Below are 72089 nucleotides of genomic sequence, written 5' to 3'. Positions count from 1 at the left end.
GTATGCAAGTGCCAGCTCATATGTAGGAAAAATCACATATATGTAGTTATGTGCGTTTACTTGCTCATGTAGGGTCCACGCAAATTATTAAATGATTATTAAAAATTCTACGCAAATGCTTGAAATCCGAAAATGCTGCAAGCCATAAATATTAGCATATTTTAATTACAGTGTCAATGGTATGCTCGACATGCTAAGTGGCTTTTTATGCCACTTTATGAATTTGTGCCGGTATGCGCATGTATAAATCGCGAGTATTTGAGTGTGAGTGTAATTAATTGTGCACTTATATACATATTAATGCTTGTTACGATATGCGGTCAATCTTTGATTCGAAAATTGAACCTAAATTATGCATAACAACGCGAATCATTCGAAGCTTCCGCCATGCCTAAGGGCGTCCTTACATATATTTGTGAGTGTATAGGTAAATTTATATGTAGAGTGTGATTTTTTTGCTATACTTTATTTTCAATTTTTGGTCGACCCATAAATGCAACTATGATTTTATTTAATTAACTGCACTACAAATGCGACGAACAAATTTTGAAATACATAAACGAGGAATTAAATGATTGATTTGAATTTCAAAAACGCATATTTCGATATTCAAAAAGGCAGCATTAGCTGCCAGTTTGTGTAATTATTTATTCTCATAACTATTTGCCCCCCAATACCTAAAATTAGAAATGTACGATAATTTGTGTGTATTCACTTTCAAATCAGTCCTTCTTCCTTACGCTGCCATCTCATCTAACAGCTCACTTTATCATACACGCAGTAAACTCTTTTTCGTTCTTGAGTCTCTCATCGAATATCTCGTTACGAAAACCATTCGTTAGGCCTTCACGTCGCTGTACTAAGTAAAGGGTATTTCAAAAAGCTCGCCTAGTTAATGTTTTGAAATAAAATTTATTAAAATGTGGATTCTTCTGTGCGTTGACTTATCACTATGGATGCGGCTTGGGTCTATCACCATGCTCCTAAATCAAAACGGTAGGCTCAAGAGTGGTGTAAACCTGGTTCTGGCAGAAATCGGTCAAGAAGTGTAAGTATCAGTGTTTTTTTTTAAGTAACCTCACTTTTATGTAAGTGGGTGAAAAAGTAAAATTGAAGTACGAGTGGTTTAATTTCAGAAAATGATGGCAGAGTAAAACTTAACTTTTTGACAACAAAAAAAATATTTTCATGTGGTCAATATACTACACTTTCTCGACGGATTATAATTTTTCCGCCTTTTAACTGTTATCTATACTTCAAAACTAGTTTTTATATATGGTTCCATAAAAAAGCGAAACATAAAACTTTTTCATTTTATTTTTAGTATGTCTATTCAAAATTAAGTGGAAAAATGTTCATCAGACAAAGTGTTTGCATTGGTTGCCTTCGTAGATATAGAAGGCGCCTTCAACAATATAAAGGCGGGCGCTATAGTAGATGCGGTAGAAGATTTTGGAGTTGAACCAGACTTTGTTGTCCTGACAGAAGAAAGGTAACGGCTAATATAGGCAGCACTACTGTAAGCAGACAGGTCTGCAGAGGCACACCTCAAGGTGGTGTCCTCACGCCTCTCTTCTGAATTTTGGCGGTAAACTCACTATTGCTGACCCTTGAAAGAGGGTCTTGCACGTCACTGAATACGCAGATGACCTAGCAATTGCGGTTAAAGGTAGATATCCTAACACCCTTACGGACATTCTGCGCTCTGGCATGGCCACGCTTAGAAGCTGAGTAGGGAACTCGCTATAAATCCTGCAAAACTGAAATAATTCTCTTCACAAGGAAACATAGGCTTCCTATAATCTCCCCGCTGGTTTTAAAGGTTGTGGAGATTCCTTTGAAAGAAAATATCAAGTACTTAGGACTCATATTAGATAGGAAACTCACATGGAAACCCAATACTAAGGAAAGAGTAAGAAATACCAACATTGAATTATATACTTGCAAAAGAACGGTCGGTATTAAATTGGGGTTAACACCTCGCGTTACTCATTGCCTATATACTTCGGTAGTTAGACAAATCTTAATATATGGAATACTTGTGTGGAGACCATCTGCTCAAAAGGCGGGTTACGCTAAAATCATGGATAAGGTTGAAAGAACAGCTCTTTTATACATCCCTGGTGCTTTAAGGACTACCCCAAATAAAGCGCTAGAAGTGCTAATCAATTTGACTGCCCTAAATCTCGTAGGGAAAAACGTGGCCGCCGCCTCGGCACTTAGACTCAAAAGTATGGCGCTACGAAAAGAACGAAGGTTTGGTTACGCCTGTATTTTGCGCACTTTGAGCAGTCACAAACAAGAAATAGACTATTCTATTCCTAGACCACCTTCGACAAGCCCTTCAAGACAAGTATACCGTCAAGAAGGGAGTGGCAGACACCAAGGCCATGGAGAAGGGGGGAATTAAATTTGTATACAGATGGTTCCAATCGTAACAAAAACGACTATAAATATATTCTCGGATAGCCATGCGGCCATTAAATCAATGAATGCGGCTATACTAAGATCAAAGGTTGCGCAAGAATGGCGAACAGCCCTAAATTATATTAGCGTCGTATTCAAGATCAACCTTATTTGGGTTCCGGGACACAGAGATATTGAAGGAAACTGTAGAGCTGATGAGCTAGGCAGAAAAGGTACTGCTCTCCAACTGCTCAGTGATAAAAGCACCATTGGAATACCCATGGCCACGAGTAAACTATTAATAAAAAACAATATTACCCAAGAGACCAATAGGTCATGGGAAGATGAAGATACATGCGTAACAGCTAGGCTGCTATGGCCGCAAATAAACAAGAAAAGTACAAAGGAATTGCTTAGCCTCTCAAGCGATGAAATCTCGAAGTTCGTGGCTTGTGTCACTGGTCATTGGCTATTTGGCCTCGACACTAAGAATATTGTAGAAGTTTTAGAGATGAGGAAGAGAAAGAAACAGTTGAGCACTTCCTTTGCAATTGTCCAGTCTTAGCTAAAATCAGAGCAGGTTGTCTAGGTAAACACTTTTTCAATTCTCTTACAGATCTATCTGGGGCGGGGATTAGACCAATCCGGCGCTTCATGAGAGCCTCAAAATGGTTTCATGAAAATAAATAAACAAGGTTCTTGTGTCGCACAGTGGTATCACAACGGACCTGTAAGGTTCAAGTGAGTTGGTCATACGGGCCGACTACACCATAACATAACCTAACCTACTCAAAATTAGATAAAGCTATTTCCACCGTGAACTCATTTTATTCAATGGTTTATTATTATGTATATATTTTTTCAATATTTCGAAAGTATAGTATCTTAGGATCATACAATGAAATTCTTGCGGGAATTCCCAATATTATATCTTCTGAAGCCCATTAACTAGGTAGAGAGCCGTCCGCGCGCTCCTGCATCTCAAACTTTAAACTCGTTTTTCTGGAAACTACTTTTTCCGGCACGGTCTGCATGATAATTCATCAAGTTTTTAATATTTTTTGATGCGGTTATTTTATAAATATTCGAAAGTTTTTTTTCTATAGATTTGATTTAATAATTTTATTAAAAAAATTTATAAACATAATTAAAGTGTGACATTTATGACGAAAAACGCATACTTTCTTTTAAAATGCCGTAAATTGCAAAATTTTGCGAAAGTCAAAAATCCCGTTCGACTGTCTTTAACTACAACTTTATTTTACAAGAATTTTTTTTTTTACTTTTTACAGATCCATCAACTTTTCAAGAAGAAATGATGCAGATCGTGGAGCAACTTTTTTTTCATTGTACTTTGGCTCACGTGATTTTTTATATACTAATTTTTATAAAGAAAAATTAAAATACATTTTTTTTTTTAAGTTTAAGTACCAGTAAAAAATGCATACAATTTTTTTATATTTTCTATTGTTTTCTCTTCTAAAAACAGTTTTTCTTTTAGCGCATTTTTGGCGCTGCTGGACGTATGTAACCACTTAATTCATGCAAGGGTTAAGAAATACCTCTCACTTGTTTCATAAAAAGCCTTTTTAATATCAAATGATGTATGCATCGAGAAGTTAGCTTACATTTTTTTTAATAACAGACCTGGATCTGCGTGCGATATGGTGATAAGTAGAGGGTCCAAAAGACCATGAGGTCGAAATGCAAAGCTTCAATAAATGTAAATCCAAATCTACATTTTTAAGCATTTGAAACTCACCAGTCAATAAATAAACTATTGCTTACCTAAGCTCACTGACAATAAAAAGTAATAACTCACAGCACTGCACTGAAAATAACTCCTCACCATTTCTTTCTGCACTTGGCACACACTTCCTCATGTTCTCCGAAGCGCTCATATACTATATGTACATACATATATATGGGTATATACAAGTGGATGCATATATGTATGTAAATGTAAGTATCCATTAAATTTTAAATCGATGAGCTGCCTACCTACCACAAATTCATATTACGTAAAAGTAGTGAAGGTCAAAGTTGAAATATTTTAAGAAGCTTATGAAAGCTTATATACGTACGTATGTATGAATGAATGAATTTATGTACATAACTACGTAAACCTTTGTATGGAATTATGTTTGTCGGCATGGTAAAATGGTACTCTGTGCAATCAAGTAGTTGTTGCAATGCTATTCAACCTTATAATAGTACAGTTGATTGCAAATAATTTATTAATGAAGAAAAACTACAAAGCAAAATAAAATTGAACGACCTTCATTTTATGTTTTTCATATCTTTGTTATGGGTTGCGCACTGAAGTAGAATTGTTTGCTGGTCACACTGTGCTTGAAAAGTGAAATTTGTTCTGCAACATTCTTTAGAGATAGAAAAGCATACTTATTTTTCTCACTGCCCCAGGCTGTCAAAGAAAGAACCAGTCGTCTAGCTGCCAAACCCGGACATTTACAGAGAAAATGCTCAACAGTCTCCTTCTCTGAAAGGTTCCAACCGCTCCTACAATGGGGGTTAAATGGTAAGCCTATCTTTTCCTCGCGTATACCGATCGTCCGGTGGCCGGTAAATTAAGTTACGAGTCTGGAAAATGAATGGCGTGAAGTCCTCTGGCTTTTCTGAGTCCTTCGTATATTGTACTGGGGCCAAAGGGTAGCTTCCTGAGACCAATTCAGTCTCCTGGCTGACAAGCTCATCCACAATTTCATTTCCCTCTACGATTCTATGCCTTAGAACCCAGATCAGAGAAATGTCTCCTGCTTAAAGAAGTTGCCCAGTTTGGATCCGTTTGATTATCGGAAATAATTTTGATATTTCATCGCTCATGCATTCTAAGCATTCTGCATGCCTGCAGATTCACAAAGGCTTCTGCCTGAAAAACACTAGCAGTATTCGGCAGTATAAAGAAGACAAATTGGCTGTTTTGCAGAAAACCGCTGGTCCGACTTGCGACTCTATCTTGGAGCCGTCAGTGAAGACAGAAGTACAAGCTTTTGTACATATTATCTCCTCATTCCAGTTTAGCCTACTTGGGTAGATTACCCTGACACAACCCTCGAATTCCAGTTTGTGGATAGAGAAATCTGTACGAAGTTCAGAGAAATACGGTGTTAAATGTTGATGTTGCCCGATAATGCTACCATGCCCCTTGAGAGCTTACCTCCTTTCGTTTAGCCTGATTGCACTTTGACCTGTTCAAAGCAAAGATGGAAATAATGTAAAAGTCGTAAAAAGCGACAAAGTAAGTAAAAAGCGACATTAAAGGCAGCAAGTTATACTTGCTTTGGTGATGCCAATACAAGCAGTCCTTTGCGACCTCCCCTATTTAGTGATATCATTAGCCGTTCCGAAGTGCTTGCCACCAAACCAGGCATCCATACGCTAAAATTGGCAGAACCACTACATTATATGTATATTCACAGCACGACTTATGGCTTGAGTCCCTATTTTTTGTCGAACATAGATTTGCAGGAGTAGAAGGTTATACTGGCCTTCTTTATTCGATTTCCAATGTGTAGTTTTCAATGGAGTTTGGAGTCAAGTATCATCCCAAGATACCTAACTTCCGATGAGAGTGGGAAAACGTGGTGCTTTAATTTGGGAAGTCGAAAGTGTGAAGGTTTATATTTTCTGGTAAATAGCAACAGCTCCGTTTTGACAGCCCAGCGACTTCCAAACTCTCAGTCCTTTCCAAACTCTCAGACCTTTCCATAATCTCAGCCATGACGATTCTATTTGGACCAAGTCATCGGCGTATGCTACTACCTTAACGCCACCCCTATTTAACATTTTCATAACTTCGTTAATAGCACCTAGCCGAATTAGGGGTGAAAGGGCACCATCCTGCGTTCCCCTGTGCACGAATCTAGTGACTTTAGTCACTCTTGCCACCGCATTAACTTCCCTGCAGTCAAGTAGGGAGAGGATCCAGAGGCAGATACGTATTTTCACCTCTAGTCTCTCTAACGCAGGGCCAATTGACTCCACTCTAGTGCTATTAAAAGTACCCTCTATATCTTTGATGACCGCGAAAGTGAATTGTTTTCCTTACATAGATTTTTGCACGGTCCCTACAACCTCGTGTAAGGTTGATACCGTCTCGTTCATTTTGAGCAGAATGTACATTAGGGGAACAAAACTAACCGTCTATCGAAAACCGACTTCTGAGCCCTAAAAGACGTTAAAAGGAGATACAGAAGTTGTGAAGACTGAAACTCATAACACTCCCCAGGGATAAACTGAGAGTGTGCACGGATATTCTCACAGGACATTGCAGACTGCGCAGTCATCTACACATGATCCTCATATCCGAAAGCCCATCGAACTGGAAAACATTTTGAGCCAATTGAAGTCATAAAAGAGAATTCCAAGAACACACTCGAGCTTGACTTGTTTACAGTAGCACAGAAAACAAACTATGTGACATATCACGCTGAAATTTGCCATGTAAGCTTATAACAGTCCTACCAAAAAACAAAAAAATTATTTTTGCCATATGTCATCCGCGGACCGTTTTATTGATACCGTCTCGTTCATATTTGAGTAGAAGGTATTATTTTTGTTTCGTCGTTAAACAATTTCGCTAATTTATAAACCAAGAAGTTAGTACACATATGTATAACTCTGCTCAAGACTGGAAAAATATCTAATGCCTCTGAAAATAGGATGCCAAGCGACTTGGTTATAATAAAAGAAACCATTCCAACGGTTAAAAAAACATTTTATTTTTGGTCTCAAAATCCTAAACCTTTAAATATGTACTGTGGGTCGCCTTTACAACTATCGTATGGCAACTGATTCCGTCTAGCGCTCATTATGCCCCAAATATCTACAATAGATGAGTGCGCTGTGTGACGCGTTTTCGAACAAGCACAGTGCTGTCATGCACGTGAAATTTTTTCACATACACAGAGTATACACAAGCGTACATACCTACACATGCATTCATAGAGCTTAGTATGAAGTTTGCGCTCTAAAAAAAATGACAGCGTGCCGTGAAGGTGGTGAGTTTCCACGAAAAAGAGCTTGAGCAGCGCAACTAATCAGAGAAAAATGAACACAAAGTGAGCAGCATAAATATTAAAACAGTTAAAGGGGCTATGTTCTTGACACAAAAAAAAAAAAAAACAAAAAAAGAAAGAAAGAAGAAAATAAAAACGAAAAAGAATAGTAGTAAATAAACAAAATGGTTATGCGAAAGAAACAAGAGGATATGAGGCCGATAAAAGGGTTTGTGCAACAAATTCAATTTTCATATGCAGACATTGCGAAAATGTGAAATGACAGTGCAAACAGGATAAATGGCGCATGACGAAGGTGACACACAGCAAATATCACAACACATGTACACGTACACACATACATAAGTACGGAAAACAAAGTGAGGGATGTAAGAAAGATAAATACGCGAGTACTTTGAAGCAAGGAACTGGCTCACCGGCTTGCTGGGGAATCGTGTGCGGCACACCTGCTGCGTTTTTTCACAACAAAACAATAAACGAATATGTGAAAGAGTAGTTCGAAGCAGCGCTGCTCCATTTGCTTGCTGCTTGACAACTGGCATTCTGCTTGGCAGGTTGTTTATTTGTTTATCTATACGACTGCTATTTACATGTCTTAATTTTTTTCAATTTTTATTCTGTTTTTTGTTCTTTTATAAGCTTTCCCCTTTGTTGAAGCTTATACCTTGCATTTTCTCAGACTTTATTTTGTCACGTAATGCGCTGCTCAGTTGTAGGGTAAGAAGCATTTTCTGCCTGTAAACAAATAATTGTGGCTATGCGAATGTTGAAGGATTTGAAGATTTTCTAATTTAGATATTTGCCGATTTGTAGGCTTTGTGTAGATTATAAAGCAAATGTAGAGCTAAATATCCATACATACACGCGTGTACACATACTATATAGTATATGCGTATATTGCTGCAACATACATTCAGGTGCATGCATGCGACAGGAATTGAAAAGCTACGCTGGTCAACTAACAAACCATTTCATATACTTATAATCAATGTAGGTGATGGCGGAGTTAATTATACTTAGTTGACAGTAAAGTTGTAGGTACGCTTCGGACGCTTAGGATATACGCCATCAGTATTGGTCGAATATATGGTAAATATTGATAGAGGCAATTCATCTGCGAAGTGAATATTACAATTTAAACTTCTCTTAATAACTTACTCAAACTGTGATCAAACTATTGGGTTGGGAAATAAGTTCATAGCGTTTCGCCAAACTCGTCGTGAATTGGCGGAAAAAGTGAACTACAATCATAAAACGACTCTCAATAACCTTCATTCAATGAGTTTTATCAAAAAATAGGGAGACTGGGTGCCTCACGAGTTCAACGTAAAAAAGAAAAAAAGTCGCCTTCAAATTGTTTCTCAGCATTTCGCCCGCTATCGAGCAACACGTGGTCCAAAACAACGCTTTTTGTACTGAATTGTAACGGAAGATGAGAAATGGCGCCTATACATCAATATAAAGCAAAGAAAAGAGTGAGTGGCTCCAGGAGATACGCCAAAGCGGAGAGTCAGGGACTGGATGGTGCACTGGGAAATGCTCGATAAGAATGCCACGGTCAACAAAAAGCTCTGCATTGCCCAACTACACTGCTTGGATGAGGCTATTTGACTGAAAAGACCTGATTCGTATGTTCAAACCATACACTTTTACGACATTGCCAGGCCCTTTGTTGCACAATATGTCAAAACCGCATTCCAAGAGCTCGAATGAGAGGTCCTTCAGCATCCACCGTATTCTCTTGACCTTGCACCGACCGATTATCATCTTTTCCGTTAAAGCATATGCAGGGTGTTATGTTCTATAACAGAGAGGTCCTTAAAAACTAGCTCAACAACTTCTGTGACACCAGACCATAGGATTTTTGGTGGAACGGCATCAACAAATTGGTCGAGAGGGGGGAAGAGGTTGTAAAAAACAACGCCGAATATCTATACTAATATTATAAAGAGGAAAACTTTGTTTGTTTGTTTGTTTGTTTGTTTGTTTGTAACGAATAGGCTCAAAAACTACTGGACCGATTTTAAAAATTCTTTCATCATTCGAAAACTACATTATCCAAGAGTAACATGGATTGCATTTTATTTTGGAAAAGAATAGGGTTCTGTAAGATATTTGGATTTTTCGGACACAAACTGAAAAAAATCGTATATATAAAATAAAGTCAACTTTTTGTGTGTGTTCGCTAACCGGCCGTGTCTGCACCGAATTAAACCAAACTTACACACATTTCTAAGAAGGTATTGAAGATGGTTTCTGTATAGTTTGGATACCTATTGGTGGATAGGGCTCGAGATATAGGTCAAAACGTGGACCCGGATAACCTTCGGATGTGTATGTACAATATGGGTATCAAATGGAAGCTGTTGGTGAATGCTTTAGTTCAGAGTATTTTTCATGCCGCTCCATGACTAGGGTCTCGAGATAGAGACCAACACGTGGACCCTAGAATGTGTTTGTACAATATGGGTATCAAATTGAAGCTGTTGGTGAATGCCTTAGTACAGAGTATTTTTCATGCTGCTACGTGACTGGGGTCTCGAGATATAGGTCAAAACGTGGACCCGGGTAACCTTTGGTTGTGTATGTACAATATGGGTATCAAATGAAAGCTGTTGGTGAATGCTTTAGTTCAGGGTATTTTTCATACCGCTCCGTGACTAGGGTCTCGAGATAGAGACCAAAACGTGGACCCTAGAATGTGTTTGTACAATATGGGTATCAAATTGAAGCTGTTGGTGAATGCCTTAGTACAGAGTATTTTTCATGCCGCTCCGTGACTGGGGTCTCGAGATATAGGTCAAAACGTGGTTGGTTGTGTATGTACAATATGGGTATCAAATGAAAGCTGTTGATAAGTGCTTTAATACGGGGTAATTTTCATACCTATTGATGACTAGGGTCTCGAAATATATGCCAAAACGTGGACCCGCCGTGTCTTTGCACCGAATTAAACCAAACTTATGCACATTGTTAAGTAAGTATTGAAAATGGGTTTCGTAAAGTTTGGTTGTAATTCGGAGCACTGGCAACGGGTACAGCGTTCTTTTGAACCAGCCATAATGTCGCTTACTTTTTTAACGCTTGGGGCGGAACTGAACTGTCAAATTGACAGTGTGAGTTACAATGTGTCAATATTTCTTTCTGATTTGGATGCCATAAGGAAAAAACGTAAGTGCAAAATGTAAAAATTGTTTGTGAATTTTTTTGGAGTGGATTTTGGAACAGTGAATAATTTCTTACGAAATTTGAGAATTTATTGTGAAATCCGAATGAAATTATGTGTTCGTGGAAAAAACAATTTTTTTCGTTTTTTTTTTTTTTGAAAAATATAAATGGATAATGGTTAAAAAAGCTCCAATGCTTAATAAAACATATAAATTGAAACGAAAAATTCATGGATGATCAGGAAAAAAGACGATTGTTTATTCATATGCGTTGATTTGAAATTTAAAAACAATCTTCTTTTTTCCTGATTTTCAATTTATATTTTATATTTACTCAAAAACAAATAGAAAAACAAAAAATATTGTTTATGCCAAAGCGCTTGAATGAAGAATAAAGAAATAAATATGAAAACCATATATTTTCTGTTCTAAACCATATCTATTCTATTTTAGTGTGCCCAGCGAAGGGGGCCGGGTTTGCTAGTATATAATAATTGTTTAACTTATTGTTAAAATTATTGTTTTTTGTTTAAATAAAAGTCATCGGTAAAAATGCTACGAACTTATTCCCCAACCCAATATTAATAGTTAAAGACGTAGTTACAAATATAAGAACTAATACAAAATACTTCAGGGTGCTTTGTGAACAAAATAGAGACCACAGATAACATTTTTATTCTTATTTTGTTAGGCAGAATTTTCGTACAGGAATCTACAATACATTCCTCCTCATTCCCATATTCATATGTAGGTGCGTATAAATATTTTCTGTCATATGCGGAGTAAATGTTAAAAATAACATATGATATGCCATGGAAGTAAACCAAAGGCTTTCGAGTTTAAATCAAAAAAGAAGCAGGTCTAGTTTTTTTTAATTATTTTTTATCCCAAATTAAAAAGTTTTAAATTTCAAATTAAAGGTATCGAATGTTTATAATTCTTGTACAAAGTTGTAATCTTCGGTTGCCTATTTTATTTATTTTGATATGATATTTGTTTTAAACTCGTCACTGATTTTATTACTTCAGTAACTGATTTTATTACTTTGCAACGGAGTATTTACTAAAAATAATATTTCCCTCTTGCAAAAACACAAAATGTATAATATATGTCATATAATAAATACACTTTTAAGTACATTGCAGAGGGATTATTATGTTTATAACATAAACATTTGAGCTTGTTTATAAAAGCTATAAATATTACTTGTGCATAGTACAGGTATATATTATATTATAAATGACTAAAAGGTCTTACAGTACAAACTCGCTTAGTAATAAATAAGAAATGAATTACGAGTATTGGTTAGAGTGATAAAATGGCACAGATTTACACCACAAAACATCAGCCTTTACTTCGTTTTTTGTTTTGATTTTAATCGAACCTCAAATACCATAGCTTTACAATTAGAGGCCACAAACTGCCAGGTTTTTACCAATATACTCGTGGATGGCCTCGTTCTAACCTGTCTAATCACACTGATCAATCAATAGTGTAGCACTTTCAAGGGCTGGATACTGCGGTGCTATCGTGAAAAGTTGCATCTTTTAACACTAAACGATACAAATAAACATTTGGGTTATAAAATAAAGCCACTAAAATTAATCATTCAATTTTATGTTTGAAAAACTCTTAAGGGGGAGAGCCTGCTTTAGAGGCTTTAAAAAATCGATTTTTTTTGCATAAATGTCTTCCCAAACTATCCAAAAATGTGTCCTCAAAATTTCAGAAGCAAACTCAAAATATTTTCGAAGTTACAGAAGAAATTATGAGCAAGCGTCGAGCAGGTATACGAGCGGCCGGATCGCCCGAAATGGGATTTCTCGGTTTTTTATTTTTACGCTTTTTCCTAATTGGCGGGAAAGATAGGGAAAAAGTTAAGCGTCCTATCGAAACGAGATAACATTGATTGTATTCGGAACTAAATTCTCTTCTAGTTGAACCTAAAAAACCTTAAGAAAGTTATGTTTAACCCACTTTTTAAACAATCTAAAGTGAATTTGTTTTTCCAAAAAAATGAATTTTTTTTAATTAGCGAAAAATTGTTGAATTTCTCACTTTTTGTTTAATTTCCTTGGTTTAACTAGAAGCTATACTGGGTTTTTGGTTTCAGATGAAAATTGCGACCTGCACCTTTCCCGCCGCACGTCACATGCACACTCGAGCCGCCTCGGCAAATTGCTTGCACCAGGCATAATATGACAAATATTTTAGTGAAAACATTTGAGAAGACTGTTGAAATATATAACAATAAAACCTGGAAGTTTCATTTCAATCGAATTTTTCTTTCCTTCCCACAAAAATCCTCGAAAAAATCGATTTTTTGGAGCTTGTTGAAGCCCCCTTAACTAATAACTAATCTGCAATCTTTATTTCAACTCGCACTCCCATGCTTGTCTATTCATATTTTGAAGCTGTCTAGTTCACAAGTCTCAAATATAATTCATACAGGTATATGATGCCATTTGCAAAAAGTCTAAATATTCCAATAGGATAACTAATTTTGCGCTACCTCGTACCTACAAGAATGTGATAGGTTAAAATACGGGACAAAATATAACATGAAAAGTAATCCGCCTATAAGACTGAGCGAAAATAGAGACGACAGAAGCTTTGTTCTGATAACTTTGAATTTCTTTATTCAAAATAGTCCCCACTATTTTGCGCGATCTAAAAACTTTTCAAAAGAGTGTTTCAGGTCATTGACGGGATTGTCTCTCAGGATGTCGGTGTTAGCCTTTTGGATGGCCTCTACGTACGCAAAACGTTTTACTTTTATTGCCAAATGAAATTTTCTGAATAGGTAAAAATTACAGGAAGTGATGGTTAAAATGCGATTTCTAGTCAAAAAATCAGTTACAAGAGTGGACCGATGAGATGGTGCATTATTATGCAATAAGCGTCAGCTTCCTCCTACGCAGTACTCAGCGCGAATTCGATGAATTTGCATCGCAAATGCTTCAAAAGTCAAGATAGGAAATTACATTGACGATTTGGTTCGTTAACACGAACTCCTTGCGCACGATTCTCTTAGAATCGTAAAAACAAATGAGCATCGACTTGATTTTTGACTTCTCCAAACGCGATTTTTTGGGTGGTGGTTCGTCTGGGGCCTTCTATTCGGCACTTTGACGCTTAGTTTCAGGTTCATGTTGGAACACCACGTTTCATCACCAGTTACAATGTTTTAAAGGAAGATCTCGAGGTCTTTCAAATGTTGAATTCTGAACAAATTTTGGTCCTCAGTTAACTTGTGCGGAATGAAACGTGCACAGACTTTTCGTAAGCACAAATGATCAGTTAAAAAGCAATAAATCGATAATTTGGAGATATTTAACTCCGATTCCATGAATTTCAAAGATGATTTCGGTTCATTTTTGATAAATTTACATACAATTTCGATGGAGCTTTCGGTGATTATTGATTTGGGTCGGACCGTATGTTCATTGCCATTTATGTCCTCACAAACATCTCTTAAACCGGTATAACCACTCATGAACTCTCACACGAGATAGATGATCATCGCCATAAACTTTTTTCATCAGTTCAAATGTTTCGGTAAACGTTTTACCGATTTTAAAACAAAATTTGATATTAATTCTTTCTTCGAAACTCATTTTTGTACCGATGACACAAACATACTGACACTTTAGACGCAATAACTTCGCTTCCACTAAAGCAAATGTCACGAAGTTTTTACTGGAAGTCAGCTATGGATGTAACTTCCAACGCACTAACTCATTGAAAAGATGGCGCCATCAAAACCATTTTTATGAAGCCAGTCTTGATTATTCCGGACTTCACCTTGTCAGTGAAATCTAACACAGCTCTTAATTGCAAATATGCATTCACCGTTCAGAAGCTTTAACTTGTAAGGTGGCTCCTTCAGTCAACCGATAAGCAAACTACAATAAGTGAACAGAAAGCTGAAATAAAATGCAGAGTGTAATTAAATTATAAGTGCACCTCAAATTCCAGAGATACAAAGTGATCCTTTACAGTAAGTCAAATTAAAGAATGGTATTTAGTAGGTGGCCGCCGTAGCCGAATGGGTTGGTGTATAACTACCATTCGAAATTCACAGAGAGAACGTAGGATCGAATCTCGGTGAAACACCAAATTAAGAAAACACATTTTTCTAATAGCGGTCGCCCCTCGGCAGGCAATGGCAAGCCTCCGAGTTTATTTCTGCCATGAAAAAGCTCCTCATAAAAATATGTGCCGTTGGGAGTCGTCTTGAAACTGTTGGTCCCTCCATTTGTGGAACAACTTCAAGAGGCATACCATAAATAGAAGGACGAGCTCAGCCTAACACCCAAAAAGGGTGTACCCGCCAATTATATATATATATATTTAGTAGATACTTACACTGACTTCAATTTATTTCTTAACCACAATAAATTAGCTCATTACCTGGTATTGCACTAACAATTTAATAACCTTGACACATTCAACTAACTCGTTAAAGCTGGAAATTTGGCAGAATTTTTGAACTTTTATTTCTAGGAATTACATAGCATATAAATTTTCTGAATGCGCTTTTTATCCTCATTTTGTCCATATCTCCAGATAAAAAGTTTAAATTTTCATGTGGATATGTTCACTTCCAGCACAGTAAGGCTGCTTTCATCACTTATATTTACTGCCGCTCTGACATGGCAAGCCTACAAGTTTAGAGTGTAATTGAACATGCCGAATTTTCCGTGTGAATATTTGTAGAGAAATCTGCGTTCTAAGTAGCATTTGTGATAGTAATATTGTACATTTGTGTGTTTACAATCGCCAACCGAATGATCCAAAGATCCTAAGGAAATTCGATCCCTATTTCTGATTTGGAATATTTAAATAATTGAAAAATGTGCGCCCATTATACTCAAAACTAGAATTTCTTGTTTTTTTGCACCTAACGAGCAATGCCATTATTTTTACTTTTCATGTAATACAGTTTTTATTCCACGCTTCAGCTCTTGGCAAGTTGGTTTGGCATTATTGTGTTTGCACCAACCTTACTGCTGCCTTGCTGCCGCAAAAAATACTACAAATCCTTTGCATATTTAGTCCATAAGATTTCTTTTTTACAGTTTGTCTTATTTATTTATAAATATTTTCAACCTTATTTTCTATGCTTCGCTGTTAACTAAATTCCTTCCTGCTGTGTCGCTATCATTTGTTTAAGCCACAAATATTTTTGCCTTGCCGTGCGCGCTCCTTTAGATAGCAACTAAAAACTAACAAAAATAAATGCACGAGAAAACGGAATACGCTGCCGCGTAAGCAACGGAACACGTTTCAAAAAAGTTAGCTTCATTTATCAATGCCACATCAGGATATCCAGTAGATATGCTTGTATATAAATGTCTATATATATTTACGAATAACTAAAGGTAAGTGAAATATTTATAGTATTCTTGTATACGTAAACACGCGGATATTTGGTATGCAAATATTGATTTTAGTTTATTCAGCACAATGAAAATGAAAATATATACAGTCTGCTTAGTGCACACTCCTTGCATTGTGATATTACTAGGGACAATGAACTACTCAACTTCGGCTATCTTAATAACTTGTTCACTATATTTATTATTATTATAAATATTAATTGGCTTTAACGCAACGTGACGCCACAGTTTGATTCGTTCTTCACCCAAACAGCCATCGGCTTTCATACACATATCCGCTTCAGCGGATGTTTTTAATCATAATCTGATTATATTCTATAATATGTACATTGACGGTGCAATTTACATACCTACACATTTAATTTATTTACATTAGTCGTATGGCGCCATATGGTTTAAGAGCAGGTGCGAAATACTATTGGACCAGCATGGCGTATGATTAACGGACATACATATTTCGTGTGTAATTCGTGCACGTTAGTCACTCAAAGTGTGGTACACGTGTACATTTATTTAGCACATATGTAAATATGTAATTTACGCAGCTACTATATACAACCATCTTTAGCCAATCAATGGGTATTGTCATTGACATTTCATTACACTTGAGTTAATCACTGCTTCTCTTACTGTCCCTAACTAAATTCAGCAAACTTTTTCTACCTTCGACCGCACATATGTATGTGTGTATAGTGTATAATATATTATATATAATTATTTGCAGAAACGGATTATTTCTATGATATCCAATATAATTGCTACTAAGTGGAGCCATAATTTATTATTTATTATTGTCATTAAAACATTTGCTGTAGTGGTTTCATGCTAATGATATATGAAATTAGTGAGGATTGTGATTGTTGTTACACAAAGTGGGCTATTAAAAATCATTTTGTCCATTATTAATCAACAATATATTCCGAAATGGTAGCCAATTTAATATTCACTTAGCAAATATAGTCAATGTCAGCGTAAGTTCTTAAAGCATTTCAGTATATTTTGTTATTTGACCTAATCGACCTTGAACTGGCGAGCGCTAAACTATAGTGAAGTAGATGAGAAAACATAAGTATATTCGGTGCAGTTTATTATTGCCCATGCAGGTAAAATTTAGTTTCAAAGTATTATTCAGCTTTAGTGTAGCAGAGGTTTATTCACTTATTCAACTATTCCGATTTGGCTTTTAGCAAAAATACTTGTAAAAGATCAACACGATTTTTGAGCTGCTTGAAGCTTGCACTTTAACACATGGCTGAAAATCCCCGGGCATAACACGTATATATGGCACTAGTTTTATTGCACTCACCTCTCTTTTAGGTAGTACAAACCTTAAAAAGTTCAAATTTGCTAAGCGGTTATCGCGCCAATTAAGAAGAAGAGAACCTTAAAAAGGCAGCTGGTATTATATTCATTAGTTCGTGAGTTATTGTGCTAAGAATGACGCTACTTTTGTTATTTTCAAAACAATGGATCAGAAAGAATTTCGTGTTTTAACTGTACACTGCTTCTCACTGACTTGGAAAGTATTATAGGTGCTCTGCTTCCTCAGAAACAACAATGTGCTCATAGAGACATCGATGATGCACAACGTAGTGGACGTCCAAATGAGGCAGTAACACCAGAAAACAACAAATAAATCCCTAAAATCATTTAAAATGGTCGAAAAGTGAAGTTAGCTGACATAGTAAAGATATCAAAAGAATGTGCTGGCTTTATATCGCATAAGCATTTGACTTTGAGAAAGCTATGTTTGACGTCGGTGTCGCGTTTGCTCACCGTTGACCAAAAGTATATTAAGAACGTGTTGATGATTCTGAGCAGTGTTTGGCTCCGAAATTAATTGCTGCACCATCCACCACATTCGCTAGATTTTCCAATGGCTTCTGGATGCTTGCAAACCTAAAAAATGCTCCCCATTAAAAAATTTCTCTCGAATGAAGAGGTTATCGCTGAAACTGAGGTCTATTTTGAGGCAAAAGACAAATCGTTCTAGAAAAGTGGTATTGACATCATAGAGTTGTTGTGTTGTTCTTGATGGAAATTACGTTGATCAGTAAAGCTAATTTTGAACAAAAAAAGTGTTTTAATACATTAAAATTCAAACGGCCATAAAACTGTTTTGACTTTTTAGAACAATTTTTTTAGTTCTCTTTCTTTAGCTTGGGCAAACTTCAAGACTTGGCTTTATATGGTTTTTGTTGGAGTATAAAAAATATTTTCATACAAAAATCTACATTTTCATTCGAAATTTTCTGAAATTTGTTTTAAATTTTTTTTTTTTTAAATTTGCACGAATTTTAAAGCTCCGAAGAAGAAGAAGAAATATATTGATAAAAAATATTCATTTACATAAGAAAATTTTAGAATAAATTTTTAGTCCCTTTTTTTAAATTTGCTCAAAGTTCGAGACTTGGATTTATATGGCTTTTATAGGAGAATATAAAATATTTTCATAAACCAATTTTCATTTTCATTCGAAATATTTAGAAAAACGTTTTTGTTTTATTTTTAATTTGCGCAAGCTTCAAGAGAATAAACAATTTTTTCATAAAATAAATTTAATTCTCATTTCAAATGTTCAGAAAAAATTTTTTGTTTTCTTTTAATTTGCGTTCGAGACTCCCACTTACCTTCTACTCAAATATGAACGAGACGTTATCAATAAAACGGTCCGCGGATGACATATGGCAAAAATACATTTTTTATTTTTTGGTAGGACTGTTATAAGCTTACATGGCAAATTTCAGATATGTCACATAGTTTGTTTTCTGTACTACTGTAAGCTCGAGTGTGTTCTTCGAATTTAACGATGGAAATTCAAGTTGAACAAAGAATTTGTTTGAAATTTTGTTATTCCAACAAAATTTCGGCTTCAGACGCCTTAAAAAGACAACCCTTGCAGACAACCTATGGGGACTCTGCTCTATCGCGTGCACGTGTTTTCCAGTGGTACAAATCGTTCAAAGAGGGCCGTACATCGGTTGAAAACTTGCCTCATCAACGTCGTCCAGCAACATCAGTAAACGACGAAAACATCGGAAAAGTAAAGGAAATTGTGCTTGAAAATCGCACAAATCGCAAAATCGATTAACGCTGAATATTATTTAGACGTTTTAAAGCGTTTGCGCGAAAACATTCGTCTTAAAAGGAAGGAATTGTTGGACAAAACAATAATCACGATAATGCACCAGCTCACGCATCACGTCTTGTTCGCGATTATTTGAACAAAAATAATGTTAATATCGTTCCGTAAGCACCGTATTCGCCTGATATGGCTCCATGTGACTTTTTCCTGTTTCCCAAGCTCAAGTTGCCGCTCCGTGGAAAACATTTTGAGACAATTGAAGTCATAAAAGAGAATTCGAAAAACACACTCGAGCTTGACTTGTTTACAGTAGCACAGAAAAAAAACTATGTGACATATCACGCTGAAATTTGCCATGTAAGCTTATAACAGTCCTACCAAAAAGCAGAAAATTTATTTTTGCCATATGTCATCCGCGGACCGTTTTATTGATAACGTCTGGTTCATATTTGAGCAGAAGATATATGGCTTTTGTAGGAGAATAGAAAATATTTTCATAATTTTTTTTTTCAAATTTCAAAAACATTTTTTTAGCTTATTTTTAATTTGCACAAACTTTAAGACTCGGGCCTATTTGATTTTTGCAAGAAAAAAAAAACATATTTTCATGAATACAATTTTGGACACTTTTGATTTTGTTTCATGTTTTTTGTAGTAAAATAAACTCTATTTTCATTAAAAATTACTAAAATTAAATGAGAAATATATAAGTTGTCAACAACTTGTCAATAAATCTCTGTGCTATTGTTATTTAACGCATTATATTTATAGGGTGTTTATGTTTAGCTGCATGAGAATTACGCATATCGATAACTACAATTTGATAGCTGAGAATAGCAAACTGTCTCGACGTTTCTGTTCAGTTAGGCTTGGAAAGTCATTATGAATCATTAATACCGAACAGCGTTACAACAAATTGTGAAATTTACTTACAAAAAAAAATGTGTTGGTGAAGTGCATAGAAGCGGCATCGTCGGTCCCTATTACTTTTGAAATGAGGAAGGAACTTTTTATAATAGTGAGCGCTATCTAGACTTCATAATCCGCATAAGCTGTTCAACTATGACCCAAATGCAAAGTTCAAAAACGGTTTGAGATAGAAAACTAATAAAAATAATTTTGCTTGATATTTTTCTGATTGGTTGTTTTGATTTTATTCAACGAGGCATAGAAACGGATGCCGGGTATTGTAATATTATGGTTATTAATAAAAAATTACTTTCTATGAAATTATTGTTTGTAATTCTTTTATATACATATTCTAAATCCCTCAAAACTACTCCTACGCGAGTGGGGCTGCGGGTTAAAGCTAGTAAAAAATAAAGGAATGTTTGCAATATTTCTTTTTTTTATTACCATTTTAAGTTTTCGAGCTCTTGAAAAAATAATCCATATATGTCCATCTTGTTTCCCAAACAAAAAAAGGCTGGGTTTCGTAAGCCACAAATAGGAGGTGGAGCTCGGTCAAACACCAAAGAAGGGTGTGAGCCCCAATTACTATGTACTTATGTATTAGAAAACATTACTTCCATGTAATACATTGTGTGGCTTATTTCCATTACCCTTCTTTTTTATTTTAAGCATTTTCGAAGCACTTGCTTTTAAGTAGACCTTTCCGAAAATAAGGAAAATATACTCTTTTCCATTAAAACATCATAAAATTAAGCGCAGCGAGGCATTAAAATTTGGCTGCATTTTCAAATTCATAAGAAAGATTAAAAAGTCTTACATAAATAGTGACCTGAGAAGGTGAAATTTTCACAATAGTGCTTACCAAATTCTTGCCGGTAGCAAAATTAGGAAAAAGGTTCGCGTAACAGTCTCACAAACACCAAAAAAAATTAGAATTACGAAAGTTTCACTTTCACAACTTTTTTAATGCGATATGCAAACAAACAACTAACAACAACCATAAATATTCGCACAAAAGTAAACGAAGTGTGACACAGAAGTTGATGTAATTCAGATGGAAGCATACACCCACAATCACACACTTATAGGTAGATACACTAAGGAATGCAACTAATACAACCGTGAAAAGGTTGCAAAAAAAACGCACAAAAACGTTTCCGAACATTTGAGAACAGAAAGATTGCAAAGAAGTGAATGATAATGTGAAATAAAAAAAACAGGTGAAAAGAAGTGTAAAGGGGATGAAAGAGTTTAAAAAACGGGCGTGTTGCAAGGGACAATGCAATGAGTAGAACAAAGTAGTTACAAATTTATGCCGCACAATGAGTTGTGTTGCAGAGCTTTGGAGTGACAAAAGACAGAAAGGCGACAATGTGGGCATGAGCGGTTGACGCTTATTATTTGACGGTGCCAAAGCTGCAAGTCAAACAAGGAAAATACAAAAAAGAAATAATAATAATGTGATTAAATATTTGTAGACAATTTAAAAACTTAAAAAAAACTAAGTCGTGGTCAAAATAATTAGCAAAAGGAGTTCTGTAATAAGTGGAGAGCGCTACCGGAAGTGAGAAAGGAACTACATACAAATTAGTTGGTTATTATAAGGGTGTTTGTTTTGTTTGTTTTTCTTAATATTGTTATAGGCTGTAGACCAACAACTGGCAATTGCAAGTAACTGAACACGACGAGCAACACCAAAAGAGATTTCGCAAAGTTGAAGCAGCGAAATTTTGCTCTGTATGAACGCGGTCTAATGAAACTTGCCGAATATCAGAGAAGAAGGATATGCCAGAATTGAAAATAGTGAGTTATGCCAGTTCTATCGCACTATTGACGAATCTTGTTGCTTTCACATGCAATTTTTTTGTCAAGCGAGCAGAGCCCAAACATATCTAGGAAAGAAGTAGCGAATCAAATGCGCCTATATTTAAATTTTTGTTTTGCTAGAGCTATGGTATAATTTAAATCCTGGTAAAGTCAAGTGCGCTAAATTTTTTATATTCACAACATTTCAGCTTAAAGGAATGCAGAGGAATTTCGAGGAGTGTTGAAATGGGATTATGATTTTAGTAAATAATCAAAGAGGATGGTTATGCAGTATATTCGAAAGCAGAAAAATGTGAAGCAGAGAACTTATATGGCATAGAAAGAAATATAGCATTAAATGAAATATGAATCAGTACAGATTTTGATTCAGTATTTAAAAAGTAAGGGCAGCGTGTAGACTAAATCTTTGTTCAAAAATGTTAAATCTATCTCTGTATTTAAAATAAAAGATACAATTTATTCATCATCATCATTCGCACTACAGTCTTGTGCAGACCATTGCTTCCACTGTGGAATCGTGATTGTCAGCGTTAGGATCTCTAGGAGAGCCAAATTACCCATTTCTTTTGTTTCCTTTCCTTCCACTGAGGTACCTCACAAGCCCAGTCTCTAGTAGGGGTTAAGAGCTTCACCGTTAGAAGGATTCAAGTTGGGAGGTGATATACATCACATCTTAAGTTCAGTATTCAAGTTGCACGTTCTGCACCTTATAAAAAAAACAAGAAACTGCGGACTGACAACTACTACTGTGGGCAAAAAGTAAGGTGAATTTATTTGTCGAACTTCGCGGGATTAAAATTTCGCTCTAGTTATTTTTTTCATGAGTTGGCAGCACTGTTAATAACATCTGGGCCAACTTTCATGTGAATGTCATTATCAGTAATATATTTACGATTGTGTTTACCAAACGACCAAGAGTGCATTTTTCGATTCGAGAAGTGCCATCAAATTTTGTTTGCGGAATGAAATTTCGGCTGCGGAAACGTTTAGGATGTTGCAGAAGGCATTTGGTGATTCGACCATGTCGCAGAAAAATGTTTATAAGTGGTACAAAGACTTCAAAGAGGGTCGAGAACGTGTTGATGACTTGGAGTGCTCCGGACGACCATCGACGTCAACAGATGACCAACACGTCAATAAAGTGAAGGAATTAGTGCTCAAAAATCGTCGGTTGACTGTTAAAGACCTTACTGATATGATCGGAATATCAGAAGGATCTGTGAAAACCATTTTGAAAGACCATTTGGGCCTACGAAAAGTCAAATCTCGTTTGGTACCGAAAACTCTCAATTTTTTGGAAAAAAGTTGTCGCGTTGATGTGTGTGAAACAATGCTTTCAGACTATCAGGACAAGCTCAAATGCATCATTACGGGAGATGAGACTTGGATTTATGATTACGACCCTGAAACAACCTCCCACCTAGCCAAACTGTTAGTAAGGAATATTATTAGAGCGTTATGCGTCGTTTACGTGAAGTAATTCGTCTAAAAAGACCAGAATTATGGGCCAACAACTCTTGGTTTTTGCATCACGATAATGCGCCGTCTCACACTGCACTCGTTCTTCGTGACCATTTTCCCAAAAATCCCACGCATATTGTTCCGCAACCACCGCATACGCCTGATTTGGCTCCGTGTGACTTCTGGCTATTCCCAAAACTCCAGAGACCACTCCGGGGAACGCGTTTCGAGTCGATTGAGGAGATAAAAGCTGAATCGAAGAAGGTGCTGATGGCTATACCGGAAATGGACTATTTGGCATGTTTCGGGGATTGGAAAAATCGTTGGCATAAGTGTATTTCATCGAGAGGGGATTATTTTGAAGGGGATGAAATTGATTTACAAGAATAAATAAAGAGTTTTCATTTTACAACCAAACTCACCTTACTTTTTGCCCACAGTAGTACATGACTTTCAAGGCGAAATATTGTGATGCGAACGAAATTGCATCCAGATAGTTCCCAGAGCATTAAACTTAAATTTCTGTTGAGGTATCGGAATGAATATTCATATTCTTAGAGCTAACAACCAATTGGCTGCTGTCTTTATCGCGACTACCAGGTTTGATAGCATAAATTTCAGTTGAATGAATATTAGCCAAAATGATACACAAGCATTTACTATTAGTTGGGATAAAGCGCTCCTAAGTTTAAAAATCGCAGCTAGTGATATTAAAAAAAAAAAATAATAATTGGCGCGTACACTTCTGTTAGGTGTTTGGCCGAGCTCTTCCTCCTATTTGTGGTGTGCGTCTTGATGTTTTTCCACAAATGGAGGGACCTACAGTTTCAAGCCGACTCCGAACGGCAGATATTTTTATGAGGAGCTTTTTTCTTGGCAGAAATACACTCGGAGGTTTGCCATTGCCTGCCGAGGGGCAACCGCTATTAGAAAAATGTTTTTATTAATTTTGCTTTCACCGAGATTCGAACCAACGACCTCTCTGTGAATTCCGAATGGTAATCACGCACCAACCCATTAGGCTACGGCGGCCGCCGTGATAGATAAAACAATTTTATTTAACACTACATAGTTGTAGTGGCTCGTCAAACATCTGTTGAAGAGGGTGGAAAAGTATTAAATATTAAAAAGTAGCATACTGAAACTATCCATAGAGTCTGGAAAGAAGCTGATTTCCATAGGCGCATAGCCCACAACAAGCCATTTACCGATGCAAAACCGTACTTTGCATTTGATTGCAGTTTGCATAAGACCATATAACTAAGAATAAGAACTTCTGAAACACCATAACTTTTGCTGACGAAAGCAAGTTTAAACTTTTCAGATGGGATGACAAAAGTTTTGTTCGGAGAACACCAAATGCAGAGCTATGACCACAAAATCTGCGTAGCACAAGAGGACTCGTAATGGTATGGAAATGCATAACATTTAAGGAACTGGAAACATAACTTCTATTGAAAATAATGTAGATAGCCATAAACATTTGCATATCTTAAAGGAAAATTTGTTACAAAGTGCTACAAAATTAAACCTTCGGGATAAGTTTTGCTTCTATCAGGATAATGGCCCGCAACATAAAGCGGCTATTGTACAGAATTGGCTCACTTGGAATTTCCGGAATATTATTTCGATCTTGGGGACTTTCTACAAGTATATGACGAAATTCGAAAAAATTTTACAATCTGTATTTGTCAAGCAATGGAGCACGTAAGGGTTGAAATAAAGATCTGCATCACTCAAAATATTTTGTTTACTCATTTATTTTGCGCCACCTTGTGTTACCAGTACATATTTATTTGTTCACGTACTTGCAATAAAATGCGTTAACTTTTTTAATTTGAAACATTTGGGTCTTTAGTCGTATCAGTAAATGGGAAATGGGGAATTCGTTAGTGAAATTTCCTATTTTTAATCAAAATATTTTAATCAGTTCAGAACGAATTCGCTATTTAAACTGGATAACCTTAGGCCCTATGTTCCACTTAGGAACTACGGGGCAATATATATGTATGTATATATATAATTTAAATGTAGTTGATATGCTATATATTTAGTTTTAGTATTTAAGTTTGATTAGGTACAATTTGGAAAATAAGTCACGAAAACAGGCTTTACTAATAAACGATTAAATTTATTCTCATAAGATTGGAAAAAAAATTAAAAAACCCCGCAGTCCTGCCCTCCGCTGGCTTTTTGGTGATCAAGTCATGTGCCTGTGCGATTACCTGTAAAGCATCGTTTGAATAGGTAACTTCAATTATGAGCCGTAAATCTTGTTTTCTTCTTCTATCGGCGAAGCACAACAATGCACTCTTGCATGCAATATTCGTAGAGTGGTAGAGAAAGTGGGCAGGTTTAGTAGATACAGCGTGGAAGAAAGCTGAGTATTTATTTTTACTGCCTTCACTTCCAAGTGCATAAGAATAGCAAGTAAAGAGGAAATTGCAAATTGCTTTTGCACTTCTACTTCAATTCTCAACGAAATGGTTCATAATACAAAATGAAAAAGAAAACAAAAAATCAATAAAAAAGTAGAAAACAAAAAACTGAGTTTTACACTTTACAGCGAATATAAGAATGCAGTATATTTTTAGCATTTAGTTCATAGCGCTTTTATTACCTAAAATATTTTGTATTCTTTTTGAGGTACTTTGCAGCAGTTTAGCTATAACTTAATGTGGAATGCTTCGTCATTGCCGCTATACACGTCACCACAGCTCCAGCCCAAATAGACTGAGGTTGTTTCATATAATTACTACCTTCTTTTTGCCACTCTGAATCGCATTGGATTTTGGACGTTAGACAGTCCACTGGCTTGGTTTGGAATTATGTCTGGCTTTTCGGTATGGTCTTAGGGTCGCATATCTGCGCAAGTATTGATTCTTATTCAGAAAAGTGTTTGAATAGATTATAGCTGTGTATGATTAGGTGAAAAACTCATTATAAATTTGTTTGCCTTAAATAACTAATTTAACTTCGGTTTAGCGAACTGACTAAAAGCCTCCAGACCTTCGAAATAAATCAAAATTTAAAGTCCCTTAGCTCTACCCTAAGCTTTGTTGGTGCCAAACTCTGGAGGGCAAACTATCAAAGGCACGTGCATAGAATACAAGATTGCATCTTCCGAATTCGCTGCGATGTCATCACAGCAGAGTATACAATACAAACAAACGTAAGGGGGATTACTGGTTTGTGAATAGGAACAGTTTTCTGATGAGAACAAAAGTCACAAATATTCAAATTACAATAATACAAGTAATTTCTAATCCTGCAAAATCGCAAAAAATAAAGCAGCGGTTTTTGGAAGACTCCACCTTTAGTGTTCTGTACACTGTACAACAGAGGTGCAGGTCATGTGCTAAAATTAGCGCTAGCGATATTCACCGCAGATGTCGTGCAAAATTCATTAATAGAAGATTTAGGTTTGAAAGTTTTCGTTCCATCTAAATACCATTTTTGGTCTTTGGCTAAAATTTTTCCTTGTCTTGGGATATCATAAAAGAAATATAAAAAAATACAAAATACGAAAAACTTTATTACCTAATCCTATCCACTACTTGCATTCGCAAACAGTACAATATTTTAGGGCAATCCATGACTGAGTTCAACTTTTGTTATACAAAAAAAAAAAAAAAATAACAAGTACTAATGCGTAAAACTCCTTAAACCTTTCATTTTCTTAACAATTATTGCATTTTGCTATTAATTTGTGCGCGACATAAACAAAATATCACTTAAAATTTCTTTGTGATATTAGTTATATGTTTATTCATCTAATGAATACCATATGGAGAATCAAGCGATTCAAGTGAATTTGAGGTGCTTGACACTTTTGCCTACCAGATTAACAGAGTTCACAATGGCATCAATCGCTTACTTGATTTAGTATTCACAAACAATGATCTAAAATCTGATGTCGAGCCCTTCTCCTCACCACCTCTTCATAACTCCATACACCACAAAGCATTACGTGGACGCTTTAAACATAAAAGTTATATCCAATTAGTAATTAAGAATACCAAAAATCCTTTCTTCTATAAAGCCAATTTGGATCCGATATCGCGGTTATTGGATTTGGTAGATTGGGAATCTTTCTTAAATAAACCCGAACTATCACAGGTCTACGATGATTTTGTAGAAAGGCTGGAAGTGAGAACTCTTACGTTAGATCATATAGTGACTGTTAAACATCGTCCAAACATACTCCAAACGGCCTATTACAATTCTAGGCTTATTAATCTTAATAATAAAAAGGCCAAAGCATGTATTCTGTACTGCAAATCTAACAACAATGCAGAACTTTTAGTTGAAAAAAAGAGTTTGACGTTTTGCACAAATTTCTATAACAGAGCTACATTTCTATGTTAAAGTAGAGAGTGGCATAAGAAAAAATCGTAAATATGTTTAATAGTTTATAAACGGTAAATAGAAAACCACCGGAATTCCGGATAAGTGAATTATTTGGCGGAATCGTTGTCGGAGACACAAAAAATTAGAAATATTTCGCAGATTTTTTTCGTTCAATTTATGTTTGTCAATCTGGTTCTGGGATAGAAAATAACACTTTTCAGAGCTCACAAACATTTAAAGGTTTCCAGCTCTCATTTAATGATGTACTAGAGGACCTTTTGGCCTTAACAAATGACCCCACACATTGAGAAGATTCGCAAATTTTGTCTAAAACAATTTGAATCAGGCCAATATTTACGAATTTTTTGAAATCATTCGGTAGGTTCAGCCATAGTATCCATAGTAAAAAGCTGGGTTCAATTGGTCTTCCCGCTAAATTATTTAAGTGGCTTGCATCTCACTAATATGACACAATTCGTTCAGACAAACAATATAAAGTCTGACGCCATCAAAGTTACCGCAGGTGTACCTCTAGGTAACCACCTCGGACCTCTTTCGCTCTTAATCTTTGTTAGTGATATTCGAGACGTTTTCGTGACATCTCGTTGTCTGATGTATGCGATGACTTGAAGGTTTACAGTCGTATAGAGGACGTAGCTGAGTGCATGAGACTTGAAGAAGACTTAACACGATTCTAAGCTTGGTAGCTAGTTACTTGGAAGAGGTAACTAGTTACCTTTTAATGCTGGTAAGTGGCAGCAACTGTCCTTTAGTAGACGCAAAATTACGATTTATTTCGAGATTACAAGTTGGGCATTACCACCCTCACAAAAATGTATGAAAAGAAAGACTTTTTACAACTCGGAAATGTCGTTTTCTAAATATATAGACTTTATGATTGCCAAGAAATTCAAAGGAATTCCAGTATCTTTCTACGCTGAAGAATTTGTACTATTCTTGTGTTAAATCAAGACTCGAATATTGCAGCATTTTCTGGGATCCATTCTATATGGGTCCCTCTTTAAGAAATGGGAAGTTTCAGAAACGTTTCACTAGATTTACCATTGATTCCTTTGTTGGCCTTTTATTAGCATTGCCAACATGAGAAATGCGAAAAAAGTATTCATTGGTAGTATTTTTAAGGGACACAGTCACGAATCATATCAAATACCACTTCTGACATCTATTCTCTATATCAATTGAAGTTTTGAATTTTATGCTGTGGTTTCCCATAACCAACAGAAGTGCACAACTCTTCTTCATCTACGCCCTTCCAAACATATATTCGTGACAGTTTTTGTAAAAATTTCAATTAATGCGTAATTCAAATTTATTTATATGTCAAACTTTGTTAGCAAATCAAAGCTTTAGCGCCTGTGCTTTCTTTTAATGGAAAAATAAAATACCAGCTAGCAGAACCGAATAATTTAAATCGTGAATTGCTGAGAAAAATCCAAGCTTCATAGAGAAAATAATTTTATTAACTACTGGACTCAGAAATTGAATGTTTGCACTAAATTCTAACCGCAATCAAATCCCAACGTACCTACGTGTCTATATGTAGGCATGTTGCGAAAACTCAGCGTATTTGCATGTGAAAGAAACAGTAAGTAAGAGAGAAGCAACTTTATGGATAGCTATTGAATAGGATATTTATATTCCACTTTGGAGGTAGTAGTAGAACCACACAGACCACACCACAAATAGGTGCAGGAGCTCGGCCAAACACCTAACAGATATATAAGCGCCAGTTACTTATTTTTTATATATATACATAGTAGAAATTTGGCACTACGAATAGTTCGACCTGTAAGTTGGAGTAATGAGCCTAAAACTATGTATAAGCTACCAGTAAAATTTCATCAACTTGTCATTAAACTAATTCGAGTTTATGAATCTGCTAACGCAACTTTTCGGTGCCGGTTTTGTGTACCATTCGAATCGCGTTTCTAAGTCGCAATGCAATGCTAAAATGAATGCGAATATTTCATTTGCTTCTATAAATGTGCAGCAATTTTTTTATTTTTCTTTCACACTGCTATTTCTTAACCTTCGCCTGTAGTTCACCCTCACACTATGCAGAGAACCGACCGTAGCCGCAGTGAAAAATGCATTACAAGGCTAAGTAGTGTACGAAGCATGGCCAGGTGCATCTCAACCAACCATACAAACATTCGTACTATGACTTGACATTTTGTTGAAGATTCTAGCAAACAAATGGCACTGAACACTGAATGCATCGGGTGAATTGCTTGCAACCAGGCGAGCATCGTAAACACATGCAACATACGTGCTCCGACTGCAGTATCGCATACAAGTTCAAGCGCGTAAAATGTGAAGAAAAAGTTTAAAATATACTACATACTAAATATGGCGGAGGGTCGTGAAAAAAGCAGTAAATGCAAATCGCTGAAGGTTGCGCCAGGTACGAACCAGGTTAAGACTCACGCCAAGACACATTACGAGAAAGCTTAAAATATAATAAATACAAGAAATGTACGCGAGGGACTTTACTTTATAAAACAAGTAAAGCAGGCTGATTATGGTCCCGGCTAGTTAAATTTTGGCATCAAAAAAACTCATAGAGAACGAGACTTATAGCTTGTAACATCAGACGGGTGGAAATTTAGGCTTTACATATAAAAAGTGGGTGCGGTGTTTTTTTCGATGCTAATAATGACTATGTGGATCTAAGTGAGATGGGCGCAATAATGGCACCAAATTTGGTTGAATCGCATTTCTTTTCAGTATGTGAGTAACTTTGTTTCATTTATTATATAACAAAAATATCGTTTATTTCTTTTCTTCGAAACTTGTCGTTAAGTGGCTGTTGGATGTGGTTATTGTGGATTTAGCTCATTTTCAATACTAAAATGCCTTGAATATAGAGGCGGCTGCCGTAGTCGCATGGGTTGGTGCGTAACTACCATTCGGAGTTCAGACAGAATGTAGGTTCGAATGTCGGTGAAACACAAAACTAAAAAAAAGATTTTCTAATAACGGTCGCCACTCGGCAGGCAATGACAAACCTCGGAGTGTATTTCTGCCATGAAAAAGTTCTTCATGAAAAATCTGCCGTTCGGAGTCGGCTTGAAACTGTAGGTCCCTTCATTTGTGGAACAACATCAAAACGCATGCCACAAAAAGGAGGAGAGGTTCGGCCAAACACCCAAAAAGGGTGTACGCGCCAATTTTATATGCATATATATATATATATATATATATATAGAGTAATATCTGTCTCTACTTTTATCAGATGTATTAATTTTCGTTCAAGTTATCCTACCCGCGCAAAGACAGATGGACGGACATATCGTCTGCTCACATCATTTCGGGACTTTTGATATATCACAAATTTCAAACATCGTTGACGCACTACGCCATTTGCAAAAATTATAAATCTTTCAATAAGGGTGATTCATTTTGTGCCACCTTGTAACGAGTGATTTTTTAGCTATTATCTTTTTAAACAGTTGGTTTAAACAGCTGACGCACGTTTCGTGTTTTGTTTCACTGTCAAACATAGGTTTGGTCTACAATTTAACCATGAATCGTCTTACAAACGAACAACGCTTGCAAATCATTGAATTTTATTATAAAAATGCGTGTTCTCTTAAGAAAGTTTATCGCGCGCTTCTTCCATTTTATGGTCAGTTTAATCGACCCACTGAAGTGGCTATTCGAGCTATTGACTAAATGTAGGACATCAAACCACCAACACACTTACGTAGAGTGCGAACTGAAGAAAATATCGCAGCTGTGTCGGCCAGTGTTAATGATGACCATCAATTATGGATTCGTCGCCGTTTGCAGCAATTGGGCCTCTGTTACTCAACAACGTGGAAAATTTTGCGAAAGCATTTAGTTGTGAAGCCTTTCAAAATACAGCTGGTGCAAGAATTGAAGCCGAACGACCTACCGCAACGCAGAATATTTGGTGAATGGGCTCTTGGAAAGTTGGCTGAAGATCCACTTTTTTATCGAAAAATGAAAAATTGTGTTCAGCGACGAAGCTCATTTTTGGATCAATGGGTACGTAAATAAGCAGAATTGTGGATTTTGGAGTGAAAAATCAGACAGAAGAATTGTAAGAGCTACCAATGTATCCAGGAAAGTTGACAGTTTGGTGCGGTTTATGGGCTGGAGGTATCGTTGGACCGTACATCTTCAAAGAGCTGCGAATCGTAACGTAACTGTGAATGGTGAGTGCTACCGTGCAATTTTTTTTTGCCCAAAATGGAAGAGCTTGGCTTGCATGACATGTGGTTTTAGCAAGACGGTGCGACATGCCACACAGCACGCGTAACAATGGACTTGTTGAGAGGCGAGTTCGGTGAACATTTTATTTCACGTTCGGGACCTGATCGGGACGCGGTTCGTGCGATATAACGCCTTTAGATTATTTTTTGTGGGGTATGTTAAAGCTCATGTCTATTCAGACAAGCTTGCTTCAATTAACGTACGCCAAAATTGGACTATTCGGATTAACCATTTGAAGCGCAGTGGCGGTCAACATTTGCATGAAATAATCTTCAAACATTAAATTATATGGACTGTACTATTGATTTAAATAAAAATTCCATGCATTTTTCTGAACTTTACGTGTGTTTTTTTGAAAAACTTGCCATAACTCTTAAAAAATCACCCTTTTGATGTACATGTATGTCTATATCATATCAAATGTGAGCAAAATTACGGGGCACAAGTGAGTGGCTATTCAAATCTTGCACACGAATACAAGTTGACTCAAGTAAAATTGATCACTTTTTTATCATAAATGGGTTTGTCACTGTCACCTCTTTCCTGCGATAATATTGACGGTTAATATCATAACCCATTGCATTGAGAAATATTCCAAATGGAACCCACAATGAATTTAAAATCTTTGTCGAATGAAACCATGGTAACTTCTGTTTGCAAATTTGTGCAAAATACTTTTGAGATCAACCAGATTGTTGTGCATTGTACCAACGAGAAGATAACTCCTGTGATCAACAGAGGGCAAATGAATCTAGAAATATTGGCTCCTCCATCCAACACGGCAAGAAATGCCTATTTAGATGTTTGTCTGACTAAGTCATCGTTATAAAATTTTAATGAGCTTGAGACATCGACGTGGACTATCTTTAATGTTTTGGACCAACACACCATATCACACAGCTAAGCAGATAACTCACAATTTGCTTACGAAGTTGGGTAATAGTGGCAGCAGGAGTGTCAGTTATATTTTTTTGCGGTTCCAAGATGATAAAAATATAGATGATAGAAAAGATGAGGTAAGAATTTACCCTTAATTGTGGTCTTGAGAAATTAGATTGTTTGAAGGCGCTACAGTGAGTTCGGCCATTGTTGCCGAAACGAAATAAAAGAAGTATTAACTTTTTTGAATAAGTGATATAAGCATAACATACATTATTTTATTCTATATTAGATTTTTTTTTTATTATTATTACAGTCTGTTACATAAGAGCGTTGTCACTGTAACACGTAGATAAAAAATCAGAACGTCCTGTTTCTTTTTCTATGACATAGAGGGCACCTCACTCCTTCATGTTTTTTGTAAAAAGTCAGCTGTCTGTCAAATTTAGTCTTTAATTAAGTGGTTTTTGGAAATGAGTACTGTTTACGCCTCTCGCTTTGAGGCAATTTTTCTATGTTTGCATGAAAAAGGACCCAAATTAAGGCAAACTGCTGCTGTGAGATATATGGGAAAGTCGAAGCAGCTCGTTAGCAAGTGGATAAATCGCTATAGAAAGGTCGGTAACGTTGATGATTTTCCTGATTGCGGAAGTGCAAGCAAAGTCTCAAAAAGAGACAAAAAAAAGATTCTCGCATTGTTCTCGAAAGATCCAACTTTGACTTTACGTGGAGCTGCTGTGAAATTGAAAGCAAAAGATGTTGACATATCTAACGAAACGATTCGCAGGCACTTGCTTGCCAATAAACTGAAATATCGCAGTACTTTGGAAAAACCAAGGTTGAGTGCGAAACATGTTGAAAACGAGTGGAGCGCAAAACTGAGTTGTCACTTTAGATTGGCCATCTCGGTCACCGAACGCAAATCCCATAGAAAATGTGTGGGCTTTGATGAAAATGCAGCTTCGCAGACGCAAGCCATGTAATTCAGATCAACTTTCTCGACAAATTCGGAAAATTTGGAGGTCTTTTTCTGTAGAATATGCAGAAAAACTATGGTGCCTGACCATAATTGACAATGCAAGAGATTGGACTTGCTACTGAGGTATTTGCATTGAATATTGACGACCAAATTATCCATAAACTTGCAAATTTTCGAAAAATCAATTGTTGTTATTATTTATCAGTGACCACGCTCTTATGTAACAGACTGTATTATTTGATTATTGTAGTTAAAATTTGTTTATTTAATTTTCCTTAATTTTATTATTTCTACTATTTCTCATTCGATCTTCCTCTATTTTAGTTTAGTTTAATTTCGTTTTAAATTTTAATCTTTCCGACTTCATTTTATTGTACTTCATTCGACTCAATTATTATTTTTTATTTCCATATTTTGTATTTTTTTTTAACATATATTTTTATTTTTGTTTTTTAATTATTTATCTTGTTCTATTTGATTCGATATTATTTTTTAGTCTTACCTTTAATTAATTGTTTATATTATTTTTTTACATTTTATACACCCTTTTTGGGTGTTTGGCCGAGCTCCTTCTCCTATTTGTGGTGTGCGTCTTGATGTTGTTCCACAAATGGAGGGATCTACAGTTTCAAGCCGACTCCGAAAGTCAAATTTTTTTTATGAGGAGCTTTTTCATGGCAGAAATACACTCGGAGGTTTCCCATTGCCTGCCGAGGGGCGACCGCTATTAGAAAAATGTTTTTATTAATTTTGGTTTCACCGAGATTCGAACCAACGTTCTATTTGTGAATTCCGAATGGTAGTCACGCATCAACCCATTCGGCTATGGCGGCCGCCAATCTTTTTATTCAAGTTTACTTTTTTTATTTCTTAATTTTTTCGATTTAAGTGCGCAACTAAGTTCCCGTTGTTTGTCACTAGATACCGCCAGCAGTGTGTGCTAGTCGATTATAACATAACCCAAACGTCATAAAGCAAGCTTTGGCAAATGACAAACAATCTGCTTCGACCCATTAGTCATTTTGTTTTGGTATCATATACTTTTGGTTTTGTGAAAATGTCTGATTTTGTGGCGAATAATCGTCATTTACGGGAAGTGTTAATTTTCCTTTCATTCGAAAATAACGGCGGCTGAAACGTTGCTTTAAGTGAAACAACGTGTCGAGATTGGTTCCGTCGCTTCAAAGACGGTGATTTTAATGTTGACGACCGTCCGCGTGAGGGAAGGCCAAAAACCTTCAAAGACGCTGAATTGGATGCATTGCTGAATGAGGATCCGTGGCAAACGCAAGAAGAACTTGCTTCAGTATTAGGAGTTACCCGCCAATCCATTTCCAAGCGATTGCATGCTTTGGGAATGATCCAGAAACCGAGGACTTGGGTTCCATATGAGTTAAAACCAAGAAATGTTGAACGTCGTTTTTCGCCTGTGAACAACTGCTCCAAAAGGAAGGATTTTCTTCATCGCATCGTGACGGGTGATGAAAAATGGATTCATTACAGCAATCCAAAGAAAAGAAAGTCATGCGGACTGCCCGGTCATACTTCTGCGTCGTTGCCTCAGCTGAATATTCCCGCTGCGAAGGTTATGCTATGTATTTGGTGGCACCAAGTTGATGTTATTTATTATGAACTGTCAAAACCAAGCGAAACTATCACTGGGGATCAGTATCGACTTCAATTGATGCGATTGAGTCGAGCACTGTGCGAGAAGCGGCCGCAATATGCGGAGAGGCATGAAAAAGTGATTCTACAGCATGATAACCCTCGTCCTTACCCGTTGAAATCTACCTGGAAACACTGAAATGGGAAATCCTACCCCACCCGCCATATCTTTCAGATATTGCGCCATCCGGTTATTACCTATTCCGATCAATGGCACATGGTCAAGCTGACCAGCAGTCCCATTCATATGAAGACATCAAAATGTGGCTTGATCCATGGATAGCCTCCAAAGATGAAAAGTTTTACCGCGAAGATATACGAGATCTACCAAAAAGATTGGAAAAAGTGGTAGCCAGAGATGGGCAATACTTTCAATTATTCACTTGTAACCATTTTTTCAGAATAAAGTTGTATTTTCATCAAAAAAAAAAAACAGCGAGAACTTAGTTGCGCCCCTAATATATGTATTATTCGGTTTATGTTTTTTTACTTTTATTTTTTATTTTTATTTCCTCAGTTTATATTTAAGTTTTAATTTTACATTACTTCGTTTGCCTTTGTTTTGTTTTATTAATGTTTTTTATTTCTTCATCTTATATCTTTTTTTACTTTTTCATTTCCTTATTTTACATTTTTATATTTCATTTTTTATTTTACCTTATTTCATTTTATTTTATTCGGTTTTGTTCTATTTCATTACTATTTTTTATTTATTTAATTATTTTATTTATTTTTATTCCTTTTTTGAATTTATTACAATAATTTAATTTTATTTTATTTGACTTAATTTATTTTTTCATACTTTTATATCTTTAGTTTATGCAATGTTTTCATATTTAGTTTTTATATATAGTTTTTTATTTTGCTTTACTTAGTTTTATTTTATTCGTTTTATTTTTTTTTTTTTTTTAATTTTTTGGTAATTTTTTTATTTTAATTTTATTTCATTTATATTATTTTCTTATTTTTTTAAATTTAGTATTTATTTTTTATTTTTCCTTATTTTGTATTTAATTTAATTTCTATTATTTTAATTCTTTTCATGTTTCCCATTTTGTCATATTTCATTTCATCTTATTTTGTTTTATAGTTTAAATACTATTATAATTATTATACTATTTCGTTATACTTTATTCGACATTTTTTAACTTTTCTATTTCCCTAGTTTATATTTTTATATTTAATTTTTAATTTCCCATTATTTCATTTTATTTAACTTTATTTCGTTTTATATTTTTATTGTTTTTTTATTTCCTTATCTCATTTTTGTTTTTTTACGGTTTTGTTTTTTCACACTTTTATTTCTTTATTTTGTTTTATGTTTTTATATTTAATTTTTATTTTTTTTTCTTTGTTTTATTTGATTTGTGAATATTTTATTTTATTCTAACTTTATTTTTCTTTACTTTATTTAAATTTTTTCATACTTCTTATATTCTTTTTGTATAATGTAATTTTTTAGTATTTTACTTTATTTCTTTCTTTTTTTATTTTAATTTCATTTTATTACGTTAATTTTGTATATTTTAAGTAATTTTTTATATTTTTTTCATATCTCTCATTTTATTGTGTTCCATTTTATTTTATTCGATTTAATTTTTTTATTTCTTTATATTATTTTTGTCATACTTTATTTTTTATTTATTTTATACCATCTTTTTCTTTCATTTTATTTTATTTTTATAGATAAACTTCCTTGTTGCCTGGGTTTTGCTTGTGTACTTGTGTGCGTATAGTAATCCTACTGCTAAACTACTCAAGCAAAAACCTCCGCGAATTTCGACATATAAAAGTTGTGTAAGTTCTCACAGCATAAGTTTATGTGTTGCTTTACGAGTCCGCGTGATTTACTAGTGAGAATTTAAATTAGTTTCAAGTATACAAACATTCACACTGACACACTACAAAAATTTAATTGGAGTGATCTTGGCAAAAGCTACGACATTTGGTTTTACAGGTAGTTTCCTTCATACATACGTCATATACACTGACTTATGAGCCTTATTGACTAAATGGCCCATGACTGCTTACCCTCCAGCATTTCTGGCAATTATTCTATTATTGCATGTAATTTCGTCATCAATGCATCTGGAGTATCTGAGTCGAACTAAATAAAGCAGAAAACCTCATTTCAGTTTCTTTTTATCGACGTGCTGCACACATTCCCTTTCTTGAACGAGCACTTTTGTGCATTGTGTGTGAAATTTCTTTTCATGGCATGCGATGCCATGTAATGCCCACAAAGGTTAAGCCTTTTCACTCGGTTGCATTCGAAGCGCGTACTGCTGCTGGCTCAACACAAACGGGGTCAAAACACTTTGGTTCGCATGCCACCTCAGGAGAAGGTCTGCTGTAGTACAACAGCGCGTATACGTAACAAGAATAAGACAATACCAATCAACACAAAACAAACACACAATGCGCTTATTTTGAATTTAAGTATTTGCATGGATGTGTGTATGTGTGTGTGAGTATGTGCTTTGTAAGTGTTAGTACATTTCATGCATCCATTTATGGGTCATTTGATCATATCGGTGTTCGCCTTTGAATGAACGTTGCAGGTGTTGTTGATTGTTGCTTACTGTTTTTGTTGTCGTTGTAGTTGCTCGGTTACCGCAACCTGAATTCCACTTCGTTGAGCCGCTCTTTTCCGGCATTTCGTATGCACTAATCACATAAAGGCGGTATACGTACATGAATTTTTAATTTTCATAATTTATTATTTCCTTCACAACTTTTATTATTGCTAAATTTTTTTCCAAACTTACTTTGCTTGCTTAATAACCATAGCGCGCTAAAATTGACCTTTCGTTTTTTGTTTTTTTTTTTTTTTTTTGAGATTATTAAAGTTTTTGCGCGTGTTTCGTTTTATAACATAAATAGACTATATATAGGCAAACACAAACACCACTAGAAACAACACTTCTTATACTGCACACAACGCCAAATATTAATAAGCAGGGTATTAGTGTTATTAGTAATTCACCTTCAATATTATATTAGCATGTCGTAGTAGTAGTAGTAGTAGTAATAACAGTTATAGTTATTCACATATTTCAGTAATATATATTGGCCATTTGCCGCGTTAAAACTTTGCCGTACCGCTCGTTACGAATATCCATCACAAACTGTTTCGGTGCACTAGTAGCCTGTCGTGCTTTTGTCCTGTCGTTTTGCCGCTTAGGCTTCGTTCATTTGGCTATGTGTTCATACAAAAACTGTTACGTGCTTTGCTTCGTATGTTCGTCTGCTGCCGAATCTCCACAGCGAGTGCCTTATGTCGCTCTTCTTGTTATTTCCAGTAATCGGGCGAAAGAGCGTAAGCACTTTGTGAGAGATACAAAGTGCCCGCTGTCGAAGCAAACATAGAAAGGCATGCGAGAAAAATAGAAAATTGGCGCCAAATTTACGCAAACATATTTTGATATACTACAGTGGTTTTCAAACTGTTAAATGTTGTGTGTTCGGGGTTAAGTGTGAGGTGCATGTGCGTGCGTGTGTGAGGGTGTGGGTGTGTAATACATAAGCTATTAATACTAGAAACGGCAAGCGAAGTGAGATTTGCCTATGTATCAGTTTTAAGATATTAATTTAAGCCAATTTTTACATCACGACACAACAATTCTCTAAGCACCACAACCACAGTGGGTACTGGCGTCCGGCAGGACTGCGTTTTGCTCCCACTGCTATTTGATATTTATCTCGACATGGTTATGATGAATGCAATACGCAAAGTAAGAGATGTCACTTGTGGTCCACACGACAGTATTAGCGACCTTGGCTTTGCAGACGAAGTCTGTCTGTTTACGGATAGCTTTACCGGCAAGGCGGCAAAAAATCAATGCCTTGCAGAAGTAGCAGCTTGCTATGGCCTCAAAATTAATATTAATAAGACGCAATCACTACGAATCAACGCAACGGATAACAACTGTTTCGCAATAAGTAATCAGCCATTCGAAGATGTCAACTACCTGGTAGTATTATTATTGACGGATCTGAAGTGGATTTTAATCACAGACTTCATAAAGCAAGACAGGCTTTTGGGCGCCTACAAAATGTTTTCTAATAGTGGTCGCCCCGCGGCAGGTTATGACAAAACCTCCGTGTGTATGCAAATTTTTCTCAAAAAAATCATTTGGCAGCATACAACTATAAGTCCCTCCATTTGCGGACCAACAACGAGGCGCTCGCCATAAGAAGAAGAAACTTGGCCGAGCGCTCAACAAGCGATGAATGCGTCAAGTATTTATATAATAAGCTTTTATAATAACTTTCCAGCATAAAAGTTTCAAAGGACATTTTTCAAATGCCTCAGAAAGGTTAGTTACAAAACAAAAAATTAAGTTTCCTTATGCGTTTCCTTTCTTTGATATTCATATTTTTATATTGTATACTTTTATGGGTGGCCGCTATAGCCAACAATTTTAAGAGAAGCTAAATAATTTCCATAAAAAAATATATCTCTGCACATAAAAAAGTTTGAATAAAAAATAAAAAAAAATAGTGTAGGAAATCTTTATTTTGGCCTTTACGCGCTCCGTTGCTTGTATGCTTCAGCTGTCTACTTAACAAGTGTGATTGATGTTCGATGACATTAGAATAATTTTTAAGCTTTTCGATAGGGTGACTAATTTTTCGCCACCGTCTGCAGAAAATTCAATTTTTTCTGACGTTGTAGTTTTTAAAAATCAAATATTCTAAAGGTCAAGCTGTTATGCCATATTCAAAATAAAGGCTCTTTCAAAAGTAACGCCTGGATGTCAGTAGTGAATAATTCCTACACCGTACCCTTTTCTTATATCATCTTTGACATATGTCAAGTGAACAGGTGTACAATTTTGGTCAATAAAAAAGGTATTAATATTATTTCAGCCAGTTGGCTCAACCTAACAGAACCCATGAAAGTTATTATGAAAATAGTCAACTCTTAAGAAAAAAATATTGCGAAATTCATCTTTTTGTTGGTGGAAATAATCGCTCGAATGAGCCGACAATTTAAAGGTTGGTGTAAAAATTTTCTGAAACTGGTTCAGCCGAGTATGGAAAAAGGACTGGGATTCGTTGAAAAGTAAAGTCTATTAGAATAAGCCAACAACAATTCGGATAGAAACTGCTGAACTCAATGCGATAATGTGTGAGCGAGTCCTTGAAAACCTTAATTCTCCTACGACAGCCTGCAGATGTGCTCAGAGTGGACATTTAATTGATGCCATTCTTCACATAATCGAATCTAAATATTTACATTTTTTTTAAACAACATCTCTCTTGAGATGTCCCGCGTCTCTTGAAAAATCCCTTATCTACGTAAATGAATTTTCGTGTCACTCTTTTCCTGAAGTAAAATTATTATTATCTTAATAATTGCTTTAAAATCTAATAAGATTTCCACGCTTGCATGTCATTCCATTCAAATACGCTTTACCTCAAAAAACAATTTCGTTTGTTCTAAGTGGAACCCATAGAAGGAAGCAGATAAATAAGCGGCATCGCTTTTGTTTTTGATTACTTACACGTTTTTCATTTTGTTTTGATTGCTGTTTCGCGATGTTAATTCGCAAAGAGAGAATATTTCCATTGAGCATATAAATTCGCTCACTCTTCAATTTTCATTGTATTTGTTTTGGCGCTTGCTCTCTCTGCAAGCTCATCCTCGTTTTACCTGCTGTAGTTATGATTCACATTGGCCTTAGCAAGCAACTTTGTATTGGCCTAGGATGCCGCTATGGCAGAAAGCTTTTTACTATTCGTACGGCATGCAGGTGCCAAGGTGGACTACGAACGAAAGGGCATTTCATGTGCTCAACTTGTTTATCGAATGCTAATCGACGCCAAGTTTCACGATAGTGAGTATAGAATTAAGAAGAGAAAATAGTGGAAGACCAATTATAAAATATAAGCTCTAAAAGCAAAAAAAAAAAAAACAAGAAATAAAAATTAAAAAGCGCGTTTGTACACCTAAGCGTGTGCTCAGGTAAGCCATTGTTGTGGTGCGCAGAAAAAACTCGAACGCTGTCAGCGACCCTAACTAAGTGCGGAGTGGGCTATTGAGTAGCAGTAGCCCACAAATTGCCTTCAGATTCTAGACACGCGCGTGTGTAGCACATATTAGAACCTGGCCAAAACAAATTATTGCGCTTACACTTACACACAAATACGCTGGTCACTTTCGAGTAGCGGCTATGCAAGACTCTGAAATTAATATATTATCAACTCCATGCAGGTGGCAAAAGTGTGGGAAATAAGTTTATATAAAGTTAAAAGTTCTTCGTGCCTTTTGTCGTTTTCCTTTTACCTTCGTTCCTTCGTATGCCTGTCCATTTATGCTTTACTCATTCTTCCAACTTTATTTTCCACAATTATTGTTTCGACTCTTCTCTGTCCATTCTTTATTTCACCGTATTTCTTGTTTTCCCTTACTACGGCAAATTTATTTAAGCGCTAAGGAAACAACTTGCGGGTAAGTGGGCTGGCCCATTGGAGCGGCTACGCTGCTACGGTGTGGCGCTTTCGATTTTTACCTGCGAAAATTTCCTATTGCTCTGACTTGAGTGAGTTTTAGTGGCGTGCTTCAAATCTTGCTACCTTCGATGTCACTAATACTCCAACTAAGACGCTTGTGCGTGTAAGGCGGTTTTATGATTTATACATAACTTGGCAGCGCATGCACCTTCAATTGCTTTTGCTTTTTTTAATGATACACCAATAACGTCTTATACTTATCGCATGAAATCATAACTACATAAATATGCTTACACAAACTTACATATAAAAAACAGTATCACGAACGGTCAAAATAAAAGTAATTACAATTAAATACGGCCACAGGCACAGCTGTAGAGGTAAGAGCTTTTGTTGTTGGTGTAGATGGAGTGAATTTCAAGAGGAGCAACAGAGAAAAAATATGAATAATTTAAGCGGAGTTGTCGTGACTTAAATAGTTTTCGATAAAAGTGTAAAAGCTAGTAATTATACTGAAACTTATTGACTTTATTAGATAAATGAACTCTTGATGCGCCAAATAATTATAGCATATTCTTTTGTATTTGTAGCAGGATTTTCTTTGACCTGAGCCATGAAAAAGCTTCTCTTAAAAAAAAATATTTGACGCTCGGAGTAGGCTTGAAACTGTAGGTCCCTCCATTTGTTGAACAACATCAAGACGTACACCACAAATAGGAGGAGGAGTTCAGCCAAACACCCAAAAAAAGGGTGTACGCGCCAATTATATATATATATATATATATATATATATTTGTATATATAGAAGGTTTAGCAGGTCACCATAAATTATTTAGCGCCAGAACTACGCTTTCAAGTTATCGAAATTTAATTAAAAAAAGAACAAAAAATAGCAAAAAAAATAAAAATAACTCTGTTCGCGAAGTTGAAGAAGACATCGAAATGTCGACTCGTCGTAGTTCTCGACGTTGTTTGCTTTTTCCCTTCGACTACGTGGACAATTTTATGTAGGTGCTTGGCTTAAGTGTCTATAGAACCCAGCTCGTGCAGGAATTGAATCCAAAAAACCCTCGTGTGCGTGGCTTTTTTGCTACTTAGGCTCATTTAGTCAAAAATCGGATTGATCTAATGAATCATGTGACTCATAGACGCGGAGGACATATGCCGAATATAAAAAAATGAATGCCATGAAATTATCTACCAGATTATAATAAAAAAAATTTGATTACAACTTCTATTTTATATTATCATTTTAAGTTCTCAAACTCTTAAAAAGCAAACCATACATTGCTATTTCAAGGCATCGTCTCAGAGGTACCTTCTTCTTCTTGATTGGCGCGATAGCCAAAAAGCGCACCATTTGTTTCTTTCTCGTGCATTCCAATTCATTTCTCTGATACCACCAGATGGTACCGCATCGGATACTTTCCACCACTAGGTTTATATTCATTCGGACGACATGCCCTAACCAATGGAGCCCCTATATCTTTATTCGCTGCGCTATGTCTATGTTGCTGTAAAGCTCATACAGGTCATTGTTTCATCGCCTACGATACTTGCTGTCACCAAAGTGCAAAGGTCCAAAAACCTTCTAAAAAGTAGCTACACTGCGTTAAATAATTAGAGAACTAGCACCTATTGACGATTTCCTTGAAAGTGTCATAATTTTCAATTAAAATTTTTGAGAAAAATTTCAAGTATGCAGTTTCAGAGCCCATTGAATTTTGTTATAATGAAGTGCACATTTTAAGTACATAAGGAATTGATTTTTGAATTTTTTTTTTTGCTCATGAATACTTGATATTTTCTTTATATGGAAGAAAACGCACAACATTGTCAGCAAAAAAAAAAGTATCAAAAATCAGCACAATTTTTTAGCGACTCAAACCTGCCCCCCATGTGCTAAACTGCACACCCGGAATTTTTAAAGAATTTGAATTTGTCATGAAATTCTTTAATTTTTTATATTTTTGCACAGGGGCGGAAAGTTGAATTTATGTGATTTTTGTTGAAGAATAAACTATGTTTTTATAAATACATTTATATTTTATCTAGGAGTTTAAAATTTATTTTTATTTTGATATATACAATAGGTTATGATTATTATTTTGTATGTCTTTGGCATAATTTTAAAACTTATTTATATTCTCTCAAAAAGGGCTTAAAAAGGAGATAACGTATATTAAACTTCTATAATTTATTTGGCTATAAATTGATCAATGTTATAAACTAAACTTTCATCGTTGAAGTTGTAAGTATTGTATCGCCTATGATAATATATTGCTTTAGTATTTTTATGCAACATATTATTATTTTTTAGTATTTTTAAAGATATTGGTGATAAATGTTTTTCTGTTAGAGGTAATGATATTTCCCTCAGAGTAACCCTCTATCATAAATTTTCTGGAGAAAACAGTTAAAGCTACGTGAGCCAGACGACATCCTATATAGTTAAAACCGCACAATTTTTGGCTCGTGGCGGAGTTAGTTATTTTTTCTTTCTATATACTGAATTATACCAACAAACGAATAGCTCGAAAGGTAAATCTTACTGGAGGGAGGAAGACACATGGTATCTGCAACCAGAACCAATCTATTGTAACAAACTTTTACTCAGTCACAAGTTTTCACTGAAAAACGAATCAATAAGGAGCCTCGCAGGTGTAGTAAGGGGACAATTAGGTTATGTTCTCCTGGTTAAAAATATTCTAGAAAGCAAAGAGCTATGCAGTTATGCGAAATTATATGCTTTGCAATTTTTTTTTTGTCTTATTTGCACTAGAGAAAATATATTAAGGCTAAGTTTTAGGATTGTGTCGTTACTCTTCTGTTCTCCATGCCCTTCTTAGAGTTCGAACCCTTCTCGTTATTTCTGCTACGTTCCAAATGCCTCTTATTTTCTCATTTGTGTTTCGGTCGCTTATGGTGTATTCAGCTTTTGCACGCAGTGTTTTCATTTCAACCGCTTCCATGTCTTTTTGCGTTATAGCCGTGGCCGCCCTTGTTTCCGCAGCATACGTGAGAATTGGTGGAATGAATTTCTTATAGATTCTTACTTTGCTTTCAGCTCTCATATACTTATTTCTCCATACAGCCAGATAGCGATGCTGCTTTGTTTTGCTGTTTGCCTTTACTATTCTTAGATTTTTTGCTGGTTATTCTTGATCCGAGATAAGTAAATTCAAGAACCTGCTCTATCGGGTTGCGGCTGACTCCCAATATGAATTTTATGCATACTGGGGACACAACCAAGGATTTGGTGTTTTCCGCTGAGCAGGTCTATCACTTATTTTAGTCTGGCCATATCGAAAGCTTTAGTAAATTCTGCAAAGCATAGATAGGCGGGTTTGTTTTATTTCATCGTTATTTTTTACGAATTGTCTCATTATGAATATGGCATCTATAGCTAATAAGAATAGTTCCTCCACATTTGATAAATTCGTTCTTAATATTGTCAATACCCTGCGATTTTTTTTCTTTACTCTTTTTGCTGAGAATTTCCATGACATAGATATAGCGCAGAGGAATAAAGATCAAGCGGCTTCATTGGCTAGGCCATACTTTCCGAATTGATACAAAGGCTCCAGATCTGAAAGTATTCGATTCGCTGGTGGCAGTGGAGGGAAGGGTCTCCTCTGCGTTGGAAAGATTATATGGAGAAGAACTTGGCTTCACTAGGGGTTTCCAACTGACGCCGGTCAGCACTAGAAAGTAACGACTGGCGCACTTTGTTAAACTCGTCCAAGTCGCCAAGAAAAAGAAAAATAATCATATTTGTGTTTTTCCTTTTGCTCTCTTAAATACGCAGTTTAACATTGTTGAACAAATTTTGGCAGGCTTGTTCTATGAAGCCAACTCGGTGAAGAGGAAAAGAATTATGTGGTGAATTTTTTCCAATAAATAAATGAAAACAATAAAAAAGGCATTTATCGAAAAAAAATCCCGCATTTTAAGTGACGCAGAGGTCTACACAACAACAACAGGCGATGAGGTGTTTAAACAAAGGACTTTAAGAAAAAGGTTTAAATATACATTTTTTTGCGACAGCTACACAATCAATAATATAATCCAACCACTTACGGCCAATAATTTGCTACCATTCTGAAAATATTTAAGGGATCACATCACATCACACGATATGGCTTGGAATCGCATCACGTTATAACACATCACATCACATCACATCACATCACATCACATCACATCACATCACATCACATCACATCACATCACATCACATCACATCACATCACATCACATCACATCACATCAAATCACATCACATCACATCACATCACATCACATCACATCACATCACATCACATCGCAACACATCATATCATATCTTTTGTTCTGCATTTTCTTTTAAATTGACATATACAAAAGTTTGCTGCTGGAATGTCACAGTAACTGGCGTACACAGCAAGCGCATATGACAACCAAATACCACAAATGCCACAACTACAATAACAAAATCCATGATGCTGAATTCCGGTAGAACAGCAATAATATTAATAGATAGTAAACACATTTCACTTTTATCTTCAAAGAGAAAGTGAAAATATGAAATCGGCACGAAATAAATGCTTACATAATTTTGCACACATGCTGACATATGTATGTACTAGGATGAATACAAATTTACAGGTGCGTAGTAAAATAGCATTTTGTTAGAGATTTAAATCCCTTGAACTTCTTAGGGAAACGTAGATACATACATACATATGCAGAGTGTACATAAAAAGAACGTTTTCTCAGGAAATTCTTCCAGGCCTACAGGTGGATTATTTAGGAGCACGTATGCAGTTTTGCATGCTTACTGCTTAATAAGGCAATGACCGATTTGCTGCTCCCTATTCATTTATTTAAAAATAGTTTCAGTCATACCTATAATAGATAACACCATCAATTACTACTTACATTTTTCTCCTTCCTTATTTTAGACCCGTCCCAGTTGTATGTAAGGACAATAACCGCATCTAGTGCGAAGGATTTCCAATGAGCCTGCGTCAGTGCTCATCGCAAGAAAAGAACTTTGCCCGTTCCTGAATTTTGACCGTCTTATGGCATTGTTTCGACTTTCTGATTGTTGACGCGTTCAAAATCTCACTTGGTTTCCGAGATGGTCTCGATATCCAAACGGCGACTCTCAGACTCCTACAACTTTTTGTCCGAATGAAAATATAGTTTCATGTGAAATATCGCAATGATTCATTTGTCTTTTTTTACAGTTATAGTAGATTTTTCTCTGGGAAACAAAACAAAAAACTTTAGGTGGAAGAAGATTTGTTTACTAAAACGAGAGGCCCTGGATTCGAAGAGAAAGCTTCACGCTGAACAAATGCTTGCGTACTCCATAGTGAAATCGTCATGTGAGATCGTTACCGGCAGCTGAAAAGGGAAGAAAGACGTATTATCTGAAAGAAGAAACGAGAGACCAAAATACGTGAACGCAAGGAGCTTGAGATGCTAGCCATTAAGAAAAAAACCCGAAAATTCTACCATAAAGTCCGCGGCTTACAAAGGTTTTAAGACCGGGGCGTTTTCCTGTAAAAACAAAGACGGGAGAGGGAACACTTCTCGAACCTGTTAAACAGTGACAGCTAGGCATGTCACAGAGAATGTGAAGATCCCGATACTCCCATCGTTGACAACGGTACTGTCGTTTCGCTCCCCAACCATGACGAGGTGAGAATAGCGATAATGCGACTAAATAACAGCAAGGCCACCGGAGCCGACGAACTGTCGGCTGAGCTATTCAACATGGCGGCGAGGAGCTGGTAAGGTGCATGCATAAGCTTCTATGCAAAATATGGTGGGATGAAAGCATGCCTGCCGATTGGAATTTAAGTGTGCTCTGCTCAATCCATAAGAAGGGCGATCCTGCAATCTGTGCCAATTATCGCGTGATTAGTCTTCTAAATAGTGCCTATATCGTCAACCAACTGATTGGACCTTATCAGTGTGGATTTAGACCTGGAAAGTCTACCATCAATCAAATATTCACAATACGCCAAATCTTTGAAAATACCCATGAAAGGAGAATCGACACACACCATCTTTTCGTCGACTGCAAAGCTCCATTTTACAGTACGAAAAGGAGTTACCTGTATGCCGCGCTGTCTGAATTTGGTATACCGTCAAAACTAATGCGGCTGTGCAAGATGACGTTAAGCAATACCAGCAGCGCCGTCAGAATTGGGATGGACCTCTCCGAGCCGTTTGATACCAAATGAGATTTCAGACAGGGTAACTCTCTGCCGTCTGACTTCCTTAACCTGATTATGGAAAAGATCATGGAAGCCGCAGAACTTAATCGCTCAGGCACAATATTTTATAAGAGCGTACAATTGTTGGCGTATGCCGATGATATTGACATCATCGGCCTTAACAACCGCGCTGTTAGTTCTGCCTTCCCCAAACCGGATAAAGAGGCAAAGCGAATGGGTCTGGTGGTGAACGAGGACAAAACGAAGTACCTCCTGTCTACAAACAAACAGTCGGCGCACTCACGTGTTGTGCAGCCGAGTATTAAACCCTGGCGGCAAAGAGCTGCAGTTGAGTTCACCTAATGCGGTTTTCAATCGTAGAAAATCTAGTGAGGTATCCGGCGTCACTGAGAGTTAAGAGGCTGACTGATTGACTGCTTTTCATATTTCGATCACCTGCCTTCGAAAGTTTAATACACTGGTAAACTTTTAGTGTATCGGTCCCGTCTTCGCTAGGATAAGTTATGCATGAGCTTTAAAAGACATGTATGTGAGAGGAGTATGAAAGCAGCTAAGCCCTACTATCTACGGCAATTTGTGAAACATTTTACAGAGGAGCACGGAATCACTGCGAATGAGTGACTTTGCTAAACGAGCTGTTGTATAACTGCGGCAACTCTTAATATCCGTAGAATATGAGCCAGAAGGCTTCCATTATAGTTTACCTTCAACATCTCCAATAACAACTGAAAATATTATTTTCGTATACCCTCACCTATGGGTGTATGTGTGTACATATGTGTATGTGACTATGGTACACAAAAAACAAAAATTGATTTGTAAGTATCGCCTCTAAGAGGCAAAGTCTGTGTATGTGCAGCTGGAGACGAAATCAATATTGAGCAGATAGAAGTATATGGGATGCCCATTTCTCCTCGTCAAATAAACATAAAAAAAACATTGACAAATACAAACGCTTCTATTTATACTGACAATTAGCATCAGTGCTTTTGCTTATCCTCGTACGTGCTATAAATGCATGCCGTTTACTTGTGGATGCAACTGCGTTGCGGAAAGGAAAGTTATATATGCAAATGGAAATGGCTCCAAAATGGAGCATGTAACTTTTAACAAGCAACAACAACAAATCCCCTACAGCATCTCCACACTGAGTGCAAACTGTGCAACTTCATTACGTTCGTCAGCAATGGCAATTGTGGTTGTTGTTATTATTGCCAGAGCCGCTGCGAGCCAAACATGTGTTCGGTGGCATGTTGCATTAGGCGAAAATGGCAATTTACAAAAATGTTAAATGCAAAAATGCAAAAGCAGCAAAACGAAATACGTAGTTTGCCTGACCTGTAGGCAATCGCAATTCCAAGAAAACTTCAGGATAAGAAGGAAGTGCATACTTAGTTGGCAGCAGCGTCACCCGAAGTACTGCGCTAGAGTTGCAGAAGTATTGGTAGTAGTAGTGCACTGACAGGCTCAACTCGGAGTGAAGCCGGCTGCTTGCTGCCAGCGGCCATCAACCACAGCATTATCACAACCGTCACAACGTACTCACTCACTTGGCATTCAACCAAGATAAGACAAACGGACACGCAAGAAATGGCTACTCAGGCACACCACCAAACAGTGAAGTCAGTGAAACGTGCAAGTCAACAATCAAACAACTGAGTCAGAAAACAAGTCTGACAACACTTGCAGGCAGTGGTTGTATGTTAGTAAATGGAAGCAATTGCCGCTCCCTCGCCCACCCCGCTCAAAGGCAGTGAAGTCAAGTGAAATGAGGCGTTGGCGCGAAATGCAACGAGCCGTGCGCTTCTTTTGCTATTCCCCTTGTTGACGAAAGTGAAGTGTTGCACGCAAGCTGCATTGACTACAACAGGCAACGGGGCGTGGCATGTTTAAAGTCATGCTCAGGCAGGAAGGCAGCGCGTCCACTTGGCAAGCGATGTCATAATTGTAGCATGGATGTTAAGCTTTTGCGTCACTTGGAAAATGACTGCAGGAGTATGACTTGTGTGACGTTGGTGTTACAGTTGAAGTTGTAGCACAGTAGATGGATTGAACGACACGTCATGCTGAATTGTGTAAACTTAAGTGAGCCAGATCTTAATTTAGCTGAAAATGCCTTGTGTGAGGGAAGATTTTAGAAGACGGTTTGATGCAGAAGCGCTTATAAAAAATTTTGTTGAAATTTAATGTATAGAAGACTATTTTCTGAATATATTTAAACATAATTTTTTGCTATTTTGATAAATTTTAATTTAATTTAATACGGTAGGCTAATTAACTTTGGTATTTGGATTTTGGGTAATCTCATTTAACTTAATTTAATTTGGTAAAATTTAAAAACTCTAAAAATTTAAATTTAATTTGTTTTTATTATATTTGGTTCTATTTTATTTTATTTTATTTCATTTTAAGTTACTATATTTCTTTTTTAATATATTTCAATTAATTTGGCTTTATTTAGATGTTTAGACTTATTTCATTTTATTTTAAGCTATCATTAAATTTAGTTTTATCTAATTTTCACTTAATTTTCTTTTATCTTTTTTCCTTTTATCAATTTTTTCCATTTTTTTCAATTGATATTCCTTTTATTTTACTTCATGTTATTTTATTTAGTTTTGATTTAGTTTTTTTGTATATATTTTTTTTACTTCTACACTTAATTTTTTCCAATACAATTTATTTTGTTCTGTTTATATAATATTTGGTTAATTATCAAATTTTATTGATTTCTTGTTTTTAATTTTCCCTAAATTTTATCCAAATTTACATCAGACTTATGCGGTGCCTATGTATACTCGCCTCGATATCTGGGCTTCATAAATTTAAGTTGCTCAGTCGTCACAGAAATGGGTGTCTACATCAACCTCCGGCCACTTGTTGTCGTTCAATATGTCCATTGTAAGCTAAAAATCCTATCAATACAAACAAAGCAGATGCGTTGTGCGGCAATTTGTCGGATTTCACCGAACAGTTACGGTCAAAGGGCAGGCATAATAATGAATTACCAGTTAATGTGTGCGAGAGTATACAGTGTCACAAAGTAGTACAACAACAAGAACAAGCGCAGCAAACAAACAATACCACAATGGCAAATAAATTGTAAAGTCAACACGAAGTAAAAAAACGTATACCCCTATATTTACATAAACAAAATACTCACACATATTGCCCAACATGCACACCCACATTTTTGTGTGCTTACTTTTACGAATATGTACAAATGTGTGTGTTGGAATATTTTGAGTTGGACGTGCCTAAATATCACAAAGCCATGTTAAGACAAGAAAATTGCTTCGAAAAGATTTTAATAGCGCCGACACACGCACAAATTTTCTTCTTTGCATTTACATGCGTCACCAACACCAGCACCAACAAGCGGGTGGAAATTGTCCTTTCGCATGCTAATATTTATATATAAATCAAGTATATGCATGTGTGTTTGCTGTGAAAATGCTAAAATGAGGTGGGAGACCCTTGAAAAAGGATCAATGCACGCACTTAAATTTTATGGAAACGTGTTTTCTCATCTTACGCAGGTGGGTGTGGGTTTTCAATCACGGGGTTGATGTTGTGTGACGCTCTATAAAAATTAGCGAGGGTTCTATAAAGAGCCTTTGTATGTGTACAAGGACAAAAGTACGCAATTGTTGCTAGGCAAATTTAACTTTTATTTGATAGTAAACTATATCTCTCTGGATTGTTATGCAAAATTTGTGTTTTTATTAATAATTTCCTAGTAAATAGAACAAGATTTGATCCAGGACAAACCACTAATACAGCTTGTTGATGAAGTGTTCTCGACTAGTAAGGCAAAGGGTTATAATATTTTTTATTTGCTCCAGTTTAAATAAAAACTCTCTTATATGGGTTTCGTACGTCTACATAACGACATCCAGCAAAGTCTCAGTGAAGCAGTATTTTGTGGTTTTAATAAAAACCTCTCACATTAAATTCGTTCCTATGAGAAAATTACTACAATCCCATGTTAAAGTATTTTCTTATATTAATTTAATTTTCATTTATATGTTTACATATTCCCTATTTGTGTCCGAAGGAACTATTTTACAACAAATTTGTAACGAATTGTAACGAAAAAAGACTCTGATAAAACCTCAAAGATTTTCATGAAAATTATTTACTTTTTTCTTTATTTGCATTAATGCAAATAATGAATGTGTTGGTGCGTTATGGTGGTGAAACATCTGCCAAATGCGGCTGTGGTTCCTTCAATTTTTTGCAAAAGCAGTCCAATAACTCAGTGTAGTATTGTGCAGTAATTGTTCTTCTTTTTAAAAAATCTATGCGGATGACACCGTTCGCATTCCAAAAAATCGTCGCCATGACCTTTCCGGCCGATGGTACTGTCTTCGCCTCCTTTGGAGCAGATTCACCGGGAGGAATCCATTGTTCTGATTGTTGCTAAGTTTCTGGTGTGTAATGATGAATCCAGGTTTCATCAACGGTGGCACCTCGACGCAAAATTCCTTCGGATCTCGCTTAAACTGCTCCAAACACTGCTTCGAATTTAACAGCCGCATCCGCTTGTTGTTCACTGCGAGCAATCGCGGCACCCATCGGGATGACAATTTGTTTACTGCCAACTTATCGTGTAAAATATTAATTGCTGTTCCGGTCGACACACCTGTGGCCTCTGCTATTTCGCGCACTTTCGCTCGTCAATCAGCCAGAATTATGTCGTTGACTTTTTGAATGATTTCCTCGGCAACTACGTCTGCACACGTCGGTCATTGATGGCGAAGCGTCCCCATAGACAGCATCCAGCTTTGCCTTTATCTTCTCGCATTTTTTGCCATCTAAAAACAAAAAGCGATTTACCGCTGCTCCTTTACATCTTAGCGAAAATCACAAAACGCGTCTTGCTTGAAAAGCTGCCAAAATCCATCCATTCCAAATGTATTTTTTTTTTAATAGGACTATGAATAAGTTCGTGCGGTTTTTTTTCGAAATTTGAAACTTTATTGACGTAAAATGGTTACAAATTTAATATTCAAAGTATTGTCCATCGCTTACTACTACTTTTTCCCATCTTTCTGGCAATTCACGGATTCCCTTTGTGAAAAATTCGGTCGGTTTTGCCGCAATCCACGAATCGATCCATTTTTTGACTTCATCGTAATTACGGATGTGCTGGTCAGCCAGGCCATGTTGCATCGATCGGAAGAGATAGTAATCGGATGGCGCAAGGTCTGGACTATACGGCGGGTGGGGTAGGACATCCCATTTGAGCGTTTCTAAGTATGTTTTGACCACTTGTGCAACATGTGGCCGAGCATTGTCATGTTGCAAAATAACTTTGTCATATCTATCGGCGTATTGCGGCCGTTTTTCTCGCAGTGCTCGGCTCAAACGCATCAATTGTCGTCGGTAGACATCCCCCGTAATCGTTTCATTCGGTTTCAGTAGCTCATAATACACAACACCCAGCTGGTCCCACCAGATACACAGCATAACCTTCAGGCCATGAATATTCTGCGCCGACGTCGATGTTGAAGCATGGCCAGGGTATCCATACGTTGCCCGACGTTTTGGATTGTCGTAATGGACCCACTTTTCATCGCCAGTCACAATTCGATGCAAAAAACCCTTTCTTTTGTGCCGTTGAAGCAGTTGTTCGCATGCCATAAAACGGCGTTCAACGTCTCTTGGCTTCAATTCATACGGCACCCAATGGCCTACCTTTCGGATCATTCCCATGGCTTTTAAACGTTTGGAAATGGTTGATTGATCAACTCCCAAAGTTTTTGCAACCTCTTCTTGCGTTTGAGCCGGATCTTGATCGAGCAATTCCTCCAATTCGGTATCCATGAACTTTGGCGGCGCGGCCAAAATCACCACTTTTAAAGCGTGCAAACCACTTCTGGCACGTTCGCTCAGCTAGAGCATGCTCACCATAAACTTCCACCAAGATACGATGACTTTCGGCTGCTTTTTTCTTCATATTAAAAAATTCCCCGCAAAAACACATTATTTGGCACGAAATTCGACATTTTCAAGTGTGGTAAAAATATTGTTGTTTACGCTTCAAATAAAAAACTTATACTGACGTTTGTGCCTTACGACAGTAGCTCTCCAATGAATGTTTGGAAATGTGGATCGATGGAATAATAATCAAGTTACGCCATCTGTTGTAAAACCGCACGAACTTATTCATAGTCCTACATTTAATTTTTTAAGAAAAGAACAAATAAATATTTTTTTTATATTATATTTTATTTTTCTTATGCTATATCATTTATTATCCACAAGTAAAATTATTGCAGATACTAAATAAAACCATTTCTATTCGTTTTCGATCCGCACTCTGCGTTATCGATCATTTACTCATCATCATCATCACCTATTAGCTTTATAGCTCGGAGAGTGCTTTAGCCTCAGCCATCCTTCTCATAATTTTTTCAGGTCCTCGCGTGACTTTATGCAGCCAAGTTGTTTTGGCCACGGGGTCTTGAGCATAAGGCATTGTAGTTTAGCAGACGTTTTTGTGGCACATACATACATATAATTTCAATGGTTCCGCGAGGGCACAAAAGGCAGCAACGAGCTTCCCCCATTCGCTTCTGTAGGACGCCAGCCACTTTAGTTCGTTCCAACTTTGGTTTTTCCTTGCTATTTCTGTTTCTAAAGGTCTTCTGCGTCGGCTACCTTGCGGATTCCAATCAATCGCATTACGGGCAATGTCGTTCGGATTTCTTCTAAACATGCGTCCAAACTATCTTCACTTTCTTTTGAGTATTTCCATTCGCATGACGCACACGTTTTGGTTGGATATGGTGTTGGGCCAGAAGATGCGAAGTACTGTACGAAGGCAAAGAGCCACAAATACTTGTAAGGGCTGCAAGCCTGTGGCTGCAAGATTCCAAGCTTCACAGCCGCACAATAGGGTGGGCTTGAGATTAGAGTTGAATATTTTAATGTTGGTGTTAGGAGTGATCAAAGAGGATTTCCAGACACCTTTAAGAGAGTCACATGCCTGTTTCGCTTTACTTATGCAATTGGTAACATCTTCTTTTGAGCCTCCGCTTGACGATATAACCCAAGCAGCAAAAGAAGCTAACTTCTTCAAGCTCAGTGGCGTCGATTTTAAATTTGTTCGACTTAATAAATCTTACAATATCTTAGCAGCCCCTTTTGTGCCTGATTCTGTACTCGTCATCTTCTTCTCGCATTGGGCCAATGCCTTGCGCAATATTTTGCGCTCAAATATTCTAAGGTGCTCCTCGTCTGCTTGAATCTTGCGCCTTAGGTCTGCACAGCTCGAATAAACGATAAATAGCGGCTTTGCACCTATGTGAGAGAGATCTTAATTTCAGGAGATTTATGTTGGTGTAGTACGGACGATTCCTCCCCATTATCCTGCATGCTGTTGTCGTTACTTATTAGTACGCCGAGATATGTAAATTTGGACACGCTCTCAAAACTGAAGTCTTCGATGTCAATAACGACAGATTTATATAGATTATTTTATATACCGAAGTCCGTTGGAACGAGTATAACTCTCGCCGCAATGGTCTGTCGAATATCATAACAAGGATGAATATTTCGAAACGTGAAACGCTTGACTTTCTGCCGCTTTTCCTTGCATGGCTGAGATGTGAGTGCCAACATATTTATTTAACAGAAAACTAGCGAGTGACCATCTTTTACAATCCAAAAATAGCTAACGTTTATGGAAGTCGCATAGTTATGTTTCTACAGCAACAACTAGAATTGAAAAGTCTACTTAGATATGTTTTTCAAATCTTAAACTCTTATGTGACTCAATGGCATGCTTTGGTTAATCCATACTTGTACATTCATTTACGCATACTTACACATATTTAACTATTATTATTTCAAGAGATTTGTATGTATTAAAGTTTTTAAATGCACGACAGTTGTTGTTATTATCACTAAATTGCTTTCTTGGTATGTGCATTCTACGAGTATTACAGCCCATCCACGCACCAAAATGGCATTTCGTGAGTCGTTGGCGAGCAAAGTAAAGTAGATCACTCAAATGCTCATCCTATTTACCGCTTCTTGCAGATATATACATACATATATTACGCATAAGTTATGCACGAAACCTCGAGGTCGCAAAAATAGGCATGGGCTAATGTTTGTTTCCTGCATAAGCGCCCAAACAATCACACACAGCCAGTCGCACATATCCTAGAATCGGCTTATGTGCCACCAAATGCATTCATACATATAATGCAAGTGCAATTGCTTCAGGCGCATAATGCGCAAACACTAGGGATGCCAGTGTAGTTACGGGATCCCATTATGTAGGTATATTAGAGTACCGAAATTTTCGGGATTCATTGACATTTAATTTTCTATGAGATTTCAATAACTTAGGGTTCTAATGGAACAAAAATTAACAGAAATCCCAAAATTATTTCTTATTATCTTAAGTTAAAGGAAACGATTTTCCATTTCTTCTGTGAATACCCTGCCTTATCGGAGGAGATAATGCCAACCCTGGGCAAACCATTATTCGATAGTCTGTCTGGTTTAGACGTCAACCTAATAAGGACCGCACAGACTGGATATAGTCATTATGATGTCACCAATACACCACCTACACGATGAGGTCCTTATGCTGCCTGTTAAGGAGCATAACAAATTGCTCCGCAATCCGCAGACACCTGCTCGAGCCTGAGCCACCTCCCAGGCACATCAGGAGGTATTTCCTAAACTACGCAGACGAGATCCTAGACAAAACAAACAGACAACTACTGGATAAGACAGTGTATAGACAGGCCATAAACGACATTCATCGGAAGACTCTCACCCCCTCCTTAATCTCCCGACCCCCGTTATCGGAGTAACCATCACCAATCGCAGACGAAGAGCTCCAACTTCGCCGAGAGTCCCGCGTAATCTTGACAGGTTAAACTCCTACTTATCCAGAGTCGACCCCGACACACTAAACATATGTCCAGCATGTGAAGGCACCCCGCACGACACTAACCACCTCTTCACATGCCCCATAAAACCCACTCATCTAATACCCTTCGCCCTCTGGACCCAACCCGTCGAAACAGCTAGTTTCCTGGGCCTACCGTTAGATGAGCTAGACGAAGACGACCCGTGATTAGGTTACACTGACAGGACAAAGGTACTGCTACAACAACAACAGGGAACAAAATGGTACGGAAGTACTCGTTGGATTCTGTATGAATCACCACTTCAATCATGCAACTAAGTTAAAGTGTTCAAATATTAGAAAAATTGTTCACTATTCCAGCTGGAGGAAATTTTTGTAACAGTAAAGGGCTTCATTTTATTAAACTCTTTACCACAACATTCCCTTCAAAAGAAGACTGCGACAGTGCTGCGGGAACTGATGAAAGTAGAGTCAGTATATTTACTGACGGATCGAAGCTCGACGAACGGGCAGGTGGAAGAGTTTACTCTGAAAGGCTAAGCATCAATGCATCTTTCCCTTACATAATCACTTTAGTAGTGTCTTTGAGGCAGAAGTTATCGCCATAAGAGAGGGCTTATTGCTCTTAAAGAAGATACCCCTAACTACGAGTAAAGTATATACTTCTTTGGATAGTCTAACAGACTTGAAATCGTTAGAGTTTGTAAAAAACACGTCCGAAAGGATAGTTGAATGCCACAAATTGTTATGAGAAGCATCGCAATATTTTTTGAAATAAATTTGATCTGGGTGCCATGCCATATAAATATAATATATGTATAGAAGGTAAATGCAAAGCAGATGAGCTTGCAAGGAAAATTACAACAATTAACATTCACACAGATAATAATAGGTAGACACTCTATCAATGCAGCTTAAGCCCGTTGGAGGCAATCACCTTTTTGCCAAGTGAGCAGTTAAACTGAGCTAGAATGGAACCATGGCCGCACAAATCGCTACTGAATCTTAGGAGACAGGATATGAGCAACACGGTAGGGGTACTAACAGGGCATTGACTGATTGGAAGGCAATCAAATATACTGGCGGTACCGCGTAATGACTTTTATCGAAGCTGTCAAGATATTGAACATCTCCTGTATACTTGCATTGCTCTATACAGAAAAAGGCTTTCCATGCTCAAATTTGCCATTCTTGACAGGCTTGAAGAGGTCTCACAAATAGGGTTGCCGAAATTAAAAAAAAAATCATTACATCCACAGTTTGGGTCAGAGAAGATTCAGGAGGGTGAAGAATGAGTTCCAGTGGTATAACAATGGGTCTATGCAGGCTTAAGTGTGTGGGATGACAGCCACTCAAACTAAACCCAACCTAAACTAATATAAAGTGTGCAAATTGAAAGTAACTCAACATCAGTCCAATAACAAAATTTTACCTCTTCGCCGTTCAAATAAACATTTCCTTCTCAATCGTCAACAAATGCGGCTTTTACTTCGGCAAAGTGGTGTTTTTGTCGGCAAGCAGGTGCAGATGAATTTTAAATATAATAAATCATAAGTCTCCGATGCTCTATACTCGTTTTAGAATCTTCAGTTCAAAGAAAAAATTTGAGAAAGCAGAGGAAATTGTTCCATATGGCCAATGCTGCTAACCATAAATTTAAATAAATAAAGGGTGACCAGATTGGATATATTTTTCCAATAAGGTTTCTTTGACAGATCTCAGGTACTACTGGCAAACTAAATACATTATTTGTTTCCGTATTGTTGTGTTACGAAAATCGGTGCTCTGTGAACTTATGATGTTCAGCGATGAGGTTCATCTTTAGCTTAATGGCTACGTAAATACGTGAAATTGCCATATTTGGGCTGAAGAGAAACCCGAAAGCAATTAAGAACAGCCATCACATCCATTGAAATCAACCGTTTGGTGCGACCTATGGGTTAAAGGAATCATCGGCTTGTATGTCTTCAAAGACGGAGCTGGCGCCAATGTAACAGTGAATGAAGGACGCTATCGCGCCATGATAAGCGACTTTTTCCTGCCTAAAATTGAAGCTCGTGATCTCCATAACATTTGGTTCCAATAAGATGGCCATTACGGCTACTTACCATACAGCACGTGAAACAATGGACCTGTAGATTGTCCAAGATCGTGTGATATCACACTTTAGGACTTTTATTTGTGGGGGATGTAAAGTCTAAATGCTTTATGGATAAACCATCATCAATTGAGCAACAGTACTAAAATTATTCACAAGATACCGAACGAAATCCTCTAGTGAGTCATTCAAAATTGGTGTTTACGGAAGGCTGGATTGCGGCGCGATTGCGGCCGACATTTCAAAGGGATTATCTTTAAAAAATAAATGCCATGAATCGTTCTACACAAAAACAGTAAAGATTGCGCAATCAATTTCAATTTTCGTTATTTTATTATAATTTAAAATCAGGCATCTCTAAATTCATCACCCTTTGCGATTTTAAAAATTAATTTTCTATGAACTATCATATTTCCGGTTTGTTTGTATTGTTTCAAACTGAATAACTTCGGCGTATACAATCAAAATTGGTTCTAATTTTGGGCAAAAAATTAAAGGCGTATTGCATTTACTAATATCGGGACTCCAGTATTATATTCAAAATATCCCAAAATACCGGTCATCCCTAATGCGCCATAAATATGCATAGAGTGGCTTCATTTGACCGATTTGCATGCGCCGAAAGCATATGCGCGCGTCAAAGTTCCGCTGACAGTTGACTGTAACGCGAATGCAAACGCTAATGACAGTCATGTACTTAGCGTTGTTTGAAGCTTGAGCTTCTCTTACAAGCAGCAATCTCTGATGCTGCTGCTAATGCGCCTGCCAGCTGAAATGCTAGAAGCAACAACAATGCCAGTGATAAGAATGTCGAGAAATGAAATGTCAGAAAAACCAGTTGAGTTGCTTAAGTCGTTCCATACCTATACCAAGTTGGCGCTGACGATGATGGTGACCGCAGGAAATGCAGCAAGTTATTTGCTGGTTGTGAGCTCATGCTGCTGGTGCCAGCATTGGTGATTCCAAACACTGATGAGATCTTAAGAATGTCATTATGTTCGCACACGGCCAAAATCTGCATCTGTGGCAAAGGACTGCTGCAAGGATTTCACTGAGGCTTTCATTGTAGTTAGAACACAAAAAAGGATCTCGAATCGGCTTTTGCTTTTTTCCCCTCTTTGCTGCGGCCAAATTGCAGCTGAGCTGAGTGCAGTGCAGTGCAGTGTGCGGCAAGACAAATGCGATACGTGGCCGACATGCAAAATGCACAAGCGGTTTAAATTAATATGCAAAAATGGTTGCTTGGTTGGTTGGTAGGCGATGATCATCTAAGCAGCTAAGCATACACTAACAGCTGTCTCTGCCGCGCGAGGAGCATATGCGGCGCTAATATTTAAGCGCTTCTGGCTTTTCAAGGCATAGAAGTCAAGGTTTGGGCTGTGAGGAAATAAGTGGAATATATTAGTAATACGTGTTCCACATGCCACATACGTAACATACATAAATTCAGTTGCGGTTGGTTGAAGGGATGACAGTCAATTAGAAATCGTTAGATGATATAAATCTCTTTCCCATAAGCTGCATGACCTTATTTACCAGCCATCTGCTCAATTGTGAAGTGCCAAAGGTAGTCAATTGTTTTTACTACGTAAGTAGATGGACGAAAAATGACAGGTATCTGGGTTTTGCATTATGGAGAATTACATGAAATCAAGATGGCTCCGAAAATATTTAACGCCAAAGTAGGGATGAAGTGACGTTTGATGTTTTATTCTCCAAGTGATTGCGTTCAAACCCAACAGCACAGTTGACAGGCTGATTATAATATGGGCAAATCCTGCAAAAAATGTCACTAAAAATTACCAAAAGCGGTCTTCCATTAACATATTAACATTCACACAAAATATATCCAACTGCCATCTGTTCAATTTTTCTCACTGCGCTATCTGTAATAATCATTGTGAGCTACACAGAACTTTTTCGCGTGAATGTCCAGTAAGAATATAAATAATATTTGCAATGTCGGCAGGAGCTTTGTCAACAGAGCGGATATTCTCTTAAGGCTGCAACCTTAAGGTCATTTGAATTGGTAATCTTTCATCTGGATGACGTGCAGTTGTTTGGGTTCATACGTTGTTTACAAAAAATATAAGGAGTGCCCGCAGATAAATGCAATTTGATATTTCGGAATTAAAAAAAAATTAAAAAAATTGTTAGAATCGGTCGCTCCTTATGACGCCTCTTTTGGAGTCATAGTAAAATTTTCTAAATTCATCCGAGAGCCGTTTGAAAACTCCAAGCAAAAATAAAATCTACTTAATTGTTTGTGATAAACCTTTTTTTATTTTTCGCCATAGTCTCCTTTTAGGCTTATACATTTCATCCAGCGCTGTTTTATAAGTAGTTTGTTAATCCCTTCGAAGTAATAGAATTTGTCCAAGTCTGGAAAATAGCCATTCGTTTCTGCAATCCTCCTCGTTTGAATAAAATCTTTTTCCCGCCAGCCATTTCTTCAATTGGGGAACAAATAGCAGTCCGAGAGATCCAAGGGAGCTGAGTCTGGAGAATAAGAAGGATGTGAAACGAGTTGGAATCCTATTTTCATTAATTTTGGGACCACAATTGCTGAGACGTGAGCTGGTGCGTTTTCATGATGGAAAAGGAAAATCACTCGACTTCCTCTATTCAAACGAATGCCAAACCCAAAAAATAGACCAATCTGGGTAAAACTTTCTGCATGTTCTTCCAAGGGATGCTATTAAGTAAGCATAATCTCAGTATGCGCTAGTTAAGCCATCTCTCTGACTTTGCATGGACTTTTCAAATGACCCTCGTATTTTAATTAACGCATAAAAGAGGAAGATATATTAATTAAACTCTTTGAATAAATTACTCTTATGAAATATACTCATGGTATTAAAAATGGACGAAATCGGAAAATTATCGAGCTTACTTTTTATATAGCGGTAATTTTCACAAACACCAACAAATTAGATATTTCGGTAACTAGAAAGAGAAATTCACATAATAGGACTATGAATAAGTTCCTTGCGGTTTTACAACAGATTGCGTAACTTGATTATTATTCCATCGATCCACATTTCCAAACATTCATTGGAGAGCTACTGTCGTAAGGCACAAACGTCAGTATAAGTTTTTTATTTGAAGCGTAAACAACAATATTTTTACCACACTTGAAAATGTCGAATTTCGTGCCAAATAATGTGTTTTTGCGGGGAATTCTTCTTCATTATTTTAATATGAAGAAAAAAGCAGCCGAAAGTCATCGTATCTTGGTGGAAGTTTATGGTGAGCATGCTCTAGCTGAGCGAACGTGCCAGAAGTGGTTTGCACGCTTTAAAAGTGGTGATTTTGGCTTGGAAGACGAAGAACGCGAGGGTGCGCCGCCAAAGTTCATGGATACCGAATTGGAGGAATTGCTCGATCAAGATCCGGCTCAAACGCAAGAAGAGGTTGCAAAAACTTTGGGAGTTGATCAATCAACCATTTCCAAACGTTTAAAAGCCATGGGAATGATCCGAAAGGTAGGCCATTGGGTGCCGTATGAATTGAAGCCAAGAGACGTTGAACGCCGTTTTATGGCATGCGAACAACTGCTTCAACGGCACAAAAGAAAGGGTTTTTTGCATCGAATTGTGACTGGCGATGAAAAGTGGGTCCATTACGACAATCCAAAACGTCGGGCAACGTATGGATACCCTGTCCATGCTTCAACATCGACGTCGGCGCAGAATATTCATGGCCTGAAGGTTATGCTGTGTATCTGGTGGGACCAGCTGGGTGTTGTGTATTATGAGCTACTGAAACCGAATGAAACGATTACGGGGGATGTCTACCGACGACAATTGATGCGTTTGAGCCGAGCACTGCGAGAAAAACGGCCGCAATACGCCGATAGACACGACAAAGTTATTTTGCAACATGACAATGCTCGGCCACATGTTGCACAAGTGGTCAAAACATACTTAGAAACGCTGAAATGGGATGTCCTACCCCACCCGCCGTATAGTCCAGACCTTGCGCCATCCGATTACTATCTTTTCCGATCGATGCAACATGGCCTGGCTGACCAGCACTTCCGTAATTACGATGAAGTCAAAAAATGGATCGATTCGTGGATTGCGGCAAAACCGACCGAATTTTTCACAAAGGGAATCCGTGAATTGCCAGAAAGATGGGAAAAAGTAGTAGCAAGCGATGGACAATACTTTGAATATTAAATTTGTAACCATTTTACGTCAATAAAGTTTCAAATTTCGAAAAAAAACCGCACGAACTTAACCATAGTCCTATTAATACATGAACTGACTTCCATTGCCCTTATAGGAAAAAAGGATTGGCCCCGCGCTGTGGTATGACTTCATAAATTTTGAAATTTTGAATGCGTGGTTAGTTTTGGCGGTCTTAGATGTTTGCAGATGAGCCAATCAGCCTACGTGTTGGGTAACAAGGCAAACTAGACCAAGAGTCAATGAAAAAATATCTGAGTCTTTAATCTCCCTTAGCCGTTCCTTGATTTGCTCAGTGAGAGATATCATTATAGACCCTGAGGATGATTTTTGGCCTTTGCTCGCCTCTAAGGGATTTATGTGGTCCAGCTCTGTAAACATTCGATGCGGTACCAGTTGGTAGTAGTTGGTTAGTGCGGTTGCTGGTTGGTTAGTTGAAGTGGTGATTCTCTAAGAATCTAATTAACGTTTTCGCATCATTTTGTTGCCACATCTTCGCTACCAACAAGTTATACGAGAAATCACAGAAGAAAAGAGCAATCGTTTCCTTTTTTTCCGCTTGATTAAACTGTGGCAGGGTATATTGTAAGGTATACCAATTTTGCTGCCAGTTCTTCTATGAATCAAAAATCAGTTTTCACTGCCGTGAGTTTGCAATCAGAATCAATGTCGACGTTGAATGAGGTTATAAATGGGTCATAACGTTCTGCTAACTTTGCATGTCGCCTGGTCTCCACAATACGCGATTCGAAGTTATGGTTTTCGATCGAAATGGTAAGGCTATTCCAGATTTGTTCCACCAGTTTAGAGGTTATCGTATCCAAATGCAATACCTGAATTGAAGCTTGGCTATCCAGAAGAATAGCAATAGCATTAGGAAGACGCACAGATTTTTGCAATTCTAAGTATATTAGAATATACGAGTATACCTGCTCCGACACCATAATCCATTTTAGAGCTATTTGTGTAGACTGTAGGGTTGAATTGAGTGAGAATCGCGTACTCCACTGCTCCCGAGATAGAATGAGAGTGGTAAAATTCCTACTGAATGTCACCGTTGGGACGATGTAATTAGTTCTACTTAGTCTGTCGCAATAATAGACTGCTATGACCATACGTTTTTTCCTTCCAGCCACTTGCTTCGTTTAACCGAAATGAACTCATGATTGCCATGTTTCTAATATGAGGATCTATCGCTACCTGGCACCGGTTAGCAACCACACAATTCTTTAAGTAGTTATAGGAATAAGTTTCGCAAAGACTTGTTGTTCTAGCCGAAGAAATGCGGAGGAGGTGGAAAGCGCTCTCTGCCACTGCCCCCCTCTGGCCGAATCACGGCATTACTAACTTGGAAAATGCTGAATTGTATGTGTATCAGCCTTGGATTCAATAGACATTCTGAATATTTAGATTTTCTTTAGCAAAATCTTGTAATTTCGCCACATGGAGGCGATATTTTTCATTCACGTGCATTTAAAATGAGCCTTATGGCTTAAGTGTCATTCCATCCAAGGATGATAGATTATCAGATTTGGGAATCCGTTATGGGAAAAACAAAATTGTGAGAGAAACTTTGACTACCACGTCAGCAGGTAGTCGGCAGCAAAGTTCTGCCCGCTCATTTCACACGTATTAACATCCTCGCCCAATCAGTCGCTTTTCAGATGACAACGCAGTAGCATAGGTGGAGGCTGTGTTGACTTTTTTCGTATATCATCTACAAAATCTGAGCTTTTCGCAAGCAAACTACTGTGATGCCCCTGGTTACGTCAGCTAATCAACTGATTCCTACAAATTTTCTGAGAGTAGGTCACCATTAACCGGTATTGGCCAAACCTCTATATTCTTTTCGCTATGATTACATGCATCTTCTTGAGGGAGACAGGTTATGATACCTAAACTAATCTCACCTAGAGAGCAAGCTGCTATTATACAAAATAAGAAATTATACAGTAAACTTACAGTTATTTCGTTAAATCATATTTGCCAACTCCAAGAAAATCACAGCGAAAAATACTCTAAAATATAACCATTAAAATTATGCGAAGCAATGGAAAGGAGCTGCATTGCTTTTGAAATTTATTACTTCTCAATTATTCTATGCATTTGCTAGCCTTTGAAATGTCTTTCTGCATTTTCTATTCCCTCCATGTTCTTCTAATGTTTTTATAGAGGCCTTAGCAATCTTTTGCAAGTATAATAATTTCTGTCCTATATTTTTTTAAATACCTTACGTAAATGTTAGCTTCATGACACTTTTAGCCGTGCCATCCTTCTTTTACTTATGCGCATCTTTTAGTTTAGCTGTAATGTTACATTACTTGTTTTTACTGGGAAAATAAAATATTATAAAAATGTGTAAAAAAATATTTCAAAAGGAAAGGGGAAAGCTAAGCAGGCAGAAGGCAGGCATCTCTAGCGAGAAAAAGGCAGATATTTACAATTTGTGCTTGTGTGTATGTTTATATTAAGGAACTTATGAAAGTAATGATTCTGCAGAAAGAAATGAAGCAGCTAAATCTAAGTAGTTTAAATTTCAACATAGATTAGAAAAGTGTTAGACTCACTGGTTCTAGGTTTGGGTAGGCTATCCTAATGGCTGCTCATGCAAGAGCCCACTTGAACAAAGAATCACATTCGTCCATTGTGATACCATACAGAGGAAAAGAAAGCAGATAGAGAATAACCGAAAAAGGGAGAATGGGGTTTGGATTCGAAGAAGATGGCGCTTATTACAATTGCGTTAACCAGCTAACCAGTTCTTTAATATTTAATCCAGCTAAAGACAAAAATGGAACTAAAGATTAACACTGAAAAAGCCAAATAGATGTTATTCTCTAGACTGAAAAACAATCATTCACCAAAAGAGGTTGATATTAGAAAATACAAATTTGAAGTAGTAAGAACATTTTCATATCTTAGCTGCAAACTGACAACAGAAAGTACAATGAGTCTTGCTATAGGAGAACGAATTCAGGCAGCTAATAGAGCAAACGCATCATTTATAAAACTATTCAAATCAAAACTCTGTAACAGACCTTGCAAGCTGACACTACATATAACCGTAATTCGACCGGTTCTGTAAACACTGAGTGAAAAAGATGACACAAAACTACAAACATGTCAAGGCGCATAGAACGAATGCTAATTGGGCAGAAGATAAGCGCATATTTGAGCAAAGCATTAATTATGAAAAAAGGAAGAAGATCAGGGGTCCATCCGTGCATGCGGTAATCTCTTCACTTCTTTGGAACCTGACTGAAGAAGGTTATTCTTCAGGAACTTGAAAAAATGGGGAGCAAGAAAATTTCATATGATGATACTGGGGTAAACACCTTTCAACATTGGGGGATCTTCAACAAAGATCTCTCAACAGACTATCATTTTAGTGTAAAAGTCGAGGACTAGAGTTTTTCTTCTTCTTAAATGGGGCGATAACCGCTTAAACGATTTTGCCCGAGTTTAACGAAGCGCGCCCGTCGTTTCTAACCGGTGCCAGTTGAACACACCAAGTGATCCATCCTCTTCCTCTGTTACCACCAGCTGGTACCGCATCGAATACTTTCAGAGCCGGAGCCGGAGAACTTGACCAAGCCAACGTACCTACTGGTTCTTTCGTCGCTGCGCTATGTCTACGCCGTCGTAAAGCTCATAAAACTCATCGTTCCATCGCCTGCGATATTCGCCGTTGCCAACGTGCAAAGGTCAAAAAATCTTCCGCAGAATCTTTCTCTCAAATACTCCATGCATCGTTTCATCGGATGTTGTCATCGTCCACGCTTCTGTGCCATACGTTAGGACGGTCATTATGAGAGCCTTATAAAATGTTAGTTTTGTTCGTCGATAGAGGACTTTACTACTTATTTGCCTACTTAGTCCAAAGGCGCACTTGTTGGCAAAAGAGATTCTACGTTGGATTTCCAGGCTGACATTGTTATCGATGTTAATGCTGGTTTCTAAATAAACGAACTCTTTTACAACCTCGAAATCCAAACTGTCAACAGTGCCGATACGCAAGGACTTCAAATAAATCCGGAAAAAACTGACCTGTTACTATAAAACACCTACTTTTAAACAAATATCCCTAGAAAGGGCTAAATATCTGAGTCTGGTACTGGAAAAGAGGTTCAATCGGAGTCTCACAGTTGCAGATAGAGTGCGCAAAGCTACGATGGCGTTGTACTCCTGTGGATGGCTAAGTAGGAGAAAAATAGGGGGTTGAAACCGAGAATGATACATTGACTCTACACAGCAGAGGTTAGGCTAAACCTCTACTATAGGATTGTAACATACTAGGGTAGAATGAAGGGTGTGAACATCAAAAGAATTGATGATCAAAAAGTAACATCTGTTCGTATAACCGGTGCGATGTCTACCACATATTAAGCTTCCTTCCGGTAGATCTGCAGATAAACCCCTTAAGTAAGTGGTAAAACAAGCGCTACGGCCATGGTAAAATCCTGGCTGACATATCGGAGCTTCGCGGACTGGTGGACTATTCACTGTCGCCTATAATTGCCATTGTAACGTTCACGACCCTTCTAACCTCAAGGGAAGAGTGGGCACGGGACGATGTAAGACAGAGCAAGTCCATATACTGATCGCTCAAAGCTTGAGCGCAGAGTGGGCGGAGCGTTCCGAGCATCTCGGAATCTCCTTCAATTTTCGGCTCCCCCACTCTAGTCCCTTCCACTCTGAACTGATGGCAATAATGAAAGCCGTGACACTAGTCTAGTGTGATGTGATACCTGGAGATCATATCTACATTTTCACTGGAGCCAGGCGACGATAAAACCTCTCACAAAGCAATTGACACCCTCCAAGGTAGCCATGACATGCCGCACATCTCTTAACAAGAAGGTTGAGTCATTTCACCTGAAGATGACATGGGTTTTTGGCCATTGCAACGTTGAGGGTAACTGCAGAATCGAGGAACTAGTGAGACTCGGCACCAAATTGACCGCTAAGTACATAGACAATGAAATAGGCGTACCTTTATACTAGTATAAATGTAAACAAATATCACCAAGCTGGAGTTTTTGAAATGCCAAGTTCTTGTGTGAGGCAAAGTATTGATTATTTCAGTTACATCAGTAAATCAGCTGATTCCTTTACACAAAAAATTGCCACAAAAAAATTATTTCAAAACATTCAACAAAAATTAGGTTTCTGAAAAATCATAACACGAGGATGTCAAACTGTCAGCCATGCACGCCTGCACATGCAAACCAGCATATACCCAGATCACAACAGCAACACCTATCGCAGGAGCCTGGCATCGTTTCTAACCCCACAGGCTACTAATGAGCGCAAAACGTCCTGCGAGTGAGTTAGTCAGGCCTGTTGACACGGTGTTTTCTTTCCTTTGGCCTGCATGCAGATGTGCATTATGCACACCTATGCCCACAGATTATCAACACATACATATCTGCATAGATAATATTCGCCTGTATGTGACTAGCCAAAAAGACTTAAAAGTTGTGCATGAAATTTGTAACTTTGACTGGCTTTGTACTGAAACACCCGCCGATCACGCCTCTTTGTCGGTGTGACAAGCTTTTGGCTAAAACACTTTGAAACACACACCCATACACTTACATATTGGAGGAAAAACTTTGCGAAAATTTGCATGTCTATTTTGTTGTTTTGGTTGCTATTTGCTAAAAATATTCATAACGAGCTGACTACGAACAAAGTGGACATATTTTTTAGCTTTGGACAAATTACATAAATGAAAACATACAAACATATGTTAATGTAGTTGTCACGTTTGTATGCGTATGTATGACAGAACGTGTTTACAGTGTCGGTGTCAACTATGCATTACACGTTGTTGCCACTTTGTTTGTTTGTCGCCTGTGAGTGCGATTCCACAATTTGTTGGTCTACCTGACTTGGCGTTACACCTCAATCTGTACCGAAGTTTTTTCATACAAACTTATATAAGCGCATTTGTGTACTGCCTCTGTATGCATTTGTGTGTATGAATGCCGCCAGCAGGTGAGGCCATCCAAAGTCAAAGCTGCTGTTAAAGTGTTAAAACAGATATTTGAGCTGCTACGCCTAGCCAAATTAAGTCAACACCTCAAACGCGGCAGCTACTTTTCCAAGCGCTTTGTCAGCTGCTTAATTTTGTGTACAAATTTCAATACACAGGGTGTTCCAAATACAAGCTAATTTTTTTTAATTAAATAGAAACTACGAAAACCATTTTTTCCTGTACTTAGAAGGTATTTACGCGCTCACATGGTTTATTTAACGTGGCAATATGCGAAAATTATGTCTACCGTTTAGTATTCTATTCTTCTTAAGATATCAGCTACTAGGCTACTAGATCGTCTGCCACCATACAAGCCTTATAAATTTCATTTTCTAAATGACCCACTTGGACAAAAAATTAAATTCGTGCACGGAGGTAAAGAGAGGGAGAAGAACAGAGGGGAAGAAGGAAGAGAGGACTTGGGTTAGAGGAGGATAACGGCCAAATGATGACTAATTACATTTGCGTGAACCGTTTCAAGCTACAGATGACATTTTCCAGACGTGCGATATCAAAACCTGCTATATCCGCAGCTGTAGCAAACAAATGGGAGCCCAGATGTCCGAATCTTAGTCCGGTGAGAGTAAAACCGCTGAAGGGAAGGTGCTGATATGATTCCACCTCATCCTCCAAACAGCTTCTGCAGAAAGGACTTGAAGGCTTCCCAAGCCTCACCGCATGAATATTTTACGAAAAGTGCCTAGTAAGGACGCCCATAAAATTTGAGAGCTGCGGCTTTGTCAGCCTTAGAAGTTCCCTCGAGCGCCAACGATCTACCCTTGACCAAAAGGATTTCACGACTGTGCACTATTTCGCACTAACCCAGCGCTCGCTGAGTTGAAGCGAAGCCCATCTTTCCAGGAACAGACCACAGGTTTTCAAGGGAGCTCCATTCCACAGCATCCTTCGGATAACTTTATTTCTTTTATCGAACTAGCGATAGTTTTAAATTATTTTGTCTTTTGTCTCAAGTCCCTTTTGAGTTTCTTCTCCATTAGCAAATAAAAAATTGTCATGCGGGGAAACTACGTTTTAAGGACACTGTACCAAGAAAAATGCAGTATTCGACTTAATAGTGAAGCGGGAGTCTCAGTTATGGATATGGAAAAATTAAAAGAACTAAGATTGACGACAGTTATAGAGGGAAAGGTAAGTTGGTTGGCTGTCAATAGCCCAGCCCTAACCAAATTAGATGCGAACTTTCTCTCAATGTTACGAAGAGCAGCAGCACACAGCAAATTTTGAGTGATGATTCAAATGTAAAATATCTAAAAATATTAGGCGGCCGCCGTAGCCGAATGTGTTGGTGCGTGACTACAATTCGGAATTCACAGAGAGAACGGTGGTTCGAATCTCGGTGAAACAACAATATGAAGAAAAACATTTTCCTAATAGCGGTCGCCCCTCGTAGATATTTGTTATGAGGAGCCTTTTCATGGCAGAAATACACTCGGAGGTTTGCCATTTCTTTGCGACTGGCGTGATCTTTCACTATCTATTTCCTTTTACGCCTTTAAAAATCATTACATTTTTATAAAAAAGGCTAAAATGAAGCCTTTAACATGTTTTACGTTCGTGCTCTTCCTTTATGCCAAAAGGTGAAAAGATTTAACCTATGATTATTTCGAAAAAAACAAGTTTTTTGTTCAGTGTGGTTCAATATTGCAAAAAAATTGTCTTGAGAACGCAAAAAGATTTGGAGGTTTCACTATAAGTCTTTCGTTCTGAGTTGGAATCATTCCGCTACCGGGCAATGACCCTGAAATTGATGCAAAGTGTTGTTTTTATAATGGCCTTCAAGATGAGACATATATAAGTAGATGCCACTTAATAAGCTACAAACCATTTTTTGCATATGCAAATTAAACCTACGGAACCTAAAATTTTTTTCCCAACTAGTGGTGTTGTTGGTGCAACTGTTTGTTTGCTTGCTTGTGTGTAAATTTCATTTGATTTGGTGTAAGAAATTGAACAATGGCGCTAAGCATTTGAAATTCGTTAAAATTACCACATAAATTTAATTTATATGCGAATGATCCAAAGTAAATCACACTTCTCATCGCACCATACCAACACGCCAGCACTCCCGCCTACTCTTGATTGCCTAAATTGAATAAACCTGTATGCTGGGCACCTCAACTACAGCTTGCCGCCGTCAGGTCTTGAGTACGAGCGCACACACTGCTCCACTATGGATTTAACGGTATCCTTGTGCGGTTGTTGATGTTTTATTTCACACATGATTTTTGATTGCATACGTAATTCTTGTTCCAACAGCGATGTTAGCCGGTTTTGTTTTTTTTTTTTGTTTGTCTGCTGTTTACTTTGCACACCTCCTACGTGAAAGCTACAAAAAAGTGTAATGAATAAATTTTCAGGGCAAAAGATTCTATACACCTCAAGCATTTGAATACTTATGGGTGTGTTTGTAAATTGTTAATGTTTTCAACTTTGTTGCTATGTTATGGCCAATGTGGCATGCGAGAGAAACAAAATGTTTAAAATAAAATGAGATTTCGGTGTGAAAAAAAATTACTTCAATAATTTAGGTGAGTGTGTGCGGTGTTGAGGATTTTCAATTTCATTTAATTTACGCGAACAAATTGGCGAAGGCGGAAAATGTGCATGTATGTGTGTGGGTGTATTTTTATAGCTGGGTGCTTATTTATGTATTCCATTTTCAGGAAATATATTGTATTGGTTACGTGAAAAAATGTAAGAACGACATTTTTTTGCAGAAATCA

The sequence above is a fragment of the Anastrepha obliqua genome, chromosome 1 (genome assembly GCF_027943255.1).
Source record: "Anastrepha obliqua isolate idAnaObli1 chromosome 1, idAnaObli1_1.0, whole genome shotgun sequence".
NCBI classification, from domain to species: domain Eukaryota; kingdom Metazoa; phylum Arthropoda; class Insecta; order Diptera; family Tephritidae; genus Anastrepha; species Anastrepha obliqua.
Note: the sequence above shows the minus strand (reverse complement) of the source record.